Source organism: Podarcis muralis, chromosome 18 (genome assembly GCF_964188315.1).
Source record: "Podarcis muralis chromosome 18, rPodMur119.hap1.1, whole genome shotgun sequence".
NCBI classification, from domain to species: domain Eukaryota; kingdom Metazoa; phylum Chordata; class Lepidosauria; order Squamata; family Lacertidae; genus Podarcis; species Podarcis muralis.
In genome coordinates, this window is record NC_135672.1 from 7,005,571 (window position 1) to 7,076,178 (window position 70,608).

The 70,608-nt window shown below is 47.5% G+C and overlaps 1 protein-coding gene and 2 non-coding genes across 6 annotated transcripts; 2 read left to right on the forward strand and 1 right to left on the reverse strand.

The window, feature by feature from the left end:
• The first annotated feature begins 9,438 nt into the window (after nt 1-9,438).
• TRNAV-CAC (transfer RNA valine (anticodon CAC)) lies at nt 9,439-9,511 on the forward strand. The gene has a single exon. It is a non-coding gene; the product is annotated as a tRNA-Val (tRNA).
• Nucleotides 9,512-10,450: 939 nt separating this feature from the next.
• On the reverse strand, nt 10,451-10,522 carry TRNAG-UCC (transfer RNA glycine (anticodon UCC)). Its single transcript has one exon. It is a non-coding gene; the product is annotated as a tRNA-Gly (tRNA).
• A 999-nt stretch (nt 10,523-11,521) lies between these two features.
• On the forward strand, nt 11,522-57,308 carry DPP9 (dipeptidyl peptidase 9). Of its 4 annotated transcripts, none has more exons than XM_077922004.1 (22): nt 11,522-11,702; nt 16,652-16,741; nt 19,087-19,161; nt 22,169-22,425; nt 24,694-24,806; nt 26,467-26,640; nt 27,321-27,489; nt 30,019-30,132; nt 32,211-32,339; nt 33,995-34,056; nt 35,467-35,567; nt 36,742-36,919; nt 37,681-37,816; nt 38,388-38,467; nt 41,795-41,947; nt 42,168-42,303; nt 44,477-44,622; nt 45,996-46,142; nt 47,638-47,790; nt 50,377-50,519; nt 52,365-52,476; nt 55,756-57,308. In XM_077922004.1, exons 2-22 carry the CDS (start codon nt 16,686-16,688, stop codon nt 55,846-55,848), a joined length of 2,727 nt encoding a protein of 908 aa, XP_077778130.1. In that variant the 5' UTR covers nt 11,522-11,702; nt 16,652-16,685; the 3' UTR covers nt 55,849-57,308. The 4 variants fall into 4 exon arrangements, with proteins under 4 accessions (XP_077778130.1, XP_028569778.2, XP_077778129.1 ...); XM_077922003.1 differs by having other exon boundaries at nt 11,523-11,702; nt 37,651-37,816; XM_028713945.2 differs by lacking the exon at nt 47,638-47,790 and having other exon boundaries at nt 37,651-37,816.
• The last annotated feature ends 13,300 nt before the right edge of the window (nt 57,309-70,608 follow it).

The window sequence follows — 70,608 nt, forward strand, 5'->3', positions numbered from 1 at the left end:
ATAAAGGTGCTTTCACCTACCTGGAGATTTAGCCCTGGGCCATCCACCACCTGGAATGGACCATGCAGACTAGGAGTCTCCAGTTTCCCAAACCCTGAGATTCAAGAGTCAGGGCCACGTGATGTTGAAGAGGTTGAAGTAGTTAAACCAGTGGTGGCCAAATTTGGTCCTCCAGCTGTTTTTTGGGACTACAATTCCCATTATCCCTGACCACTGGTCCTCTTAGCTAGGGATGATGGGAGTTGTAGTCCCAAAACATCTGGAGGGCCGAGTTTGGCCACCACTGAGTTAAACCATTCAGTTATTATGTTATCCATGCCTGTATTGCGTTGAAATCCTTGGTAGTGACTTCTGCGTTGGTTTATGCCCCTACAACATCGCAACGCTAGCTTGTTATGTGCGGGGAATTTCAAAACAGCAACAACTTTACCAAAGCTGCTTGGAAACAGATAAAATCAACTTTTTTCTGTTTGTAGTTTAGTTTGTAGCTAAGATGCTTTGAGATTTCTCCGCCCCCCCCCCATTTAAAGCACCTAACAAATGCAAAGAATGATGGTGATAATTTTTTTTTAAAAAAAAAACCACAACAGTACACACACACACACAATTTTACTAATGCTTTTCTGTTTTACTAAGGGTCTCTGCTAAGTCCCATCAGCCCCAAACAGCGTGTTGCTTGCCAGTGATAGTGTCGCAGTTAGAATGTCAGATTAGGATCTGGGAGAAACCTGGGTTCAAATTCCCACTCGGCCATTATGATCTTGGGGTCCAGTCACTGCCTCTCAGGTTTGTGGTGGGTTCTAAAAATGAGGAGGGGCGAAGAACGATGCGCATGTCACTTTGAGCTCCCTGGAGGAAAAATAAAAAAAAGTGGCATCTAAATGCAAGAAATAAACAAAAGAAGAAACATGTTGATCAGAACTGGGTCATCCACTGCCTTGTATACTTGGCGAGTGTTCTGTTGGCAGCTGCCCAGCTCAAAGAGAAAAACATACCGTATATGCTTAAGAAATGCCTGTTTTCAGAGGATACCCTTTTACACCTTGAACTCATCAGGAAAATGGTGGATAAAATGAATGAATGAATGAATGAATGAATGAATGAATGAGGAGGAATTAAAGAACCTTTTAATGAGGGTGAAAGAGGAGAGCGCAAAATATGGTCTGAAGCTCAGCATCAAAAAAACAAAGATCATGGCCACTGGTCCCATCACCTCCTGGCAAACAGAAGGGGAAGAAATGGAGGCAGCGAGAGATTTTACTTTCTTGGGCTCCATGATCACTGCAGATGGTGGCAGCAGCCACGAAATTAAAAGACGCCTGCTTCTTGGGAGAAAGGCAATGGCAAATCTAGACAACATCTTAAAAAGTAGAGACATCACCTTACCAACAAAGGTCCGTATAGTTAAAGCCATGGTTTTCCCAGTAGTGATGTATGGAAGTGAGAGCTGGACCATAAAGAAGGCTGACCGCCGAAGAATTGATGCATGGACTGCAAGAAGATCAAACCTCTCCATTCTGGAGGAAATCAGCCCTGAGTGCTCACTGGAAGGACAGATCCTGAAGCTGAGGCTCCAAGACTTTGGCCACCTCATGAGAAGAGAAGACTCCCTGGAAAAGACCCTGATGTTGGGAATGATGGAGGCACAAGGAGAAGGGGACGACAGAGGACGAGATGGTGGGACAGTGTTCTCGAAGCTACCAGTATGAGTTTGACCAAACTGCGGGAGGCAGTGAAGACAGGAGTGCCAGGCGTGCTGTGGTCCAGGGGGTCACGAAGAGTCGGACACGACTGAACGACTAAACAACAAACAACAAAATGAATGAATAAAGTAAGCAAGGAGTCTCCCTGCGGCTAACCAAATGTGAAGACCTTCAAGGATAAGCGAGACGTCAGGGATGAATGCTGTGAAACAAAAACCAATAAAACAGCTGCAAAACACCCCACCATGCGCCAAAAGATGGCAAATGTGGGTGTAAATGATGATGATGATGATGATACTTCATTATTTATACCCTGCCCATCTGACTGGCCGCCCCAGCCACTCTGGGCGGCTTCCAACATAACAAAAACACAAGCATTAAAAACTTCCCAATATATGAATATAATTATATTTGAGCCTCTTACATACGTACCTTAAGTATTTCGATACTATACTATACTCGGGTGGCGCTGTGGTCTAAACCACTGAGCCTAGGACTTGCCGATCAGAAGGTCGGTGGTTCAAATCCCTGCGACGGGGTGAGCTCCCGTTGCTCGGTCCCTGCTCCTGCCAACCTAGCAGTTCAAAAGCACGTCAAAGTGCAAGTAGATAAATAGGTACCGCTCCAGCGGGAAGGTAAACGGTGTTTCCGTGTGCTGCTCTGGGTCGCCAGAAGCGGCTTAGTCATGCTGGCCACATGACCCGGAAGCTGTACGCCGGCTCCCTTGGCCAGTAAAGCGAGATGAGCGCCGCAACCCCAGAGTAGGCCACGACTGGACCTAATGGTCAGGGGTCCCTTTACCTTTACCTTTATACTTAAGGTACGTATGTAAGAGGCTCATATATGATTATATATTTTTTCGGAATGATTCATCTTCCTGTGCCTTGTTGCTAGTTTTCTGGACATCCCACGATTGTATTACAAAGTAGTCGTGTTCTGTGTTGCAAATAAAGCACTGCTAGGAATTTTGTTTTGTTTTCCGATTATCGATAAAACGTTCCGTGTCCTGCGAGCCATTTTCCGTTCTGAAGGTGTGGCCTTTGAGAACCAGCGACCTAATCAATTGGAATCATCCCAACCTGTCAGTTGACCTGGAGGAAAGAGAAGTTTTTACCTGGCCCTCAAAAGATGATGCCAGGCAGGTGGACTTCAGTGCCGGACGGCTTGTGCTTTTTCCATGATGCGTGTCCAGCCCTTGTCAGTGAGATTTTCAGGGCTGCTAATATTAGTTGGCAGGTTTGGGGCACGCATGGTGAGGCAGCCTCTTCCCCAGGGAGCTGCCCTTGCTATTCCTGCTGCATCGATACCATTAATCCCTAAAGCCCAAAAGAGACTTCTGAGGGGTTTGACGGCTTGTTTCATTAAATAGTCGCAAGGGAGCAGTGGGGGCGTGTGTGACACCCGAAGGACCAGGAACTTGCAAAGTCATCTTGACCTTGGCATTAGAATGGCCTGGCTGCTGGATCACGCCCATGCGCCATCCAGTCCCAACATCCTTGAAATATACTCGGAGTCAAGAGTGGATTTCATGCTCTTTATTCAGCTCACAGTGGTGAGGAGGAATGGAAGTTCCCCCAGAATGTCTGCCTTATATACATTATTGACACAATGGGCCCCACGCAGTGGCGTAGCGTGGGGGGTGCAAGGGGGGCCGGCCGCACCGGGCGCAACATCTGGGGGTTAGGGTTAGGGGGCGCAAATCCACGGGTTAGGGGGCGCAAATTACTTGCCTTGCCACGGGTGCTGACAACCCACGCTACGCCACTGGCCCCACGGGATTGGCTAATTCCGGGATTCTCCTGTAGGCCAATCAGGTTGCGGATTCCCGTCCACCTGGAGCTGGATTGGGTGGCTCCTGTGGACCAATCAGACTGCTGCATTCTGGATCCTATTGTTCTAGGACCAATCAGACTGCTGCATTCTGAATCCTATTGTTCTAGGACCAATCAGACTGCTGCATTCTGGATCCTATTGTTCTAGGACCAATTAGACTGCTGCATTCTGGATCCTATTGTTCTAGGACCAATCAGACTGCTGCATTCTGGACCCTATTGTTCTAGGACCAATCAGACTGCTGCATTCTGGACCCTATTGTTCTAGGACCAATCAGACTGCTGCATTCTGGACCCTATTGTTCTAGGACCAATCAGACTGCTGCATTCTGGACCCTATTGTTCTAGGACCAATCAGACTGCTGCATTCTGAATCCTATGGTTCTAGGACCAATCAGACTGCTGCATTCTGAATCCTATTGTTCTAGGACCAATCAGACTGCTGCATTCTGGACCCTATTGTTATAGGACCAATCAGGCTGCTGCATTCTGGATCCTATTGTTCTAGGACCAATCAGACTGCTGCATTTTGGATCCTATTCAACTCAGTACATAACATTTCCCCTTGAAATCAGTGGCTGCCCTCCCCCCCAAGCAATTTCCATGTTGCAATTTACATTTCGCATTGAAATCAGTGGCTGGTTTTCAGACTCAGAGACAAAGACAATAGAGAATTTTTAAAAAAAGATTGGGAACCATTCATGTTGCATTTACAGAAACAATGTGAAGAAATGGACTCACTAGCAGGGTTTGAAGAAGCACTTACAATTAACAAAAATAAGTATAAAAACTGTAAAGATGATGTTAAAATGATAAGAGATGACAACAATTAATATAGATAAGTCATATGAAGATATAATAAAGCAAGCAGGGGAAGTTAATATTTAAAAAAAACAGAAGTCAGGGGGTGGGATGGAGGTAATTGGGGGAATATATTTCTTTTATTTTGATAGTTTGATATGTTGCAATATGTTTAAAATGTAAAATCCAATAGAAACTTTTTTTTTCAAAAAAAGAAACCAGTGGTTGGTTTTCAAGGCTGAAATCTACCAGCTGCCTCCTTGAAATCAGTGGCTGTTTCTCTCTTTTTTTTTCTCCTCCGAGAAAAAATGTATTCCTTTATGCAACAGCTGTGGCCAGAATATTGATCGCAAAGAATTGGAAGGGGCAGAAAACACCATCATTATTAGAATGGCAAAGCGAGCTCTGTGAGTTTGTGGAAAAGGCAAAATTGACGGCAACTAGTAGAGGCCATTCAAATCAGAGAATGATTAAAGAGGGGGATGGAGTGAAGGAATACATGAAAAAATATGGCTCCGGAACTGGAATATTAATAGATAATGTGTAAAATGTGCAGGGGTAAGCAAGGAAATAAAAAAAGAATCAATTGAATAATTATTAAATTACAACGACACAACAAGATGGAAGAAGTAAAAAAAAAATATTGAGATCACACATGGGTGAAGGGGAGTGGGGGATACAGGGGGACTTATAAAAATTTCTAATATTGCATTGCATTTATATTCTAATTCTAATTGCATTGCATTTATATACAGTGGTGCCTCGCAAGACGAAATTAATTCGTTCTGCGAGTTTTGTCGTCTTGCGATTTTTTTCATCTTGCGAAGCACGGTGTCGGGAAAGTTTTGGAAAAGCTTCAAAAATCACCAAAGTCTTCAGAAACCTCAAAAAAGGCTACCACACCGCGTTCTATGAGTTGCTCCTCGAAGTCAAGTCGCAACTGTATTAACGGTGTTAAGAAAAAGGAAACAAACTTGCAAGACGTTTCCGTCTTGCGAAGCAAGCCCATAGGGAAAATCGTCTTGCGAAGCAGCTCAAAAAACAAAAAACCCTTTCGTCTTGCGAGGCATTCGTCTTGGGAGGTACCACTGTACAACAAAGGGAAGTCTATTACAATTAGGTATGTTTTAATTTGGTCAACTATGTAATAGGCTTATGTGACAAAACGAATATGGATTTTGAATTTGAAGTTCAAATTCTTTTTCGGTTTTTGGAATAAAGTTGAAAAAAAGAAGGGGAAAAAAGAAATCAGTGGCTGTTCCCCCCACCAGCAATTTCCAGCTTGCAATTTGGTAACCTTCCCCTTGAAACCAGTGACTGGGAACTTTCTACCATATGTGGTGGATATGTAGGAAAATACATGTATTCTGGGAGAGTATCCATGCAGAACTGCAAAAAATGCTAAAGATCTCTTTCAATAAAAAAACCAGAGCCTACCTCCTGGGAATAACAGATCTGGATATTCCGCAAAAGAGGAAGGGTATCTTTTTATATGCGACGGCAGCAGGAAGAGTTCTGATCGCCGCAAAATGGAAGAGTAATGAAATCTCCTCTATACAAGATTGGATCCAAAAGCTGACAGAATATGCCGAATTAGATGGTCTATTAGAAAAAATAAAGAATAAATCAAAACAGGAATTTGTTTCAAAATGGGAGGTTTTCAAAGAATATCTGAAAAATAAATATAGTAGTTTAAATTCTGTTGCAGCATTCGAGGAACTTCAGTAATAGTTGCAAGGTAGATATAAGAAATTACTGTAGATACAGTGGTACCTCGCAAGACGAATGCCTCGCAAGACAAAAAATTCGCTAGACGACAGGGTTTTTTGTTTTTTGAGCTGCTCCGCAAGACGATTTTCCCTATGGGCTTGCTTCGCAAGACGGAAACGTCTTGCAAGTTTGTTTCCTTTTTCTTAACACCGTTAATACAGTTGCGACTTGACTTCGAGGAGCAACTCATAGTGTGGTAGCCTTTTTTGAGGTTTTTAAAGCTTTTTGAGGTTTTTGAAGCTTTTCCAAAACTTTCCCGACACCGTGCTTCGCAAGACGAAAAAAATCGCAAGACGACAAAACTCACGGAACGAATTAATTTTGTCTTGCGAGGCACCACTGTATATTAAGGAAAAGTTTAATTATGATAAAAGTGTGTATTGGCAATAAGTAATATGAAAATGAAATAGGGAATAGATGGGAGGTTGGGTCTTTAGTGTTAAGACCAATATATGTTTTATTGTTTGTTAAGAAAATTATGTGTCTATGGTTCTTCCTGTGTGTAATTTGGTATTTGTGTGTGTTTTTTTAATTGCTGTATCAATAAAAATTAAAAAAGGGGGAAAAAGAAACCAGTGACTGATTTTCCCACCCCCAGCAACCTGTGGGTTGCATTCCTTTCTCACCAGGTGTTCATCCGAACGGGGGCGGGGGGGACGACTTCAAATTATCCAAGAGCACTAGCAGAATTCATCATGCGAAAGGCTGGGCTGGATGAATCCCAAGCCGGAATTAAGATCGCCGGATGAAATATCAACAACCTCAGATATGCAGATGGTAGAAAGTGAGGAGAAATTAAAAAACCTTTTAATGAGGGTGAAAGAGGAGAGTGCAAAATATGGCCTGAAGCTCAACATCAAAAAAATGGTGTTTCCTGCTTGGCAGGGGGTTGGACTCGATGGCCCTTGTGGTCTATTCCAACTCTATGATTCTATGAAAAACGAAGATCATGGCCACTGGTCCCATCACCTCCTGGCAAATACAGTGGTACCTCAGGTTAAGTACTTAATTCGTTCCGGAGGTCCGTTCTTAATCTAAAACTGTTCTTAACCTGAAGCACCACTTTAGCTAATGGGGCTTCCTGCTGCTGCCGCGCCGCGGGAGCATGATTTCTGTTCTCATCCTGAAGCAAAGTTCTTAACCTGAAGGACTATTTCTGGGTTAGCGGAGTCTGTAACCTGAAGCATATGTAACCCGAAGTAGCACTGTAGAAGGGGAGGAATTGGAGGCAGTGAGAGATTTTACTTTCATGGGCTCCATGATCACTGCAGATGGTGACAGCAGCCATGAAATTAAAAGACGCCTGCTTCTTGGGAGAAAAGAGATGACAAACCTGGACAGCATCTTAAAAAGGAGAGACATCACCTTGCCAACAAAGGTCCGTATAGTTAAAGCTATGGCTTTCCCAGTACAGTCATACCTCGGGTTCGAATGTGCTTCGGGTTGAGCGCGTTCGAGTTGCGCTCCGCGGTAACCTGGAAGTAACGGAGTGCATTACTTCCGGGTTTCGCCGCATGCTCTCAAAATGACGTCACGCGCATGTGCAGAAGCGGCGAAAAGCAACGCGTGTGCGCGCGCGCAGACATGCTGTTGCTAGTTACGTTTGCTTCTAGATGTGAACGGGGCTCCGGAACGGATCCCGTTCGTATCCAGAGGTAGCACTGTAGTGATGTATGGAAGTGAGAGCTGGACCATAAAGAAGGCTGGTCGCCGAAGAATGGATGCTTTTGAATTCTGGTCCTGGAGGAGACTCTTGAGAGTCCCATGGACTGCAAGAAGATCAAACCTCTCCATTCTGAAGGAAATCAGCCCTGAGTGCTCACTGGAAGGACAGACCCTGAAGCTGAGGCTCCAATACTTTGGCCACCTCATGAGAAGAGAAGACTCCCTGGAAAAGACCCTGATGTTGGGAAAGATGGAGGGCACAAGGAGAAGGGGACGACAGAGGACGAGATGGTGGGACAGTGTTCTCTTTTTTTTTTTAAAAGATATTTATTAGAGTTTTCAAAGTATTACAAAAAAGAAAAAGAAAAAATACAAAATACAAAATAAAAATAGTTAAAAACAATTCGATCTTTCCGTATCTTATCTTTCATTTGCCTGTTTTCCGGACCTCCTCACACCTCCCTTTTTTGTATTCCAGTTCAATTTATTGGTTCAGCAAATCCTTTCCCTCTTTGTTTTGTCCTGATCTTTAATCTTAATATATTGTAACTTTAGATTTTCACCTGTTAACAATCCATTTTTTCATATTCCTTTATGACATTACTGCTAAAAACCCCTTAACTTCAATCCAACATCATTCTAACATTCATTAATTTTGCAATATTTCTGTAAATAGTCTTTATATTTCTTCCAATCTTCATCCACCGACTCTTCTCCCTGGTCTCGGATTCTGCCAGCCATTTCCGCCAGTTCCATATAGTCCATCACCTTCATCTGCCATTCTTCCAGGGTGGGTAGATCTTGTGTCTTCCAATACTTTGCGATAAGTATTCTTGCTGCTGTTGTGCCGTAAAAAAGGAAGTTCTGTCCTTCATTGGGGACGAGATGGTGGGACAGTGTTCTCGAAGCTACCAGCATGAGTTTGACCAAACTGCGGGAGGCAGTGGAAGACAGGAGGGCCTGGCGTGCTCTGGTCCAGGGGGTCACGAAGAGGCAGACATGACTCTTTTAAGATGCTGTCCAGGTTTGCCATCGCCTTTCTCCCAAGGAGCAGGCGTCTTTTAATTTCGTGGCTGCTGTCACCATCTGCAGTGATCATGGAGCCCAAGAAAGTAAAATCTCTCACTGCCTCCATTTCTTCCCCTTCTATTTGCCAGGAGGTGATGGGACCAGTGGCCATGATCTTCGTTTTTTGGATGTTGAGCTTCAGACCATATTTTGCGCTCTCCTCTTTCACCCTCATTACAAGGTTCTTTAATTCCTCCTCACTTTCTGCCATCCAAGTTGTGTCATCTGCATATCTGAAGTTGTTGATAAAGTTGTGCCTGGCCTGCTCTGGTCCAGGGGGTCACGAAGATGCGGACACGACTAAACGACTAAACAACAACAACTAGTTTTGCTCCTTGGATGAGTCTCTCCTGACCTCTAATGGAGACAGTGGCATCCATTATTTTTTAGCAAAGTGCATTGCAATCAGGCCACCCGATTGCAAAGGGCGATCCTTGGTTCGAGGTGGGGAGCCTTTGCGTCGCAGGTGCAAAACTGCAGCATTCAGCACAGGGCATGAAAATATTTCCAAAAGCATCATTAACTAGCTGGGGCAGATAGACTATAAAGTGGAAGCCCTTGAGTTAATATCAAGCAGCACGAAGAAGCCTTCCATGTCGGTTTCCGTAGTGTAGCGGTTATCACGTTCGCCTCACACGCGAAAGGTCCCCGGTTCGATCCCGGGCGGAAACATTATTGCCTTTTTCTTGGGAAAAAAAACCCCTTCCAGTTTTTATTTTAATTTATCCTTATAACCCTGCCAGTTTAGCTGATTAAAATTAAATGCATTTATTTAATTTCTGGCTTTTTGTTAATATTTTGCTTTAGAATGATGAGTTCCCCAGCATAGCTGATTAAAATTAAATGGATTTATTTAATTTCTGGGTTTTTGTTATTATTTCGCTTTAGAATTATGAGTTCCCCAGCATAGCTGATTAAAATTAAATGCATTTATTGAATTTCTGGGATTATTATTTTTTTAAATGTTTCACTTTAGAATTATGAGTCCCCCAGCTTAGCTGATTAAAATTAAACGCATTTAATTTCTGAGATTTTTATTTTTATATTTATTTTTTAAGCAGGGCAGCCACCTCTTTCCAGAAGCTACCATGACGCAGCTCAGCTGGTCATTAGATGAACTTGTTCCTTTGGAATCTGCAACCTAAAGTGTCTTATTTCCTCCTCCCTCCCACTCCACCTTTCCTTTTGTGTCTTTTTTTGAGTTTGCACACCTGTTTTTTTAGCAATATTATTTGAAAACCTCAAATAAACTCAGGCTGATAGTTTGCATTTTTTTTTTCCTTTTACAAAACTGAATAAAACTAATTGTATGGCAATCTGGTTTTTATTTCCTTTATTTCTTTTTTTAAAAAAATATTCCCCCCTCCTTGAACATGTATAATCATATATACTGTATAAATATAATTTGCCCATAAATTAGGAGGGGGAATTAATGAATGAACACATGTAAAGGATGATAAATCATTACCAGGTAAGTAAGTGAGAAACTTTGTTTAAGTTATGAATTGTAGCCTTCGGTCTTACTTGTAAAGGAACTGTTTAAATAATTGCAAGTTACTGTTTAAATAATTGCAAGTTACATAAGAATGAAAAGAGGGCGAGGGAAAATATTGCGTTGGCCGGGAATCGAACCCGGGTCAACTGCTTGGAAGGCAGCTATGCTAACCACTATACCACCAACGCTGCAGATGCGCTGCTCTCCATTTTCTTAGCCTATGAAACACCGATCTTGGACTGTACCATCCGACAATTTAAATAGGTGAGAGAACGATTGTTTCAAAAATAATTCCTAACCGCGTATGTGAAACTGCCTGCCTTCCGAAAAGAATGTTAGGCCGCCTTCTTTCGCTGACCCCTACTCCCTCGATGGAATTGATCCTCCCCCCACTCCGTTTCAGAAAACGGTGTCCGTCCGAACGTGGAAAATCCAACCCCCCCACTATGCAAAAGTGGTCACTACCCGTTCCCATAGCAACGGCTCCCTCCCCTTTTTAATGCTAATGGTTCCTTCCAAACCGTTTTTAACAATTACGTAAGAGACCGTTTAATTTGTGCTCTTTATTTTAAATTTATGTCCATTTATACAATGTATATATGAACACTTTCATGTATATACCAAAATATATGTGCAGATTTAAATGATTTTTTATTTTGCAAACGTTTATTCCATTTTGTTATGTATTCTTATTATTTCCATAAAAACATTAGATATAATTAAAGAGATAGGCATGGGTTGTTGGATTTTCTTTTCCAAAAAAATTATAAGATTTTATTCATGTTTTCATCCCCCAAATCTCCCCCCGTGCTCCTATCGAATGGTTCCGCCCAGTTCGCCGTCATCCAAATCCTTTAATAAAATTTTTTTCCTCACGAACATTCCTCCCCACCCCTCCATAATTTCCCAGGATGGTCTCTCCCAACCGTCAGAGGCAACCTCCCGTTTCATGCTCTATGGTTCCTTCCGCGTTCGCAAGAGGCCCCGCCCTCCTTCCGCTTACTCTCGCGAGAATAACCGAGCCTTGGACGACGACGAGGGCAGCGGGGCAAGAAGTCAGTTCGAGACCCCGCCCCCTTTCCCGCACTCGCTATCTCGAGATCTCGTTCGGGTCCCGTCCCCCCCCCCGCTTAACTATCGCGAGAGTTGGGCGACGGCGAAAGAGCGGGCTTCCGCTTCCGGGCGAAAGGTCGCGGCGGGAGGCTCGCGGAGGCCGGCGGTGTCCCTCCCCCCCTCCCCCGGAGCTCCGGCGTCTCCAGGAAAGGAAATGGAGCGGGAGTGAAGCCTCCGCGGAACCCAACCCTCCCCTACCCCCCCTCACCCCGCAGCGGAGGAAGCCCGGCCTGGGGGAGGCCGAGGAGCCACGGAGTGAGTGAGCAGCCGGCTGGCGGGCGGGCGGGGCCTCTGAGGGGACGGAGGGGAGGGGCCGAAGGGAAGAGGCCCCGCCCCTTTCCTAGGAGGGGGTGCGGGGGGTCCAGACCACGCTCCGAATAGGCTTTCCTGTGGCCACGCCCTCAGCTCGGTGGCCACGCCCCCTGGAGAGAAGGTCCTGGAGACCCCACCCCTCTTAGGCCACGCCTCCCTTGCGCGAGGCCACGCCTTGGCACCTGAGAGTTAAAACAGGCAGGGGTTTTTGGCCACGCCCTCTCGGAAGGGGGCTGCTGGCCACGCCCTCTCCCACTTGGGGGGGGGGTTTCTCTTCGGACCACACCCCAAATAAGGTTCCCTTGTGCCAGGCTGAATGCCCATGCTGCTGGATGGAGGGAACGCCCTTGCTGTGGATCATCCATGGGAGGGGGTTTGGGTCTTGCCTCCTTGGAGGGGTAGGAAGAAAGGGGGCTGCTGGCCCCCATGCCTTCCCCATCAGAGCCCCTTTTGGAAGGGGGGCTTCTTGAGGCCTGCTCCCTCCCATCCCAGCTTCAGAACTTGGGGGACCCCCATCCCTATAGAATAAAGAGTTTGGGATTGTTTGCCTCCATGGGGTGGGGGGGTAGTTTTGTATGGTGAGTTTCAGTGGCCTGGGTTCTTAAAGGCATCTAAACGGCCTCGGTCCAGTATACCTGAAGAAGCGTCTCCACCTCCATCGTTCTGCCTGGACACTGAGGTCCAGCTCTGAGGGCCTTCTGGTGGTTCCCTCATTGCAAGAAGCAAAGCTACAGGGAACCAGGCAGAGGGCCTTCTTGGTGGTGGCATCCGCCCTGTGGAATGCCCTCCCACCAGATGTCAAAGAGACAAACAACTACAGTGGTACCTCGGGTTACATATGCTTCAGGTTACAGACTCCACTAACCCAGAAATAGTGCTTCAGGTTAAGAACTTTGCTTCAGGATGAGAACAGGAATCGTGCTGCGGCGGCAGCGGGAGACCCCATTAGCTAAAGTGGTGCTTCAGGTTAAGAACAGTTTCAGGTTAAGAACAGACCTCCGGAACGAATTAAGTACTTAACCTGAGGTACCACTGTACCTGACATTCAGAAGACATCTGATGGGAGCCCTGTTCAGCGAAGTTTTTAATGTGTGACATCTTAGTGTATTTTTGGTCTTTGTGGAAGCCGCCCAGAGTGGCTGGGGAAACCCAGCCAGATGGGCAGGGTACAAATAATAAATTATTATTATTATTATTATTATTATTATTATTATCATCATCATCATCTGGTTAGTCACTGTGAGGACAGAATGCTGGACTAGAAGGGACACTGGCCTCATCCAACAGGTTTTCCTTGTGTTACTATGACTTAACCTGACGTAGTGTAGGAAGCCTGTGCCTCCTTGGATTCTGTGGGCTATTCTGGCTGGATCAGAATACCACCAGATATTTAAGATCAAACAAGGTGGTATGATAATAAGAAAGCTTCCACATCTATCTGGTGCAGTTGCACCAAAATGAGTCTGCAGGTGATATTCTGCCTCCTCTGTCGGAGCCAGTTTGTCTCTGTACAGTGGTACCTCGCAAGACGAATGCCTCGCAAGACAAAAAACTCGCTAGACGAAAGGTTTTTTGTTTTCTGAGCTGCTTCGCAAGACGATTTTCCCTATGGGCTTGCTTCGCAAGACGGAAACGTCTTGCAAGTTTGTTTCCTTTTTCTTAACACCGTTAATACGGTTGCGACTTGACTTCGAGGAGCAACTCATAGAACGCGGTGTGGTAGCCTTTTTTGAGGTTTTTAAAGACTTTGGTGATTTTTGAAGCTTTTCCAAAACTTTCCCGACACCGTGCTTCGCAAGGCAAAAAAAATCGCAAGACGACAAAACTCGCGGAAGAATTAATTTCGTCTTGCGAGGAACCACTGTATATCGGCTGCTGGGAATCACAAGTTGGGAGAGCTGTTGTTGTGCTAAAGTCCTGCATGCTGGGCTCCCGTGAGGGCATCTGGTCAGCCACAGTGAGAGTAGGAGAGTAGACTAGATGGGCCCTGCCTTGGCCGGATTCAGCAGCCAGGCTCTTGTTACCAGTGTTAGAAACTGGTATGTGAGCTTATGGCCAAATAGCACCTTAAACCTAGGTTACGGTTGCCACAGCAGAATGGCTAAACTCCATTTCCCCCCAATGGAGGGAGGAATTATTTGTATTATTAATTTCATTTATAGACAGTCATACCTCGGATTACAGCCGCTTCAGGTTGCGTTTTTTTGGGTTATGGACCCCCGAAACCCGGAAGTACCAGAACGGGTTACTTCTGGGTTTCGTCGGTCACACATGTGCAGAAGCGCTAAATCGCACTTTGCGCATGCGCAGAAGCACCAAATTGCAACCCGCATGTGCGCAAACGCGGGTTGTGAACGCTGCGGGTTGCGAACGTGCACCCCGCATGGATCACATTCGAAACCTGCAGCCTCCACTGTACTGTTTTGTATTTTAATGTGTTGCAAACCACTTTTGAGATTTTTTTCCTTTAAAACACCAAATAAAACAAATTCAAGCATCAAGCAAAATATTTCTGATCCTTCCCTAAGTGACATTTGGCTTTTCCCATATTTATTTACCTGCTTAATTTATAGTGCTGCCCCCTAGAAGGAGGACTCCAGGAAGCTAGTGTGGTGTAGCAGGTTAGAGTGTTGGACTAGGACCTGGGAGATCAGGGTTCAAATCCCCACTCAGTCAGGAATCTCACTGACTGATCTTGGAGTCAGTCACAGCCTCTTAACCTACCTCACAGGGGTGTTGTGCGGATTAACTGAGATGGGTGTGAACCATGGACTCCTTGGAGAAAAAGGTGGGAGATAAATGCAATAAATAAGCTTTTCTGCTGATCTGCTTAAGGAAGCTGGAGGAGCCAACCAGATGGAGATGTCAGTCGCCAGCCTGGGCATCCAGAGATCTCCACATGGTTGCGATCCGACCTTCCCCGGTTGCAAAACACACCTGGCACCTGGGGAACTTCCAACATGCCTTGTTACATTCTTCTGAGCTTGGCCCAGTTGCTGCTTCTCAGCCTAACTTATCTCACAGGGTTATTTTGAGGATAAAGTTGGGGAGAACAACCATGTAGGATGGAGTCAGGGGTTTGGAGGAAGGGTGGAATAAAAATGTAAGCATCACTTTCTCCAAGATTTTTCTGGCCTCTTGTTTGTGGTTCTCTGGAACTGCAGGAGCTGAAAAGCTCCACCTTTCATGGTAAAACTCTGTTCCCCGCTCTTACCTGTTTCTGGGAAATGTGTTAAGGGGGACTTTAGAGTTCTTTTCCTGAGACATGGATCCTCCGTAAGCAGCAGTAATGAAACAAGGGAGATGGGGCTTTGTCTTTGCCACTAGGATAACTAAGAATACAAGTATTGCTATAATATTATTGTATTGTATTAGGATCATTGGCGATGACTGATTGAGCAAGGGCTCATAAAAAATCATAGTCTATATGTTAATATGTCTTTTATATGTTGTAGGTGCTTTGTTTTGTAATAAGAATATAATGTTTTAAGAAACATACCAATTTAGAAGGGGTCCCAGGAGTAAAGGCTTGTAAGCTTTGATTTCGTCCAAATAATTCTAAGACTCCTCTTGGAAACTGGGATTAAACTCTGGTTTCTCTTTGGGGGTGGAATGTGGATATTAGACACTTTCATTCACGGCTGTGGACTTGAGAACGAGGCTTTCCACAGAATTCTATCTTGAATGTCAGCCCCATTCCTGACATTGCTGCAACCTTCATTCTTCCTCCCTTTTTCAAGTTTCCCCATATCCTTAGTAAAGGTTGAATGTTAAAAGGGGAGAATTTGGGGAAATGAATGTACCTCACTTTGAAGGCAGAAGGTCCAAGTATGACACACACCCCCCCAGTTTATCCAGGTAGGTCTAGGACAGGCTTCCTCAACCTCGGCCCTCCAGATGTTTTTTGGCCTACAACTCCCATGATCCCTAGCTAGCAGCACCAGTGGTCAGGGATGCTGGGAATTGTAGTCTCAAAACATCTGGAGGGCCGAGGCTGAGGAAGCCTGGTCTAGGAAGAGCTCTGTCTGAAGCTGCAGTCAGAGATCTAAATTGATTGATGGGCTGACTCAGTATAAGTCAGCTTTCACCCGATGTTCCTGGCGATGTCTCTGGCGCCGTGCCATTGTACAACTCATTGCACAAGCGATACAGAAGAGGCCACACAACTGGTGGTACCCTTTATTCTTCTTCTGTGCTGAGGATCCTAAGGGGGTCTTTAGATTCCCTCCGTAAAAGTGAAAGTGGGGCATCCAAAGTAAGGGACGCGGGTGGTGCTGTGGGTTAAACCACAGAGCCTAGGACTTGCTGATCAGAAGGTTGGCAGTTCGAATCCCCGCGACGGGGTGAGCTCCCGTTGCTCGGTCCCTGCTCCTGCCCACCTAGCAGTTCGAAAGCATGTCAAAGTGCAAGTAGATAAATAGGTATCGCTCCAGCGGGAAGGTAAACGGTGTTTCCGTGCGCTGCTCTGGTTCGCCAGAAGCGGCTTAGTCATGCTGGCCACATGACCCGGAAGCTGTACACCGGCTCCCTCGGCCAATAAAGTGAGATGAGCGCCACAACCCCAGAGTCGGCCACGACTGGGCCTAATGGTCAGGGGTCCCTTTAGCTTTACATCCAAAGCACATGACTTCCCCCAAAGAATCCTGGGAAATGTAGTTCCCACTTCCCAGAGCTATAATTCCCACAACTTTTAACAGCCTACTGTTCCCAGGATTCTCGGGGGAAAGTCACGAGCTCTAAAAGCAAAGAGTTTCAAAGACTGCAACATTGCAGCTGGGGGGTTTTGTGGTTTGGCAAAAGGTCTCTCTATGCTTCACCCCCAAAACATGTGTGTATCTCTGCCAGTTTACTTCAGAGTGATCACATGCCCTCTGTTTCTTTCTGCCCTCTAGTTTCTTACTTCGTCCAAGGCTCGCTTAGCAGTTGATGCAGAAAGTCAAGAGGGCTCGGCTGGAAAACGAAAGTGCAGGAAGTTGGAGAAGGTAACTTTCTGAAGTTGACTCGAGTAGCTTTTGGAGGAGCAGGAAGCGTTGGGGACTCAGGAGGTTAAAAACAAGGGGTTTGTTTTCTGAATGGCAACTCCTATCAGATTCCTACCATCCCTTTCTGTTAGCTGTGCTGGCTGAACTTGCTGAGAGTTGCAGTCTCAGGATCATATTGAGTGCGACAGGTTTCCACTTCCCTGTTGTGGCACATTTAGAGCCAGAAAATAAAATACAGTTTGCCCAGACAGCAGCCCCAGTGGTCGGCATCGCCTGCCCCTTAGTTTCCAAAGGCCTGTCTGAACAGGACGGTCCTAACCTGCCTTCCTAGTGGAGGGAACCAGTCTAACTTCTTCTGTAAGGGAATTCCACAGTATGGGAGCAGATACAGAAAAAACTTCCCTGTCACTACCAACCACGCCTCTGGTGTTGGTGATACTGAGACAAGGTGCTCACCTGAGGATTTTCACACCTGGGTAGGTTTGTACAGGGAGGTAGGAAAATTATATGGCTTGGGTGACCTGAAGTATCTTATCAGTGCTAATTGCTGTTATTAAACAACTGCGAGTCAAAAATTCTTGCTAAATACCAGAGATCACCTCGCATTCCACCAGCAGATCCAGATCTGTGTTCTTCCCACCCCTATATTTTGGCTGGTGGTCTCAAACATTGGTGTATTGTTGTATGATACAGGTGGGAAACTCGCCGCAGCCTCACTTTATGCGGCCCATTGAGCCCTACTCCTTTCGTAACTACAATTCCCAGAGTGGTTTAAAAGTCAATCCCTCTTCACAGGAAAACTCTGGGAATTGTAGCTGTGGTGGGGGATATAGGGTCTCCTAGCAACTTTCAGCACCCTTAACAGACTACAGTTCCCAGGATTCTTTGTGGGGAGCTATGTACAATGCGGATGTGGCCAGAGAGAAATAGTCTAGTTTCCCCCTCCCTCTATTAAAATTACCCTAGTGTACCACTTGGAGTGTGGTTCCTTACACTCTGCTGCCATACAGACAAGTCTGATTCTGAAATCTATACAGGCTATTCCACATTTACAGTGTGGTGTAGAGAGCCAGTGTGGTGTAGTGGTTAGGAGCGGTAGATTTGTAATCCGGGGAACCGGGTTCGCGTCTCCGCTCCTCCACCTGCAGCTGCTGGGTGACCTTGGGCCAGTCACACTTCTTTAAAGTCTCTCAGCCCCACTCACCTCACAGAGTGTTTGTTGTGGGGGAGGAAGGGAAAGGAGATTGTTAGCCGCTTTGAGACTCCTTAGGGTAGTGATAATGCGGGATATCAAATCCAAACTCCTCTTCTTCTTCTTCATGGGGGGCTACTTTCCACAGCACAGCATCTCTAAAAATCTCATATACCTCATTTACTCGAATCTAATGCTCACTTTTTTGGCCAAATTACATTGCGAAAACTAAGGTGCGCATTAGATTCAATGGCACATTTGCATTTGCCAGAAAGTACTTTTTTGGTTTCAAGGTTCTGAAAATTAAGGTGTACGTCAGGTACGGTGGCGCATTAGACTTGAGTAAATATGGTATTGGGAACAACATTGCAAAAAGCTTTCAACTCCCAACTCTCCGCAGACCTCCGAAGTTCAGTGCAAGGACTCCTGGGATTGCACTTGCAAAGGCTTGTGGGATTGCTGGGCACTGTTTTGCAGTTTTCACGCTCTTTTAGGGCTTTCCCATGCCGCTTCTGGGTTTGTGGCAATGCACACATGTGCAGCTGTGTGTGCCTTGAGCGCCTGTAAATGGGGAGTTGCCTATAACGTATTTTGTGTACGTAAATAATTGATCACACAATAAATAATAGCATCACACAAGGGACGCGGGTGGCACTGTGGGTTAAACCACAGAGCCTAGGACTTGTTGATCAGAAGGTTGGCGGTTCGAATCCCGGAGACGGGGTGAGCTCCCGTTTCTCGGTCCCAGCTCCTGCCAACCTAGCAGTTCGAAAGCACGTCAAAATGCAAGTAGATAAATAGGTACCGCTCCAGCGGGAAGGTAAACGGCGTTTCTGTGCACTGCTCTGGTTTGCCAGAAGCGGCTTAGTCATGCTGGCCACATGACCCGGAAGCTGTATGCCGGCTCCCTCGGCCAGTAAAGCGAGATGAGCGCCGCAACCCCAGAGTCGGTCATGACTGGACCTAATGGTCAGGGTTCCCTTTACCTTAGGATCACACAGGAGCTGGGGTTGGGGGTTGGGCAGGTCTCTAGCCTTATCAGTGCTCACACGGGGCAGTCCAAATGATGTGTTTTATAGCTGCCCCACAGTGTTACGAAAGATGCTGGGACCATCGTGTGTTTTCAGGAAAAGTTTCCCTTCCTTTCCTACAGGAGGAGCTGTTGCTCAGTAGCAGAGCATCTGCTTTGCATGCAGAAGGTCCCGGGTGCAAACCCCGCCGTCTCCAGGTAGGATTGGGGAACGATGCTAGTTTTTTAACCCCTGTAGGGATGCTGCCGCCCTCAGTGCGGGAACAACGGGGGATAGCTAGACTGAGGCCTTGACTCTGGCCACATTCGCACCCACACATTTAGAGTGCTGCGGTAGCAGGTTGTGGCTTCTCCCCCCCCCCCCCCCAAATTCTGGGAGCTGTAGTTTATTAAGGACACTGAGAGTTCTTAGTAGCCTCCGGTTCCTCTTCACAGGGAGCTCTGGGAATTGTAGCTCCGTGAGGGGGATAGGAAGGGGTTGCTAAAACTACATTTCCCATATACAGTGGTACCTCGGGTTACATACGCTTCAGGTTACACACGCTTCAGGTTACACACTCCGCTAACCCAGAAATAGTGCTTCAGGTTAAGAACTTTGCTTCAGGATAAGAACAGAAATCGGGCTCTGGCAGCACGGCGGCAGCGGGAGGCCCCATTAGCTAAAGTGGTGCTTCAGGTTAAGAACAGTTTCAGGTTAAGAACGGACCTCCGGAACGAATTAAGTACTTAACCCGAGGTACCACTGTATTTTTTGGTGTGGGAGGGAGCCCTGACTGTTTAAAGTGGAATCATAGTCCTTTAACTGTGGTGTGAATGTGGCCTCTGTATGACGCAGCCGTCTATGATCCTGTCTAAACAAGAACTATGAGGACTGGAATACGGCTCTCTCTTTGTTTTGGAGAGAGGAAAGCATGATAACGAAGTGAGAAAAGTGCAAGAAGTCCGTCTCCAGGCAAGGCTGTTTGGGTCCCCTGTTCTGAAACCCCGGAGAGCGGCTGAGCTGGATGAGTTCCTGTGAACTAGGCCACATCCACACCATCCACATTTAAAGCAGATGGGCTCCCCCCCACCCAAATCCTGCGAACTGTAGTTTGTTCAGGGTGCTGGGACTGGCAGCTGTGGGAGGGGGAAACTACAGTTCCCAAGATTATTTGGGGTGGGGGAAGCCATCTGCTTTAAATGTATGGTGTGGATGTGGCCCCAGTCTTCGGTCCTGTGTTGTTTTGGGCAGCAGGTGGAGTATTTCATATTTAACCTTCCCCTTGCAAAAGGCCTCTCTTCACCCAGCAAAGCAGAATATCTTTGAGAAGGCTAAGCTTGAGCCCTTCCGTCTGATGTGCTAGGTTTTTTTAATGCAGGGAGCTATTTTGAAGACGCGTGGGGAGCATTTGTTTTACGGACCATGCTTATAACCATGCTCGCAAGCAGCTAAAAACCAAAATTACGGTTCTCAGATCGGTTTGCAGCAATCAGTAATAAGAGTTGCCTGCCCTCATGCTTATGGTCCAAAAGGCAATGCACAAAAAGAAAAGGGGTTGTGGAGAGGAGGAAAGACAAACCAGCACAGGCAGTACTTTTTGGAGTTGCATAATTATTATTTTTCTGATAGGAAGGAGGGAGTCATATAAATAATTAAATTTTCTGTTTTACAGTTTAAAGTATTCATTTCTACATCCTTAAGATATCGATGACTTCCCTTCTCTTTCCATGGTTCATTTTATATATCATTAATCCCTGTGGGTGGCGCTGTGGTCTAAACCACTGAGCCTTGGGCTTGCTGATTGGAAGGTCGGTGGTTCGAAGCTCCCGTTGCTCGGTCCCTGCTCCTGCCAACCTAGCAGTTTGAAAGCACGTCAAAGTGCAAGTAGATGAATAGGTACTGCTATGGCAGGAAGGTAAACGGCGTTTCTGCGAGCAGCTCTGGTTCGCCAGAAGCGGCTTAGTCATGCTGGCCACATGACCCGGAAGAACTGTCTGTGGCCAAACAGCGGCTCCCTCGGCCAGTAAAGCAAGATGAGCGCTGCAACCCCAGAGTCATTTGCGACTGGACTTAACTGTCAGGGGTCCTTTACCTTTACCTTTGATCCCTGCATATTTTACAAAAACTATACCATTCAGTATTCCATTATTGTTGTTTAGTCGTTTAGTCGTGTCCGACTCTTTGTGACCCCATGGACCAGAGCACGCCAGGCACTCCTGTCTTCCACTGCCTCCCACAGTTTGGTCAAAATTCCATTATTACAACCATCTTAATTTATACTTTATATAATTTGGAAGACACCTGAAGGCATCCCTGTTTAGGGAAGCTTTTAATGTTTAATAGACTATTGTATTTTAATATTCTTTTGGAAGCTGCCCAGAGTGGCTGGGAAAACCCATCCAGATGGGCGGGGTATAAATAATAAATTATATTATTATTATTATTATTATTATTATTATTATTATTATTATTATTCTGTTGATTCTTTTTCAGCCTTACACAGTTATTTCCCAAATAATGAATGAACGTTTTCCAATCTTCTCTAAACGCATGTTCTTCTTGTTCTATATGTTAAATCTTAAAGTTGTGCGTATTCTGTCAATTTAAGTTGCAATTCTTCTTTATTTTGGACCTCGCTCGTTTTCCATTGGGGAGCTAACAAAACCCGGGCCGCAGTAGTAGCATACATAAATAAGCCTTTTTGACACCTGGGGATTTCAGTCTAAATTATCCGCAACAGAAAGGACTCTGGTTTGGCGGGGGGGGGGGAGTACTTTTAAACATTTTTCCAGTTCATTATGGATCATTTCCCAATTCTCTTTTACCCGTTTACAAGTCCACCACATATGAAAGAATGTTCCCATAGCCTCATTGCACCTCCAGCGCTTATCTGAGTATGTTGTTCTTTAGCTGTGTGTTCTCGGACTGGACTGATAACAGTTCAGGAGAATCTTGACTATCAGATAAACCAGGCTTCCTCAACCTCGCCCCTCCAGATGTTTTTGGCCTACAACTCCCATGATCCCTAGCTAGCAGGACCAGTGGTCAGGGATGCTGGGAATTGTAGTCCCAAAACATCTGGAGGGCCGAGGTTGAGGAAGCATGAGATAAACTGTATGAATGAACCCTGACTCTGGATGGAATCGATGCGCCCTCCTCCCTGTTCTTTCTCTCTTTCTCTATCCGTTTCCCCAATCCACCAATTTTCTCTCTCCCCCGCCCCAGCTGCCTAACCAATTCAGGAGGAAGGCTGAAGATGACAGCGGTGGACGCTCTGTCCGACAGCTCAGACGCCGTGGAGATGGAGGACACGTCCGCTTCCCACTTCCAGGTGGAGAAGCATTCGTGGGAGGGGCTGCGTGACATCATCCACAGCAGCCGGAAGTACACGGGGATGATCGTGAACAAGGCGCCCCATGACTTCCAGTTCGTGCGGAAGACTGAAGAGTCAAGCCCTCACTCCCATCGGCTGTATTACCTGGGTAAGATTGGATTGGGCTGGGAACCAAAGAGTCGGAGGCACCTTGTGGCTCAGTGGAATTGCGTATAATTGAAAACCATTGAAAAAACCTGCAATCACCCTGTTCTGCCCCAACCCCCGTTCCACTCTTTTAGTGACATTTCAGTTACGCCTTTATGATGTTTCCAGGTTACGTCTGGGTTCAGTGTGATGTGTGTATACGCATGCACATGTTGAACGTGTGTAAACGGAGGGCTGCCTGTATTTATTTACAGTGGTGCCTTGCAAGACAAAATTAATTCGTTCCGTGAGTTTTGTCGTCTTGTGATTTTTTTCGTCTTGCGAAGCACGGTGTCGGGAAAGTTTTGGAAAAGCTTCAAAAATCACCCAAGTCTTTAAAAACCTCAAAAAAGGCTACCACACCGCGTTCTATGAGTTGCTCCTCGAAGTCAAGTCGCAACTGTATTAACGGTGTTAAGAAAAAGGAAACAAACTTGCAAGACGTTTCCGTCTTGCGAAGCAAGCCCATAGGGAAAATCGTCTTGCGAAGCAGCTCAAAAAACAAAAAACCCTTTCGTCTAGCGAGTTTTTTGTCTTGTGAGGCATTCGTCTTGCAAGGTACCACTGTACTTTATATTTATTTTAAAATGAGCATCGTTCCTTTTTGAGGGGCTTCTTCCATGGAGCAGCTTACAATCTTAAAAGCAAAACCAAACCCAACTCCACCTGACGAATGTGGGAGTTCTAGGAGTTCTGTGGGTTTTCTCTCGCTTTCTCCCTCCTTCTCCTTAACTCTCTTGCTAGAGGGTAGATCTAAGGCATGGGTAGGCAAACTAAGACCCGGGGGCTGGATCTGGCCCAATCGCCTTCTAAATCCGGTCCGCGGACAGTCCGGGAATCGGCGTGTTTTTACATGAGTAGAATGTGTGCTTTTATTTAAAATGCATCTCTGGGTTATTTGTGGGGCATAGGAATTCGTTCATTTCCCCCAAAAAAATATAGTCCCCCCCCCCCAAGGTCTGAGGGACAGTGGACCAGCCCCCTGCTATAAAAGTTTGCTGACCGCTGATCTAATGGTTTGGAAATAGGCAATTTTCATTTATGTGTGGAAGCCTTGGAACCAGACCCCCCGCCTAAGGTGTGATCGTACTGTGCAGGACAGCTAAATAATAAACCAGCATTTTGAAAGAAATTCAGAAATACTCTTGCAAGAGCAAGAATTTTAATTGCTAAGGTATGGAAAGGAGATTCTACTCCCTCGAAATTAGATTGGCAAAGTAAAATGTTAGAATACACAGAACTAGCAATATTTAACAGCAAGATTCCGAGACCATACAGATCAAATATTTAATAGAGAGTGGAATATTTACAGAGAATATTTAAAAGAGCATTGTAACAACATAAATTCTTTGGCAAGTCTGGATTGATTTCTGTATGAAATTGAGATCGCTACAAAATTAACATAACAGAATAACTTAGGAGAGATAAAGTTGTGTAGCTGTAATGAAACTTAGGAAGCACAATGGGTGCGGGGATCGGAAGTCATGTTAGAATTAGTGATGGATGAACTCAATCTTTTCTTTTTTGTGTGTACGGAGTGTTAATTTTGGATTGCCATGTGCTGATTGTTGCGTAGTGTCTTGTGTTTTTTTTAATAAAAAGTAATAAAGCATTAAAAGAAAGAAAGAAAGAAATAAGAACGTAAAAGCATAAGGCAGTTTGAAAAACAGTATTAAAACCAAAAAGCCAACAAGATACACTCACGTCCTGCTATCCAAATTCTCATTATATGAAAATTCACTTATCCAAACACAATGAGTTAGTACCCAAACCTTGCTATGCACACTGCAGATTCAGATATCCAAACCTGTGTGTTGTACTGTAAACAAATAAGTGGCCTTCCTTGTCTTTTGCTGGTTTGCGGCAGTCATTTTGCCAGAAACCATAGTGGGAGAGAGGAACAGGGAGAGATCGCATTTTCCCTTCATTGTTTGCCTTTTGCAAGGATTCAGAGGATTTCCCTGGGTTTCAAGTCTTTGTGCCTTAGAAAATTCCCCATGGGAATCAATGCAAATTGTTGGCTTGTTATGCGAACGTTCACCTAACAATTGATTTCCTGAGAATGTATTGTGTTCGGACAGCGGGAGCTGTGCGTAGACTAATTTGAGGAGGTGGAGAGTGGAGTTTTCAACAAATGTTGAATGGCAATTTTCTACGAGGAGAGAATTCTAGAGAACTTGTGGCACTATACTGTAAAAGCACGCGCTTGAATCGGTTCCCATTTCAACAGGAATGCCATACGGAAGCAGGGAGAACTCCCTCCTCTACTCTGAGATTCCCAAAAAGGTACGGAAGGAAGCCTTGCTCCTGTTGTCGTGGAAGCAGATGCTGGACCATTTCCAGGTGAGGCGCGGTAGAGGGTGGGCTGTGGCTTCACTGCGCTCTGCGGACTCGGGAACTGTTCTGGAAAAAAACCCAGAACAAAAATAATAATTCTGATTCCACATCTAGAATAAATCGGAGGCAGGGAATCTTTTTCCGTGATGGAGCCTGACCCAGTCTCCCACAGCAGAAGCAGGCAGGAAGCTGAGTGTCCTGTCCAGGATTCTCGCTCCACCCGCTCTATTGGGGCAGCTCCATCAGGCCTCAGCTCCTGTTCCATCAGGCTGCCTAAGTGAGAGAGATGGGAAGCAGAAGACTCGCTCCATCCGCTTTGTTGAAAGACCAGCTCCCACCAGGCACCTCCTGTCCCTAAGACTATGCAAGCTGGTCATAAGAACAGCTGTTTTAAAAACCAGTGCCTGAGTTTGATTCCCTCCCCCAACCGTCCCTTTTCTCTTATTTAATAATAATAATAATAATAGTAATTTTTTATTATTACGCCACCCATCTGGCTGAATCTCCCCATCCACTCTGGGCGGCTTCCAATCAAGTGTTAAAAACAATACAGCATTAAATATTAAAAACTTCCCTAAGCAGGGCTGCCTTCAGATGTCTTTTAAAGATAAGATAGCTGCTTATTTCCTTCACATCTGAAGGGAGGGCGTTCCACAGGGCGGGTGCCACTACCGAGAAGTCCCTCTGTCTGGTTCCCTGTAACCTCACTTCTCGCAATGAGGGAACCGCCAGAAGGCCCTCGGCGCTGGACCTCAGTGTCCGGGCTGGACGATGGGGGTGGAGACGCTCCTTCAGGTATACAGGACCGAGGCCGTTTAGGGCTTTAAAGGTCAGCACCAACACTATGAATTGTGCTCGGAAACGTACTGGGAGCCAATGCAGATCTCTCAGGACCGGTGTTATGTGGTCTCACTCCCAGTCACCAGTCTAGCTGCCGCATTCGGGATTAATTGCAGTTTCTGGGTCACCTTCAAAGGTAGCCCCACGTAGAGTGTGTTGCAGTATATACCGCCCTATACCTGGGGTCTCAGGGCGGTTCACAGAATAAAATCAAGATATAAAAACACAAAACACATAATAAAATTGAAAACAGCAACCCAATAGCTCCCCCCCATCACATTTTAAAAGGGCATAGGGTGTAAATCAGATAAACCAAAAGCCTGATTAAAAAGGAACGCTTTTGCCTGGCATGTAAAGATTGTATAATGAAGGCGCCAGGCGAACTTCCCTAGGGAGAGCATTCCACAGAAGGGGAGCCACTGCAGAGAAGGCCCCGTTCTCGTGTTGCCACCCTTCGCACCTCTTGAGGAGGCACACGAAGGAGGACCTCAGAAGATGATCTCAGGGTCCGGGTAGGTTCATATGGAAAGAGGCGGTCCTTGAGGTATTGCGGTCCTCAGCTGGTTTACGGCTTTGTAGGTCAAAACCAGCACTTCCTTATGCGTTGTGCATTTTTCGATTCTAAGCCTGCAGGCAGGGACTGTCTTGTTCCAACTGATTATACGGAAGCCGCTCTGAGAGGCTGGGTTTTTTTGGGGGGTACACACCTCCCTAAGTAAACAAATAAGATTTGCACAGTAGGTTGGTGGCAGAGCTTTCTCGTGTTTTCTCCGCGTGTACCTTCATGATCTTTTTTGGGGGCCCCCCCTCCCCTGTTTTCCACCAGGCCACCCCCCACCACGGGATGTATTCCAGGGAGGAAGAGCTGCTGAGGGAGCGCAAGCGGCTAGGGGTCTTTGGGATCACTTCCTACGACTTCCACAGCGAGAGCGGCCTCTTCCTGTTCCAGGCCAGCAACAGCCTTTTCCACTGCCGGGACGGAGGCAAGAACGGCTTTATGGTGAGCGTGCGTTAAAGGCAGCAGCCATCACACACTGCTCTGATCCACAGCGCTTGGTAATTGTTGGTAAACTGCCCTTGGGTAAGGAGGTTCTCTTTGCTCTCCTGTTCTTATCCACAGCACTTAGTAATGGTCCTATACAGTCGTGCCTCCGCTTACGTATCCGTCTTTTGGTCTCTCCTTTCTGAACCTGTCCATTTTGTCTACCTTGGACCTCTGAACGTTCAGCTTCATGGGTTGTGCACGAATTCTAGTACAGTGGTGCCTCGCAAGACGAAAATAATCCGTTCCGCCATTCTCTTCGTCTAGCGGTTTTTTCGTCTTGCGAAGCAAGCCCATTAGTGGCTAAGCCGATTAGCGCTATTAGCGGCTTAGCGGCTATTAAAGGCTTAGCGGCTTAGCTGCTAAAAGGTTATTAGCGGCTTAGCAGCTTAGAAAAAGGGGGGGGGAAAGCGGGGGGGAAATGGCAAGACTCGCAAGACATTTTCGTCTTGCGAAGCAAGCCCATAGGGAAAATCGTCTTGCGAAGCAACTCAAAAACGGAAAACCCTTTCGTCTAGCGGGTTTTCCGTCTTGCGAGGCATTCGTCTTGCGGGGCACCACTGTACTTTCAAAAAAGGGAGGAAAACTTCTCTCTGCTCCGTGGATAGTTCACAGGAGTGTGTGCTGCTTGTCCGCAGGTGTCTCCAATGAAGCCGCTGGAAATCAAGACACAGTGTTCAGGCCCCAGAATGGATCCCAAGATCTGCTCCGCCAATCCGTCTTTCTTCTCGTTCATCAACAACAACGACCTTTGGGTTGCCAGCATCGAGACGGGGGAGGAGCGGAGGCTGACGTATTGCCAGAAAGGTGAGCGCAGTCTATAACACTCCCGTCTTGTGTTGAGGGGGAAATAAATATCCCTGCCTGGTATTTTTTCTGCCTGGTGCTAGATCAGCCCCTAAATTACCGTATTTTTCGCTCTATAAGATGCACTTTTCCCCGCCTAAAAAGTAAGGGGAAATGCGTGTGCGTCTTATTTAGCGAATGCAGGCTGCGCAGCTTTCGCTGAAGCCAATCCTTCTTGCTCTCCTGGCTTCAGCGAAAGCAATGCGAAGCCTCCGGAGCACAGCGGGAGCTCCTGCTGCGCTCAGGAGGCTTCGGGAGGCTATCCCTGAAGCCAGGAGAGCAAGAGGGATCAATCCCTCTTGCTCTCCTGGCTTCGCTTCGCTGGAGAGCCGCTGCGCAGCTTTCCCTCTCTGCTCAGCACCCCTTCAGCGTAGCAGCAGGAGAAACGGAGCCCCTTCCGTTTCTCCTCCCGCTTTGCAGGAGAGGCGCTGAGGAAAGAGAGAGAGAACATTTTTTTCCCTGTTCTCCTCCTCTAAAACTAGGTGCGTCTTATGGTCGGGTGCATCTTATGGAGCGAAAAATACTGTAATAAATTAACTTAGCTGGTAAGTAGGCAATTGTTGTTGGCATCTGTCTTCGGAGGCAATGCAGGAGATGAAGTCAAACTGTTGGAAGGCTGCAGTCCCTGCTTTGGCTGTAGACACCAATGCAGGAGAGACATGTTTTGTTGCAGTTGGGACAGATGAAGGTGTCCTTTTCGGCTGCTGCCGAAGCACCATGGTGTTTCCTCTCTCTGTGCTCCTCCCAGCAACCATTCCTCCTCTGATCACTGCTGCGGATGCCACGGCCTCACTTTCTGTCTCCAGGCACTGTGGTCATTTGGGTTGATGCTGCCAATCCTTCATGTCTTGTTTGCAAATACCAGCGTGGTTAATGGTATTGTCCATAGATTTACTAAATGGGAGGTGTACAATGACCTCGGGGCCCAAGCCTAGTCTTCCTGTCCCTTGTATTCAAATAATCCAATATGATAGCTGAAGAGAGAGGGAATTCTTCTGTAACTAATTCCCATGTACAGTGGTTCCTCGGGTTAAGGACTTAATTCGTTCTGGAGGTCCGTTCTTAACCTGAAACTGTACTTAACCTGAAGCTAATGGGGCCTCCTACTGCTGCCGCGCCACCGGAGCACGATTTCTGTTCCCATCCTGAAGCAAAGTTCTTAACCCGAGGTACTATTTCTCGGTTAGCGGAGTCTGTAACCTGAAGTGTCTGTAACCTGAAGCGTATGCAACCCGAGGTACCACTGTATCCTGTAAATCAGAATTACAATCCTTAGAGCTTTTTGGAGGGTTATAAACATTTGTTCAGTTTTGTTCAGAACCCTGCAGGCTAGTCAGGTGAATAATTTGAAGACAAGGCGAGTTGACTTTTAAGTTCGTGGCCACCCCAAAAGCAGAGTCACCTCTGATTCTTCCCTTCTTACGATAATTCCTCGGGGGCAGTGAGATGATGCTGTTGGGGGGGCACAACCATTTTCTGGATGGCATGCTAGGGACTCCCTGTATGTCCATTGGACTAAGCCCTTACTCCTCTGCCAGGGCTGGGCAGGTGACATGAAATGAGGAATGTAAAAAGCCCTTCAGCTCCCTGCGACCCCAAAAGCAGAGGATGACTTGCTCTGGATATAATAATAATAATAATAATAATTTATTATTTATACCCCGCCCATCTGGCTGAGTTTCCCCAGCCACTCTGGGCGGCTCCCAATCAGTGTTAAAAACAGTACAGCATTACATATTAAAAACTTCCCTGAACAGGGCTGCCTTAAGATGTCTTCTGAATATCAGGTAATTATTTATCTCTTTGACATCTAATGGGAGGGCGTTCCACAGGGCGGGCGCCACTACCGAGAAGGCCCTCTGTCTGGTTCCCTGTAGCCTCACTTCTCGCAATGAGGGAACCGCCAGAAGGCCCTCGGCGCTGGATCTCAGTGTCCGGGCTGAATGATGGGGGTGGAGACGCTCCTTCAGGAGAGAAGGGAACCCAGTCATCTTGACTCACACACCTCTTCGCACGTGGGCCTTGTCTGCAGAAGGACAAGGAAGAGAGGACCTGGCTCGGTCATTTATTTACCGTATTTTTTGCTCTATATGACTCACTTTTTCCCTCCTAAAATGTAAGGGGAAATGTGTGTGCGTCTTATGGAGCGAATGCAGGCTGCGCAGCTATCCCAGAAGCCAGAACAGCAAGAGGGATCGCTGCTTGCACTGCGCAGCGATCCCTCTTGCTGTTCTGGCTTCTGAGATTCAGAATATTTTTTTCTTGTTTTCCTCCTCCGAAAACTAGGCGCGTCTTGTGGTCTGGTGCGTCTTATAGAGCGAAAAATACGGTATATCATAAAATGGCCTTGACTACGAGCAAGGCAGCTTCCCTTTTTCTTAGGGGCATCGCTGCCCATTGGAGAAAACCACTCAGGGCTGGGTGATCATAGCCAACTGTGCTAGGTTCAATTCCCTGGCCCAAACTCTGCCTCCTTTCTCCCCACTGCAGGTTTATCCAGCGTGCTAGATGACCCCAAATCTGCAGGCGTAGCCACGTTCGTCATTCAGGAGGAGTTTGACCGGTTTACGGGGTACTGGTGGTGTCCCACATCTTGCCAAGAAGGTGAGTGCTCTGGGCACCTAGGCCACGCAACGATCCTACCAGCTCTTAGATCAGCCTTCTCCCATCTTTTGTTCCCAAGTGTTGTTGGACTACAACTCAGATCAGTCCTTGACAGCATGGACAGCTATCAGGGAGGATGAGTTGCCTTTTCTCTCAAAGCCCCAAACACAGCAACCTTTTCTTATAGGGGAGCCACTCCATCCCCATTACGCAGGTGGTGCTGTGGTCTAAACCACTGAGCCTCTTGGGCTTGCCAGTCGGAAGGTCAGCGGTTCGAATCCCCACGACGGAGTGAGCCCCCGTTGCTCTGTCCCAGCTCCTGCTAATCTAACAGTTTGAAAGCACACCAGTGCAAGTAGATAAATAGGCACCACTGTGGCGGGAAGGTAAGCAGCGTTTCCATGCACTCAGGTTTCCATCACGGTGTCCCGTTGCACCAGAAGCGGTTTAGTCCTGCTGGCCACATGACCCGGAAAGCTGTCTGCGGACAAACGCCGGCTCCCTCGGCCTGAAAGCGAGATGAGCGCCGCAACCCCATAGTCACCTTTGACTGGACTTAACCATCCAGGGGTCCTTTACTTTATTATTATTATTATTATTATTATTATTATTATTATTATTATTATTATTATTAAAATTCATATACCACCCTTCATCTAAAATCTCAGGACTGTTCACAATATAAAAATACAGGATAAAAGCACAAAATAAATAGTTAAAAGAAAAACAAAGCAAAATAATACACCCTCCCAACAAATTTAAAAGATATTAATCTAGGGATGCGGGTGGCGCTGTGGGTAAAAGCCTCAGCGCCTAGGACTTACCGATCGCATGGTCGGCGGTTCGAATCCCCGCGGCGGGGTGCGCTCCCGTTGCTCGGTCCCAGCTCCTGCCCACCTAGCAGTTCGAAAGCACCCTTAAGTGCAAGTAGATAAATAGGTACCGCTTTCTAGCGGGAAGGTAAACGGCGTTTCCGTGTGCTGCGCTGGTGCTGGCTCGCCAGAGCAGCTTTGTCACGCTGGCCACGTGACCCGGAAGTGTCTCCGGACAGCGCTGGCCCCCGGCCTCTTAAGCGAGATGGGCGCGCAACCCCAGAGTCGGACATGACTGGCCCGTATGGGCAGGGGTACCTTTACCTTTACCTTAAAATATTAATCGGCCAAAGGCCTGGTGGAAGAGGAACATTTTCGCTTAAAGATGTACAATGAAGGCACCAGACAAACCTTTGGGAGAGCATTCCACGAACAGGGAGCCACCACAGAAAAGGCTGGTTCTTGTGTTGCCGCTCTCTGGACTTCTCGTGGAGGAGGCACACAGAGAAGGGCCTGGCTATTTGACGGCTTCTTCTGTTTGTGTTCAGTCCAGCCTTTTGTTCAGAGCAATGAGGGCTGCAGCCTCAACTTCATTTTTAAAGGGAGGATTTTGGGCACAGAGTCTGCATTGGTTTATATGGGGAAGGGCAGTCCTTGAGTTATTGCCCATTTTCCTGAACCTTTTCCAGCTCTACAATATCCCTTTGGAGGCGAGCGAGTTCCATAGGCTAATTCTGTGCTGCGTGAGTAAGTACTTTTACCTGTCATCAGTTTCTACATTGAGCTTTCACGTGGCATAGAAGCCGCTTCCAGGAATATAGCAGAACAGAGCACAAGTTTAGCACTTATTTTTGTGATATTTTGCAAATGAAAATTCCCCCCACCCCCGGAAGCAAACAACATGGAAACGACCGCTAAGCTTGCACCACGTTCTTCTACATTTCTGGAAGTGGCTTTTGTGTCGTGCGAAAGCTCAAAACACAGTGCAGAAATTAGCAGTTAGGGGAAAACCTTGGGAAAATGGGATAAACTGCTCTGCGAATGCAGCCTTGGACCACAAGCTTCTAGACATGTGAGCAGGAGTGTTTTCCTTGGAGAAAAACAGCAGCAGTTTCCTGCCACGCATTGCTGCATGCAGAAGAAGTCTGTGTTGCACAGTCCTCTTCTGGTTGAATGGGCCACGCTCCGAGGTCAGCGTGTGCAGGAAGAGACTGCTGGGAGGAGCTGCCTCAGAATTCACCTCCCCATCTCGCCTCCTCAACCTAGGTCCCGAGGGCTGGAACACGTTACGAATCCTCTATGAGGAGGTGGACGAGTCGGAGGTGGAGATCATCCATGTTCCTTCTCCCGCCCTGGAAGAAAGGAAGACGGACTCGTACCGCTACCCCAGGACAGGTCAGTGGGGGAGTTATGGGGTGAGGATGAAGGGGGCTTGGAAAACCCCACCTGGCGGACGACACCGCCTTCTGCCTCTGAACCTTTGAACCAGAGGTGGAGGCACCTCCACTTTCTTGTATTTCTCTGTAGATTCTGATTTTCTTCTGGGAAAGCCAGATCATTTACCATATTTTTTGCTCCATAGGGCGCTCCGGACCATAGGGCGCACCTAGTTTTTAGAGGGGGAAATCAAGAAAAAAAATAATCTTATTTCCCCCCCAGCCCCAAAGAGCAGCGTACAGGCTGCGCGCAACCTCTCCCTGCCGGGACCTCTCCATCCCGCTCGCTGTCTTGGTTTGTGCCATAGCCGCGCGCAACCCCTCCGGCAGGGAGAGGCTGTGCGGGGCTAAAGACGCCATAGCCGTGTGCAGCCTCTCCCTGCCGGAGGGGCTGCGCGCGGCTATCCTTGAAGCCTTCCGAGTGCAGCGCAAGTTCCCGCTGCGCTCCTCAGGATTCGGGTTCCTTTTGCTGAAGCCGGGAGAGCAAGACCCTCCTGGCTTCAGCGAAAGGAACCTGAAGCCTCCAGAACCAATGCCTCTCGCTCTCCAAGCTTCAGCAAAAGCAACGCGAAGCCTCCGGAGCGCGGAGGGAGCGCTCCCTCTGCGCTTTGGAGGCTTCGCGTTGCTTTCGCTGAAGCCAAGGAGCTTGCATTCGCTCCATAGGACGCACACACATTTCCCCTTAATTTTTGGAGGGGGAAAAGTGCGTCCTATAGAGCAAAAAATACGGTAAATTTTTGCCGCCCAGTGGCCGTTGCAGTTGTTACTCACAAGAAAAAAAAATGCAAGGCAGTCCAATAGCAGGTTTTAGTGTTGTAATCTTAGGGTGAAGGGTAATAACAGTAGAGATGGCAATCGTCCTGTGCTATTGACCAGCCAAGAACTGGGCTCGCCCTCTTCAACCTGTTGGAAAACGCCCTGGGGTGCTCCTGCAGCCCCTGCTATCCGAGCATCCTCCGGTATGCGCATCTCTGGAAAAGGCATTTCCCTTCTTCTCCAGTGCGCTCAGCGACATATACCAGATGGTATATGCACACTACACTTCTGGCATTACACAGCAAGAAGCGTGAGGCATCGTAGAGCTAATCTACATACTGTATTTTTCGCTCTATAAGACGCACCAGACCACAAGACGCACCTAGTTTTTGGAGGAGGAAAACAAGGGGGGAAAGCCAGAACAGCAAGAGGGATCGCTGCACAGTGAAAGCATCAATCCCTCTTGCTGTTCTGGCTTCTGGGATAGCTGCGCAGCCTGCATTCGCTCCACATTTCCCCTTACTTTTTAGGAGGGAAAAGGTGAGTCTTATAGAGAAAAAAATACGCTATTTATTTATGCACTGTGTACAGACAAAGCATTATGGCGTCTCTCTCCCCAGCTCCGAGAGAGAACAGGACAAAGTAAAAGCAAAAGTACAGTCCAACAGTACAGACAGTGGAAGAGAGATAAGCTTCTCTTCCGTTCCCACGGTCTTCCCAGACAGGCATGTGATTGACACCAGTCTCATCTGCAGCATCGGATGCGTGAAATACTAACACAACCTACATGAAGGGAAATGAGTGTTAAAAGCGTTCATCTCAGCTGCCTCCTCATGTCCTTCTTCTCCTCCATTCCAGGCAGCAAGAACCCCAAAATCTCGCTGAAGCTTGCTGAAGTTCAAGTGGATAGCCAAGGGAAGGTAAGGGAGCTGGGTTCCAGTTTGCTAATTGTCTTTGACTTCTTTCCTCTTGGGCTTTCCTTCGCAAAGCAAACTCAAAAGCAGCTCAAGGTATTAATAGCACGGCACCCCGAAACGAATTAAACCCATAACCAGAGGTACCACTGTAGTAATGCCTTGAACTTGGCCCAGTAGCAAATCGGCGGCTGGTGCGAATCTCTGAGCACAGCCGTTTTGTGCCAACAAGACTCGTGTCAGCAACCAGTCGCCGTCTCTTAGCCTAACCAGGATTGTTGTGAGGGTGAAATGAGGAAGGAGGAAAACCTTGTGCACCACCTTGGAAGAAAAAGGCGGTGCTCATAAATGTAATAAATAAATGCAGGCAGCTTCCTGTTTCCTCACGTTCAGTATATATGTGCATTGCATCAAACCCAGAAGCGAAACATTGCACAGATGTCACTAAAAGGGTGCTTGCAGGCGTTTCCAACGGCTTTCGATTATGCCCGATTTCACAGACGAATGCGGTGCCTCGAAACGCAACCCCTGCGTAAACATGGAGCTGCCTGTAAAATACATCAAAATTCGTATGAACAATGCAATCTATAAGGCACCAAAGCTCATAACATAGAATTCCGCTTGCTCAGCATTCACACCTCTGCTTCAGTCCACTGACACCTGCATTCATTCAGCCACACTTGGAACTTCCCAACAGGTAAAGGTAAAGGGACCCCTGACCCATTAGGTCCAGTCGTGACCGACTCTGGGGTTACGGTTCCAGAAATCCCCTGGGTGCGTAGATACGAAGGCCGCTCTACAGCACTGGCATCATAGAGATGGAAGGGACCAGCAGGGATCATCTTGCCTTAAGTCTCTGCCACGCAGGAACCTTTTGCCCCATGTGGGGGTGGGAAACCACCCCCCACCCCCCGAGATGAAGAGTCTTGTGCTCTATGGCTGAAGTACCCTAGCTGTTTCTCCCATTGCCTGATGGAGCGGCTGCTGACAGTGGCGGGTTAAGTGGAGGGATGCGGGTGGCGCTGTGGGTTAAACTACAGAGCCTAGGGCTTGCCGATCAGAAGGTCAACGGTTCGAATCCCCATGACGGGGTGAGCTCCCGTTGCTCGGTCCCTGCTCCTGCCAACCTCGCAGTTCGAAAGCACATCAAAGTGCAAGTAGATAAATAGGTACCACTCCGGCGGGAAGGTAAACGGCGTTTCCGTGCGCTGCTCTGGTTCGCCAGAAGCGGCTTAGTCATGCTGGCCACATGACCCGGAAGCTGTACGCCGGCTCCCTCGGCCAGTAAAGCGAGATGAGCGCCGCAACCCCAGAGTCGGCCACGACTGGACCTAATGGTCAGGGGTCCCTTTACCTTTACCTTTTTAAAAAGTAAAAGTAAAACGAGTGGCAACTTCTCCCCTTTCCTCTTTGCAGATAGTATCTTCCCAGGAGAAGGAGCTGGTGCACCCCTTTTCAACGATGTTCCCGCGGGTGGAGTACATCGCACGGGCCGGGTGGACCCAGGATGGTAAATAGTAAGTGGACTTTAGTAAGTGCAGTGGGGAAAGCATGGAGCTCCTTACCCCTGGCCTGACCCTTTGTCCATCTCACCCAGTGTTGCTTGACCTTACTGGCAATGTCTCTAAGGTCTCAGCAGAGAGAGAAAGAGGTTTTCCTCTCCGCTGGGCTCCTCTGTTCTTTTTTTAACTGGGGATTGAGCCTGGGGCCTTTCTGCATGCAAAGTGGACGTCTTGCAGCTTCCCACTGTGGTTCCTCTCCTTGTGTGTCTTGTGTGCCTGAGAAGTTCTTGCAGATTTAGGGCTCATCCACACTTCCATTGCCCTTCCATTCAGTCGGAACAAAACTGAATCACGAGGAGGGATTCTTGGTTTGCTGTTGTTCTTTATTTTCTGCTACGTTATTTTGTGGTTTTATATGGTGGTTTTATGTTGGGAACTGCCCTGAGATCTTCGAATGAAGGGCAGTGTACAAATTTAATACGTTGTTGTTGTTGTTGTTAATTCAATTTATATACAGCCCTTTTTTGAAAGATCTCAGGGCAGTGTGCAACATTAGAAACACGTCACAAAACACCAGTGATAAAAACATAATGAAGACATAGTCCATGTGTAGGCAAACTGAAGCCTGGGGGCAGGATCCGGCCCAATTGCCTTCTCAGTCCGGCCTGCGGGAATCAGCGTGTTTTTACATGAGTAGAATGTGTCCATTTATTTAAAATGCATCTCTGGGTTATTTGTGGGGCATAGGAATTCGGTTTTTTGTTTTGTTTTTCCCAAAAATATAGTCCGGCCCCCCACAAGGTCTGAGGGACAGTGGACCGGCCCCCTGTTGAAAAGGTTTGCTGACCCCTGACATAGTCAGAAGCATGTCATGGAATTCTTCTCAGTATTGATCCAGAGCAGATTCCAGCATATAGTTAAGCAGAGTAAACAACCTATAAACACATTGCAGGATTCCCAAACAAAATAGACCAGAGGCAATTAATATTTCATTCAGCAGAGCTTTACTGCTACTGAAGGCAAATGAGCATAATGGTCACAAATCCAACACATTCAGGATTGGCACCGTCAATCAAATCCACCCTGAAGGAGAGGCTACCACCTTGTGAGGCTGTCCGTTTTTTGGGTCTCCCAGTTACGAAATATTGATTCTCCCACTCTCTTCCTCTCTTTGCCTCTCTCTGCTCAGTGCCTGGGCCATGTTCCTCGACCGGCCTCAGCACCAGCTCCAGCTCGTCCTGTTCCCCCCTGCCCTCTTCATCCCGGTTCCGGAGAGCGAGGAGCAGCGCCAGGAGTTTGCCAAAGCTGTGCCGGGGAACGTCCACCCCTTCATTATTTACGAGGAAGTCACCGACGTCTGGATAAACGTAAGGGGGCGGCGTGGGCTGGAATGACTGGAAGTGGGTGAGAAGGGCCTAGCCCCCCTACCTCTTCCCCCTGCCTTTCGCTGCTGTTTTAGGAAAGTAAAGATTCCTCCCCTACACTTTTATTGAACACACACACACACACACACGCCCTGCCGACCTGGATCCCTGCACAGAGAGGCAAAACACTAGGCTTTGCATGCAGAAGGTCCTACATTCAGTGCCCAACATCTCCAGGTATGGTGCGAACAAGGCTCCTGTCTGAAGCTGCCAATCAGTGTGGGCAGTCCTGCGAGAGATGGGTGTTTGCAAATGGAAACGCCGTTTACCTTCCTATTTATCTACTTGCACTTTGACGTGCTTTCGAACTGCGAGGTTGGCAGGAGCAGGGACCAAGCAACGGGAGCTCACCCCGTCATGGGGATTCGAACCGCCAACCTTCCGACTGGCAAGCCCTAGGCTCAGTGGTTTAGACCACAGCGCCACCCGTGTCCCGAACCCGAGGTACCACTGTACTGTAAATTTAGCAACCAGCCATGTTACGCCTCCTGGCAGTAGCCAAAATAACAAGGGAGCTTGGCACTTCCACCTTCGTCCGGGAGGATGCCTGCCATGGTGTTGCTCGCGGTCCTTCTCTTGCCAAAACTTGCAAGGCTTTCAAATGTGGAGGGTGGGGCAGCGGGAAATGCCTCTCCCGTGATGTTGCTAGCCTACCTCCCCTCTCTTCCGGGCAGGTCCACGACATCTTTTACCCTTTTGTCCAGCCAGAGGGGGAAGAGGAGGAGCTTTGCTTTATCCGAGCCAACGAGTGCAAGACGGGCTTCTGCCACCTGTACAAAGTCACGGTCGTCCTCCGGCGGGGCAGCTTTGACTGGACGCAGCCGTACGTCCCTAGCCAAGGTGAGATCCCAAGAGCTGCCCGCCTGCCTGCAGTTCGAGTCTTCTGGGAAAAAATTCTCCCACAGTGCGCCTTGAAAATTTTCCTGGTAGCCAAGAGCAGTTGAAGGGGCAAATCTGGTTAATAATAATAATAATTTATTTATACCCCGCACATCTGGCTGGGTTTCCCAAGCCACTCTGGGTGGTTCCCAACAGAATATTAAAAATTAGATAGAACATCAAACATTAAAAAAATTCCCTAAACAGGGCTGCCTTCAGATGTCTTCTAAAAGTCAGATAGTTGTTCATTTCCTTGACATCTGAAGTAGAAACAAACAAGGACATAAGGAAGTGAGCAAACTCCAGGCTGAATCTGTGGTTGTTTGCAGCAAGGTTTGGGCGTAATTCTTTTCGTGCGGATAAGTGAATTTCTGCATATTGAGCAGGCAGGCAGCGGGACATGTGTGTATTTTAGCTCCCCTATGGCGTTATCTATGTGCACATAGTATTGCTTTCATTTTTACTTAACAAGTAGGTTAAATAAAGCATTCTGCATTGGACAGACCCGCTCTCTGTCTCTTTTTTGCCCCAGAGGACTTCAAATGCCCTCTCAGGAAGGAGGAGGCGCTCACCAGCGGTGAATGGGAGGTCCTGGCCAGGCACGGATACAAGGTACAAGGAGCCCCCTTGGATTCGGCAGCACGGAATTGAAACTTCGAAATCCGCAGCCTGCCTCGTGTTTTGATTTCCGTCTTCGCCCTCAAAATAAAGGGGTGGCAAAGGAGTCGCCAGGCGAGTCTCTCTCTCTGGTGATGGCCTCCCCAGGAACAGGATCCCCACACACAGCTGTCGGCCTCTGCATACGCGAGTGGCCAAAAATGTGGAAACCTTTTGGGAAAAGTGTATTTCCGAGGTTTGGTGGCTCATAACACCACCCTTTTTTCCTGAGTAATACCATAAAATTATATATCAATCGAAAGATAATTTAATGAGGAATGTAGTGCAATGAAGTTTATTCAGTTATCTGTATTCTATCGAAAGTTATAGCCAAATAACCAGAAAAAAGGAGTTTATTGAGCCAATCAGGTATCATTTTGTTTTGGCAATGATGGCTCATAACATCAGTTTTTTTGGAGTAGTACCATAAAATTATATATCAATGGAAGGATAATTTAATGAAGAATGTAATGCAATAACTTTTATGAAGGATAATTGAACAAACTCTTGAAATTTTGGAATGGCCCAGTCAGAGCGGTCCTAGACCAGGAGTTGATTTTATAGGACATCGCATCTTTAGAAGTGGGTTTTCCTGCCCCGCTCCCCAAAGCAGAACAACAGAGCACTGGGAAAGTGTTCACCCCACGCCTTTGTCTAGGGCAGGGCAGCCCAACTTTTCTTACCAAATGGGCCACAATATGGAACCCCCAGGCTGCTGCGCTGCCTTGTCGCGTGGGGGTGGAGCGAGGCCAAAACTTGAGGATGCCTTTCCAAAGCCAGCTTGGTTAGGCGCCAGGCTTTGGGAAGGAGGTGTGAGGCTCTGATGGGGTCCAAGTGCCCTCCCACCCCCTCCCCAAAGCTGGGAATTAGCCTTTCGGAAGAAGGTTAGAAGATTCTAGGACCTGAGGGCATTCAAACATCCTTTTTTCCGACTGGTCTTAGGAGTTCCTAAGAGTGTTCTCTTATTTGACTATACAGTGGTGCCTCGCAAGACGAAATTAATTCGTTCCGCGAGTTTTGTCGTCTTGCGATTTTTTTCATCTTGCGAAGCACGGTGTCGGGAAAGTTTTGGAAAAGCTTCAAAAATCACTAAAGTCTTCAAAAACCTCAAAAAAGGCTACCACACCGCGTGCTATGAGTTGCTCCTCGAAGCCAAGTCGCAACTGTATTAACGGTGTTAAGAAAAAGGAAACAAACTTGCAAGACGTTTCCGTCTTGCGAAGCAAGCCCATAGGGAAAATCGTCTTGCGAAGCAGCTCAAAAAACCAAAAACCCTTTCGTCTTGCAAGTTTTCCGTCTTGTGAGGCATTCGTCTTGCGAGGTACCACTGTATATGCTGAGCTAGGTCAGCACCTCTTAGAATCTAGGGGCTGGATCATGACACTTAAACACAGTGGTACCTCTTAAGTCAAACAGAATCCATTGCGGAAGTCTCTTCGACTTCCAAAACGTTTGGAAACCAAAGCGTGGGTTCTGATTGGCTGCAGGAAGCTCCTGCAGCCAATCGGAAGCCGCGTTAGCCCCGTCGGACGTTCGTCTTCCAAAAGAACATTTGGAAACCGGAACACTCGCTTCTGGGTTTGTGGCGTTCAGGAGCCAAAACATTCGACTCGCGAGGCATTTGGGATCCAAGGTACAACTGGACTGGTTAAAAATTCATTTTAGTACAGGCTCAGAAAGTCTACTAACTTGTTTACTGAGAGATTTGCGTGGTTTTACATGGTTTTCTGCTAAGCAAATTCAAACAAATAGGGATTGCAATAGATTCTCTTCCTGGATGAGTTGCAAATTTTGTCTCTCATTAAGCAGAAACTGTTAGGTCATCATGAATTTCAAGACCTTTATCCTGTTCAACCCTCTCTATGCTCATCTGCTTACTTAGGTTTGCAGCCTCATCATGAAATGACGCGCAACTATTTTTATAATTTAGATAGCTTTTTATATTGTAGAGTTTTTGTGTTAGCCCACTTGAATGGATTCCCCTCATTTGTACTGTCTGGAAGGTTCCAACAAACACCCGTCTAGAATAGACTTTGCTCTTCTGGTATGAATACACCAGATATGATATGCAATATTATTTTGGACTTCCCTCCCTTCGACATTGTTTGGAGAGACCTACTGGTGACTCTTTTAAAGTATCTACTTGCAAAGAATTTGTAATCCAATATCCGTTGAGGGATGATAGACCTGAAACTACTGAGATTGTTTCAGGAGATTTAGCTGAGATTTTAAGAGTCAATTTAAAAACTACTTAAGGTGGTTACTGAGTCTTTTATACGTTTCATGTCTTTAATACGTCTGGATTACCAATGTTTTGTGGATTTCTCTCTCTCTCTGTGATATAATAATAATAATAATAATAATAATAATAATAATAATAATAATAATTTATTATTTATACCCCGCCCATCTGGCTGGGCTTCTCCAGCCACTCTGGGCAGCTTCCAACCAAATATTAAAATACAGTAATACATCAAACATTAAAAGCTTCCCTAAACAGGGCTGCCTTCAGATGTCTTATAAAAGTCTTGTAGTTGTTTATTGCTTTGACATCTGATGGGAGGGCGTTCCACGGGGGGGGGGGGGGGGGCACCACCGAGAAGGCCCTCTGCCTGGTTCCTCATAGCTTCACTTCTTGCAGTGAGGGAACCTCCAGAAGGCCCTCGGCGCTGGACCTCAGTGTCCGGGCTGGACAATGGAAGTGGAGATGCACCTTCAGATATACTTGACTGAGGCCATTTAGGGCTTTAAATTTGTTTAAATTATGCCAGTAAAGGCTGAATGAGTGAATGAGTGATCCTATGCACAACAGGAAGTAGTGTGGTGTAGTGGTTAGAGAGTTGGACTAAGACCTGAGAGCAGTGGCGTAGCGTGGGGGGTGCTGGGGGGGGGTGGCCGCACCGGGCGCAACATCTGGGGGGGGGCGCGCTCGCACTCGCAGCTCTCTGCCCCTACTTGGCTCCACGGGTTAGGGGGCGCAAATTACTTGCCTTGCCCCGGGTGCTGACAACCCATGCTACGCCACTGCCTGAGAGAGAAGTCCCCATTTAGCTGTGAAACTCACTGAGTGACCTTGGGCTGCCTGCTCACTCTCAGCCCAAACCACCTCGCAGGTTTGTTGTGTGGATAAGCCAGGAGAACTGTTGTGAACGCCAATTTGACCTCCTTGGAGGAAGCTGGGGGCGGGGGGAAATATAAATTAAAAACAAACAAACTGGTCGGTTGTATCCAGACCTTAAAGCTATTTTCCATTGTAGTTTCTCCCTCTCTCGCCCCCTACAGATTTGGGTGAATGAAGAAACCAAGCTTGTCTACTTCCAGGGCACGAAGGATACCCCCCTGGAGCATCACCTCTACGTGGTCAGCTACGAGTCCCCCGGGGAGGTCGTGCGGCTCACCACCCTGGGCTTCTCCCACAGCTGTTCCATGAGCCAGGTCTGTCCCTCTGGGTCGCAGAATTCCCCTGGGTGTGGTTGGTTTCCTTTTTTTAAAAGGAAGCCAATCTCTTATTAGGAGGAGGCAACTGTGAGGGCAGTGGGGTCCATAATTCTCCTCGCCAAGATGATGACAACAACAATAATTTGTTGGGTAAAACTGTGGGGCTGGTTGGAGTGTCTCCCGACCCACCTTGCCGCTCTTCCTTGCCTCCCTGCAGAATTTCGACATGTTCATTAGTCACTACAGCAGTGTCAGCACCCCTCCCTGCGTCCACGTTTACAAGCTTAGCGGCCAAGAGGAAGACCCCCTCCACAAGCAGCCGAAATTCTGGGCCAGCATGATGGAAGCGGCCAGTGAGTAGATTTCTCTTGGCTTCCCATCTCGTTCAAGGGAGTTCAAGCCTGGTTTCGATTTTATCTGTTGCAGTTGCACTGATGGCTTTTTCTGCGTCGTTTTACGTTGGGCTTCATTGTTGGAACTATAAATCTTAAAAGTGAAAAAAAGACCAGCAAACCTGTCGAACAGCCCAGGGTATTGATGATACCACATTTTGCAGAATCTTGTACAGCAGAGCCTCGGTTGTCGAATGTGATCTGTTCAACTTCCGAAATGTTCGACAACCGAGGCTCAATTGCCGGTCGGCAATCTCAGTGGAGAAACACGCCCAGGAAGCCATTCGACTTCCGAGGCGCGTTCGAAAACGGAAGCATTCGGGTTCTGGATCGTTTGGCTTCCGAGGCGCTCGAAAACCGAGGTTCCACTGTATAGCCTTTTATTGAGAAGTATTTATGTATAATTGTGCGTATACATCAGAGGTCGGCAACCTAAGGCCTGTGGGCCACAAGCGGCCCGTGGAGGTCGTTTAACCGGCCCATGGATCCCCGCCGGCCGTTTGGTCAGCTCCCGTGCGCCACACTAAACTGGCGCGGAGCAGAGTGGGGACTGCCTTCCGCGATGCTGGCCAGCTTCCCATTGGCTGCATGAAGCTCCTGCAGCCAATGGGAAGCTGTGCATGCCTCCTCCGCGCCAGACGGAGCGCCAGAAATAGCATTTGTGCATGTGCGCACACACACACACACACACACACACTCCGGCCGGCCGCGGCGTCTGCGGGACCATGAACCGGCCCAAGCCACAAAAACTTTGCTGACCCCTGGTATACATGGAGTATCTCTGGTGGGCGACATGTCCTGTTCCTTCTGGGGCAGTTTGCTCAACTTTGGTCCCCACCCTGCACTCAGCTCTCACCTGTGGCTCCTGGAAGCTATAAGCAGGCGACAGCGGCCACAATCCTGGAATGGCTTCAACTGGCCGACTGAACCAGGCGAGGGGAGCTGATGGGTCTCAAACCCTCGCTGAGTTAGGGTCTTCTGTGTGCGAAGATAGGCTCCAGCGGATGGAGCGGATGAGACCAAGATTGGGTCCAGTGCGCAAGAAGTGGTTTCTGGCTGTGCCGTAGAAGGAAGTGAGGGGCAGGTGGGGCTTGTGGGAAGGGAGCCCATCTAGGAGAAGGAAAACTCTGATCCTAAACATCCACTGCACTTGCCTCTGTAGTCATTTGTGAGAAAGGCTTTGGGAGTAAATCTGGAGGGAAAAATCTACCCGCTGCCTCGCAGGGTATCTTTGGGAGAAGAAAAGGCCAGAGAGCAAACCCTGCACAAATCTGGGTGACGCCTTGTACACCCAGCCAAGCTGGCGCCGAAACATTTTGCTCTGCTTTCCTTTGGACCACTTCAGCAAGGCCGGGGTGGTGGTTCTTGTCGTCTGGGCAGTCCAGGACCTCCAGACACACTGCCCAGGCTTGTGGCCCAGGGTGCTGCTCACACAGCGGCGCACTCCAATGTCTCACAGTGAAGCTGTGTTAAGTTCTCCCAAGCCTGCCCTTCCCATTTCACTATTGAGTGGCCTTTTCTGTGTAATAAAAGGTAAAGGGACCCCTGACCATTAGGTCCAGTCATGGCCAACTCTGGGGTTGCGGCGCTCATCTCGCTTTATTGGCCGAGGGAGCCAGCGTACAGCTTTTGGGTATGTGGCCAGCAGGACTAAGCCGCTTCTGGCGAACCAGAGCAGCGCACGGAAACACTATTTACCTTCCCGCCGGAGTGGTACCTATTTATCTATTTGCACTTTGATGTGCTTTCAAGGTGCTAGGTTGGCAGGAGCAGGGACCGAGCAACGGGAGCTCACCCCATTGCGGGGATTCGAACCGCCGACCTTCCGATCGGCAAGTCCTAGGCTCTGTGGTTTAACCCACAGCGCCACCCGCATACCTTTTGTGTGTAATAGAGAGAACAATTGCCACCACTGTGGCTTGGAGACCCAGTAGAATCACTCTCATGGGGTACCCTGGGTGGTTTGTATTTTCTCCACTGCAGAACACAACATTTGATTTTTCCGTTATTAGTATTGCCATTACTTTTTTAAAAAATGCATTTATGCAATCAAAATGAGTGTGTGGCGAGATTCCATGAACAGTGCCTCACCCATGTCTTGGGGGACTCTTCTCTCCCCTTGGCTTTTCTGCAGGCTGCCCCACTGATTACATCCCCCCGGAGATCTTCCACTTCCGCACCCAGTCGGACGTCGAGTTGTATGGGATGGTGTACAAACCTCACGACCTCCAGCCTGGAAAGAAGCATCCCACTGTGCTCTTTGTCTACGGGGGGCCTCAGGTAGGCTGACTGCTGACCTGGAGCACCTCTGGGTTATTTGTGGGGCCCAGGAATTCGTTCATTCCCCCCCTCCCAATATAGTCTGGCCCCCCACATGGTCTGAGGGTCAGTGGACCAGCCCCCTGCTGAAAAAGTTTGCTGACCCCTGGTAGTCTTTGTTAGGATATTTCCGTTCCACCTTAAAAGGGAGAAGGCTTTGTGAGTCACAGTCTGCGTATTTCCTGTTCACAGGAAGTTTATGTTTTCTGTTGCTTTCGTTTCTCTCTCTCGGTGCCTGAACACTGAAGCAGGCGGTCATGTTTTTTTCTTTGTTCTGACCAACGCTGAACAAACTTAAATAATGCTCTCCTGCGTGCATCTTTCGCTGTGCATTATCTGCTGATAAGAGCGTGCATCAGCTCTGGAATGTGGCAAGCTATTTCTGGAGCTCGTGTCGCTAATTGCTGATACTGCGTGTCTATGGGAGATCGATGGAAGTCCGGAGGCGACATGGGGCCATGATGGACTTTGTCTCCCTGGCAGTATCCCAACAGTCTTAACCTCCTGCAGTGCAGTTGTTCCGTACAGGGATCGAACCTGCAACCTTGGCGTTGTCAGAACCACGCTCTAACCAACTGAGCTATCCAGCTATCCCTTGGGGACCAGTAGCTGGGAACGCTTAAGTGGGGATGGCGCTGTGGCTTTACGTGACCTGCTTGGGGCCATCTAGTTGTGGCTATTGCGTCAACCGCAATGCCCCGACGAGACAGGCCTTTAGCCAGTTCAAGCAACAAGGCTCTCAGTGATGCATTGTGGGCGGCGTAGGTTCTCTTGGGTGGAACGAAAAGCGGGGCGGCACTCCTGGCACTCACGAATGCAGCCGTGGAATGATGAGCGTGAGTCGTGTGCAGAGGTGTTTTTGTTGGTAAACTAGCCCCATCTGGAGAGGCCGGCTCCTCTCCCAGGCTCCCGGAGCTGGTTACCGGTGACCTCCCTGGCTGCAATCCCCGCAAGTCCAGGATAGGTCTCAATAGGTGACATCTCCCAGCGTGGGAAAATGCACACCCCCTCCCTCCTTGCTTCCCAGCAGGGAAAGGAGATAGCCAGAAATCTATTTACATATCTTTATTTCTGACTTTGCAGCACTACAGAAAACGTGTCCGATCACTTCCGTTTCCATCCAGGAAGTGACAAAGACTTCCTGTACATAGGCAAGAGGAAGGTCTCAAATTACACACTGGACACAGACTCACAAAGCCTGTGAACTTCCGGGAATTTCCTTTCCCACAGCTAGCCATATCACATGATGTCAACAAGTTGGCTGTCTGCAGCTGCGATGTTCTCATATTGTAACAGTTTTCCCCACCCCTTTCCTAACTCTCCCCACCTCCCAGGTCCAGCTAGTGAATAACTCCTTCAAAGGCATCAAGTATCTGAGGCTCAACACGCTTGCTTCTCTCGGCTATGCCGTGGTGGTGATAGACGGCCGGGGGTCATGCCAGAGAGGCCTTAAATTTGAGGGGGCCCTGAAGAACCAGATGGTAAGTCCCCAGTTTGCCTTGTACGCGAGAAAACCATTATGAAGCCATACGCACTGGGGGGGTTGGGGTGACACACCACTTCAGATACCTAAAAATTAATAGGGATTACTGAAAACGCTGTTGGATATGCCAAGAAGAGACAAGATTTTTTTTGTCTATATGTATAGTGGAGGTGTGTGATCTAGCAGAGGCTAGGAAATAGGAAAAACTAATTGATCCTAAAGCTATGAAAGTCCAGTTGTCTTTCTGCATAGGAAAGGCCGCACACCACAAATCATTAATTTCATATATGTTAATGGTCGCGTGTGAAGGCAAACTTTGGTGCTTGTGGCCGATACAGTCATACCTCAGGTTACAGACGCTTTTGGGTTGTGTGATTTCGGGTTGCGCACTGTGCCGAACCCAGAAGTACCAGAATGCGTTACTTCCGGGTTTTGGCGCATGCACATGTGCAGAAGCGCTGAATCGCAATTCGTGCGTGTGCAGACACAGCGCTGCGGGTTGCGAACGTGCTTCCCACACGGATCACGTTCGCAACCCAAGTCTCCACTGTATGTGAAAGAAGTGATTCACTTCCTGTCAATCTGCCCTTTATACGGTGATCTGAGGGAGAGAGAGATTTCTAACAAGCCTTGTTGACATATGGAAGCAGGAATGCCCTGGTAGAAATGGTTCATTTTCTTCTGAGCGACACTAATGGCCTTTGTGGCACATAAAGTGGCCCTCTTTGCACTTGCCGTGAAAACGATTAGTGAAGGGAGAGTTAGAAAAATACTGCTGTGAATTGTTTTGGCAACTCAGAAGTTTAATTAGAAGTCAGATTTTTCCCCCTTCCTGGTTCTTCTGTCTTTTTTGCCCCCTTGGATCCATAAACACATTCCCCTATGCCCCCTACCCTATAAAAAAAGTGTTATTCAGAACTGCAGTTTGTAGAACCCACTAAGGAAGGTAATAACACAGTAACACTCAAACCAGTAGCAATTTATTGCACGTTTATTCAGAATCCAATAAGAAGGCTTCAGTTTAATTCAGCAAAACTGAAGAACCTGATTCAGTGATACCAGCTTTTCAAAGTCTGAGGGTCATTATCACCTCTTCTGCCTCCTTGCCACCTCCTTGCCCCCCCCCCCAAGTAATGCCACCCCCCCCCCCACTTTTGGAACCACTGCTTGATGTTACATTGTAATGCACCTAAATCAGTGGTGTCCAAACTTTTTTCAAAGAGGGCCAGATTTGATGATGTGGAGGGCCATGAGGGTTGAAGTTACTGAGTTTTTTTAGGGTTGAAGTTGTTGAGGGTTGTTTTTTTTTAGGATTTTACCCCAGGAAATAAACTGCCACAGGGGATGGATTAGGCCCCTAAAATGGACTTTGGACATGCCTGACCTAAATGCAATGAATGAATTTGCAGAGCATGACTGGAGTGCGTAAATGAGCCAGCTATCCCCAGATGAGCAGGTAGCTCTCACCTCCCTCCTTTGCCACCCGCTTCTAGGGCCAGGTGGAGATCGAGGACCAGGTGGAAGGCTTGCATTACGTAGCGGAGAAATACGGGTTCGTCGACCTCAGCCGCGTCGCCATCCACGGCTGGTCTTACGGGGGCTTCCTCTCGCTCATGGGGCTCATCTGCAAGCCTCACATCTTCAAGGCAAGTTTGGAGTTTGCTGCCGTCTGTCCCAGGGCAGGTGGGGTGGGCAGCCGATACGTTGTGTAGCCTTATTATACTTTACCGATTGGTGGGCTCTGCGTTGCTCCCGGACGGGAGGAAGGAAGTCAAATGACACCGAGGGTTGGTTCAGAGAAAGAGTTCTTTATTTCTGCTCTCTGGAGCAGCAGAAAGGCACTTGCGTGGTCAGTCCACAGCAAGTCCAAAGAAATGAGAAATTTCATGCAGTATATATATTCTCCAGGCACCCCCTCCCCCAGGAATCCAACCACGTCAGCCTATGTACGCAGGTTGACATCACATATGTTCCTGCTCTGGTATTCTTAACCATAAAAGGGTATTCCTTCCTATACTTCTGACCATAAAAGGATATTCCTTCCTGTACTTCTGACCATAAAAGGACCTTCCTGTTCCTACTCTTATCTTGGAGCAAGAGGTCACCATCTCCAAGAACACTCTCTGGCGCTGTTTCCAGACTAGGTCTGTGTGTCTTTTGTGGTCTTTATGGTCAGGACGTAAGATAAGGCACAGATGTGTCTTCCCTGTTCTACTGGTACAGTCAAGGCCATCCTTGCCGTCACAAACTGATAAAGGTGAGGGCTCTGAGCACTTGTCTATACAGCAGGTTCTTGTTTGTACATTGACTCAGAGCTCAAGTTAATGTATTTTAGCTAAGGGAAAATAGGGATTTTGGTGCCTATTTCAAACTGCCTGCACAGTCAGTTTTTGGGTTTGGGAAACCCATTCCTTCAGTTGCGCTCCAGAGACGGTTACACTGCAACTCCCCGCTGTCCCTGCCAGTCGCTAGGTAGCGTGCGGGGAAGCCTGTCCCTTTTGGAATCCCTGCTCCCATCAGGGAGGATGGAAGTATCAACATCTGGAGAGCCACAGGTTCCCTCTCTGTGCTGAAGGTAGAGTGAAGACTCAGAAGCAAATGATCTGCTCCCAGCTCTGCAGGGGAGTAGATCTCACTGTACGAGCAACTCCTTTTGCCCTGCGCCACCCTAAGTTTTTAAAAATAAAGAAGCCAACCGTGCGTGATTCCACGAGATCACAGAAAGCCTGCCAACAAAAAAACCAACAACCCAGGAGACTGCACAGGACTTGTCGTCTTGTGAAATACAGCTGTATGTATGCAGAGATATGCTCTCCCCATGGAGACTCGCTTGGTGCCTTCATTACAAACCTTTAGGCACTTGGCGGTCCTGTAAAATAATTAAGGAATATTGGGAAACTATATATAATGAATTGAAGAAGATGCTTTAAAAAGCTTTCCCGAAATCACCTGAGATTTTTCTCTTGGGGATGGCAACCTTTAAAGCCCTATACGGCCTAGGACCCTCGTACCTATGGGATCGCCATAGGTATCTCCTGGTATGTCCCACAGAGGAACTTACGGTCTTCAAACAAAAACACCCTGAAGGTCCCAGGCCACAGAGAGGTTAGGCTGGCCTCAACTAGAGCCAGGGCCTTTTCGGCCGTGGCCCCGATCTGGTGGGACGCTCTGTTACAAGAGACTAGGGCCCTGCAGGACTTGACATCTTTCTGCAGGGCCTGCAAGACAGAGCTGTTCCACCAGGCCTTTGGCCAGGGCACAGCCTGACCCCCTCCTTTGGCAATCTTCACAGAACTCTCGCCCAATGGTTGCCATCAATTTGATTTGAATTAATTTTATAATGAAATGATTTTAGAATGTTGTACTATTTTATTGTTGTTAGACGCCCTGAGCCCGGCTTTGGCTAGGGAGGGCGGGATATAAATAAAATTGATTATTATTATTATTATTAACAATAGAGGTCCCAAAAAAACCAGAAGTTGACTACTATATGCCTGTGCTGCAGCCACAAAGGAAGATTAAAATGTTTGAATATGCTGAACTGGCTGGTCTGACAAACAGGATAAGAGAAAACGAAAATAAGGAATATAAGAAGGAATGTATAGTGTCTATTGATTATTTCAAGAACCGGTATAGACAGATACATAGCTTAGCAGGTCTTGTGCAAATCCAGCAGAGTTGAAGTAGAGTTTTTAATAGATAACAAATTGGATGATTAAAAAGATGTGGATTACGCGGAGTAGTAGAAAAGCAAAGGAACCAGGAAAAGGGTGGAAGGGAAGTCATGTGGTACGTGTATACATGCTGTATTTGATATGAAGTTGTAAGAGCGGAAGGGGGGAGGGTTAAATTTGCTATCTGTTCCAGTTTTTGAAAATGCAAATAAAAAAAGTAAAAAAGCAAACAAATCTTTAGGCACCAGCTGAAAACATTTCTCCCAGGCCTTTGGCTGATTCAGTGATCTGTGGCCATTTAAACAGGGCTGCTGCTGGTGGTATTGATTGGTTTTGTTATGGCGTTACGTATTCTATGATTTCATAATATAAACCACCCTATGATTCTCAGATCTTTATATAAAATCAATAAATTGTGCAAGTTGCAGAATGAGTTTTGCAGATTGCAGAATCTGGCTTCCTCAGGCAACTTAATGCGGGGGGGGGGGGGGGGGAGAGAGAGAAGCGTGTATTGCCTGTCAGCCATGAGTGTAACCTCAGCCTTCAATATCCCTCTAGGTTGCTATCGCAGGGGCCCCCGTCACGGTCTGGATGGCGTACGATACTGGATACACCGAACGGTACATGGATGTCCCAGAGAACAACCAGCAAGGCTACGAAGCAGGCTCTGTGGCGCTGCATGTAGAGAAACTCCCCAATGAGTAAGGGTTATAAGAATAATAATAAGAATAATTTATTATTTATACCCCACCCATCTGGCTGGGCTTCCCCAGCCACTCTGGGCGGCTTCCAACAGAATATTAAAATACAGTAATACATCAAACATTAAAAGCTTCCCTAAACAGGGCTGCCTTCAGATGTCTTCTGAAAGTCTGGTAGTTGTTTTTCTCTTTGACAACTGATGGGAGGGCGTTCCACAGGACGGGCGCCACTACCGAGAAGGCCCTCTGCCTGGTTCCCTGTAACTTGGCTTCTCACAGCGAGGGAACAGCCAGAAGGCCCTCAGAGCTGGACCTCAGTGTCTGGGCTGAATGATGGGGGTGGAGATACTCCTTCAGGTATACAGGACCAAGGCCGTTTAGGGCGTTAAAGGTCAGCACCAACACTTTGAATTGTGCTCGGAAACGTACTGGGAGCCAGTGTAGGTCTTTCAAGGCCGGTGTTATGTGGTCTCTGTGGCCGCTCCCAGTCACCAGTCTGGCTGCCACATTCTGGATTAGTTGTATTGGATTAGTTGGGTTGTGGGGCAGCGGTGCTGGTGAGCGGCGGGGGCAGAGCAGGGTGTGTTGTCCCAGCAACCTGGTCCCATCTAGCACAGACTTCCCCTGAGAGGGGAAGCAGCAGTCGGCCATGCAGTTTCGTGTGTTCTGGAGGGATCAGAGGGATGTCCCCAAGGTCAGCGAGGCATCTTAGGGGGCCTTAAATGCACTATGCGAGTACTAGAGAAATTCATGCACTCTCAACATTCCTCAGGTGGAAATAGGGACGTTATATTCTACATCAGTAATAGAGCAGAGCAGGGGTGTCCAGTAGGTTGATCGGGAGGTGGGCTCCTTTTCCTTTGCTGTGGCATAAGAGCATCCAACCCTGGCCCCTGGAACCGTCCTCCATCTCAGCATAATCGCTGGAACGGACGACGGGAGTTTGTGCTGTGAGGCAGATTGTTTTCTTAGTCATCTTTTGGTGAGCGACTTTCCAGCTTTACTTCATTTTCCTCCCTTAAACAACTTTGAGTTGAACCCCCCCCCCCACGGGACTTCCCTCCCTAAAAAAGCTCAACAACAACTTTGACTTGAAACCCCCCGTTTTGTATTCTGTGAGTAGATCGCAGAGTTGGGTGCCCCTGTAGTAAAGGTAAAGGGACCCCTGACCATTAGGTCCAGTCGTGGCCGACTCTGGGGTTGCAGCGCTCATCTCGCTTTGCTGGCCGAGGGAGCCGGTGTACAGTCATGTGGCCAGCATGACTAAGCCGCTTCTGGCGAACCAGAGCAGCGCATGGAAACGCCGTTTACCTTCCCGCCGGAGTGGTACCAATTTATCTACTTGCACTTTGACGTGCTTTTGAACTGCTAGGTTGGCAGGAGCGGGGACTGAGCAACGGGAGCTCACCCCGTCATGGGGATTCAAGCCGCCGACCTTCTGATCGGCAAGTCCTAGGCTCTGTGGTTTAACCCACAGCGCCACCCGCGTCCCTGTAGTAGAGTGTCCTTATTTTCATCTGAGGAATATTGGACTGTATGGAAAAGAATTCTTTCTTCTTCTGGCCTGCCACGTCCACTGCTTGTCTGGGGAATTTTGGGAAAGCTGGAGAGTTTGGGGATTGATTTTTATTTTTCAATAGCGGTGGGTGGGGTGAGGTGGATTGTCTGAAGTGGCGCAAGGGTTCAAAAAAGCATGGCATGATTTTTGCCTGCTGGTCACCTTGTGTCCATTGCCCTGGACATTGAACGCCCAAGTGGTCCAAACTCCTCTCTGCCATGAACAGCCGCAAACACTGGTGCCCAGCTTGGCTCTCACATTTGGTACTTTCCTTGCCTTCTTTCTAGGCCCAATCGCCTGCTGATCCTCCATGGATTTCTGGATGAAAACGTGCACTTTTTCCACACCAATTTCCTGATCTCCCAGCTGATCCGAGCAGGGAAACCTTATCAACTACAGGTGGGTCGAGCTAGCTGTAGCCTTATTAGACTTTACCGACTGGTGGGGTCTGCGTTGCTCCCGGGAGGGAGGAAGGAAGTCAAATGACACCGAGGTTGATTCAGAGAAAGAGTTTATTCTGATCTCCAGATAGCAGAAGACACTTGCGTGGTCAGTCCACAGCAAGTCCAAAGAAATGAGAAATTTCATGCAGTATATATATCCTCTGGGCACCCTCTCCCCCCTTCCCCAGGAATTCAAGCACGTCAGCATATACACGTAAGTTGACATCACAGATGTTCCTGCTCCGTTACTCTTAACCATAAAAGAGTGTTCCTCTTCCTGTACTCTTGACCATAAAAGGGTGTTCCTGTTCCTATACTCTTATCTTGGAGCAAGAGGTCACCAACTCCTGGCACTGTTCCCGGGTGGCTGACAAGGTCTGTGCCTCAGTGTAAGATAAGACCCAGATGCGTCATCCCTGCTCCACTTTGGAACGGACAAGGCCATTCATTAGGTGTCACGGACTGATAAAGGAGAGAGCTTTGAGCACTTGTTTATACAGCTGGGTTTTGGCTCAAGAGCTCAAGTTAAAGCATTTTAGAAATGCTCCCTTGGAGAAGGAATTTGGGGCCCATTTCAGACTGACTGCCCAGTAAGGTTTTAGGTTTTGGAAACCTATTCCTTCATTTCCTGATCTCCCAGCTGATTCGAGCTGGGAAACCTTATCAACTACAGGTGGGTTGAGCTGGCGAACTATCCAGCCCATCCCTTTCCTCTTGGGGTGGGGCTTCAGGTGGGGTCGTTCTCTCCTGGCCCGGCCTACCTTTCAGGGTTGCTTTGAATAAAGTGTGGGAGGAGGGTGGAGACGTGGGCAGGGCAGGGCACTCTTTGCCCCCTTGAGCTCCTCAATAATCATCATCATAATAAATTTTTATTTATACCCCGCCCTTCCCGGTTCAAAAACCGGGCTCAGGGCGGCTAACAACAAATTTAAAACACTTTAAAACGCTTAATTATAAAAGCAGCGTAACATACAGTATAAAAACATGAATAACAATAAAAATCAAAAATCAATTAGATAATCCCCAGGGCTAGCTGGCTGAATTGGTCCTACTTGGGCCAGCGAGGAGGCCAGGGGAGAATTAGCTGTGGGGTCTCAGAGCGGGTGATCTTCATAAAAGGGGAGGGGGAGGGAAGAGAAGGGATTAAAAGATCAGGCGGAATTCAGATTAAAGGCCAAGCAGAATAGCTCTGTTTTACAGGCCTGACGGAAGGAGATTAAATCCTGCAGGGCCCTGGTCTCATGGGACAGAGCATTCCACCAGGTCGAAGCCATCACTGAAAAGGCCCTGGCCCTGGTGGAGGATAGTCTTGAGTTCCTTAGGGCCCGGGACCTCTAAACTTAGAAAGGCGGGGTCTAAATTTAGTAAATGGTACAGTGGAACCTTGGTTTTCAAACGTCTTGGCTGCCGAACGATTCGGAAGCTGAACGCCAAAAACCTGGAAGTAACTTGCGGTTTTCGAACGATTTTCGGAAGCCGAACACTCTACGCAGCTTCCATTTTGAGTTTCCCTATTGTATTGCTTTCAGTTTTCAGTTTTCGAACGTTTTGGAAGTCAAACTGTCTTCCGAAACGGATTACATTCAAAAACCCCACTGTATTTCTAATTCTGCTCTGGGAAATTTATTTATTGGATACATGGAATGTGCAGATTTCAGCTGATGCATGCATATTCCCCCGAGGCTTGTCAGAGGTTATGCGTATTGGTGGGAAAATCAGTTTGTTTATTATGTGCAGTCCATTTTCAACCCCAGAGTGGGGGACTGACTGATAAAAACAAATAAGGGGGAAATTAATACACAAGATCATATTAACAAGACCGAGAAACAACGGAATGATTCTGTCTCAAGATAAACAAGCAAAAATTACTACATCATAAATCCAGCTACCCTCCCGTTCGGTTATCCAAACATAAAGAATTATGCCCATACCTTGCTATATTATTATTTTAATATATATATATATATATATAACACCTTCATCCACAAGGTGGTTTACATAATAAACAAAAACAATGCCCCCTGAGTTTAAAAGGCCATCGATTGATTGTTTTTGCTTGGCGGATAAAGATATGTAACAAAGGCGCCAGGCGAGCCTCCCTGGAGAGAGCATTCCACAAACGGGGAGCCACTGCAGAAAAGGCCCTGCTGCGAATGAGGCACACGGAGATGGGCCTCAGATGATGAACGCAGTGTCCAGGTCTGTTCACATGGGGATTCGGATTTAGATATCAGGAACAGCCAGAGCTCGCCCACTTCCCTACTTCTTTGCTCCTTTGTGCTTTGCTGGTTGGCGGCAGCCATTTTTGGGCATAATCCATGGGGGGGGGGTGGAGCAGGGGGAGAGTGATTGGACAAATCAGAGGGCAGGAGCGACCGGACAAATTGCAGGCTGGAAACGTTCCCACGGGAATCGGTGGAAATTGTGGGCTCTTCGTGCGAATGCTTGCCTAACGGGATGATTTTCTAGGGGAATGCGCACTGTGTTTGGTGAACGAGACCTGGCGTGTGTTTCCAGTTTAGCAAAACCTGGGCCTCAAGGTCAGCAGGGCTGCCAGGTAGTGATGTGCTGGCCTCCCTCCTGGGTTCTCCAGGTTGCGCAGATTTCCTGGAACGATTCCTGCATTGCACCCCCACAATGCTGTGATTATATCTGCTTTTTCTGCGAGGCCCAGTGAATGTGTACAGCTCACAATGACCACTCAACCTACCGTATTTTTCGCTCCGTAGGGTGCACCTGACCATAGGGCGCACCTAGTTTTCAGAGGGGGAAATCAAGGGGGAAAATATGTCGTCCCCCCCAGCTCTGGGAGCAGCGGACAGGCTGTGCGCAGCCTGTGCGCTTCTCCCAGACCTTCTCCCTGCTTTTGCAGGAGGTGGGGGAATTCCCCCATCTCCCGCAAAATCCCACAGGAGCCGCACGCCCTTTAAGGAGTGCATGGCTCCTGCGGGCTTTTCTACGAGGAGGGAGAAGGGACTGACGCGGCCAGTCAGTCCCTTCTCCCTCCTCGGGGAAAAGCCCCCAAGAGCCGCACACATGCTCCATGCAGCTCTTTAAAGGGAGCGCTGAGCAGAGCCTCCCGCCTGCATCCGCTCCATAAGATGCACACACATTTCCCCTTGCTTTTTAGGAGGGGAAAAGTGCGTCCTATAGAGCGAAAAATACGGTACATTTTGCCTAATGAGGTCCGAAAGCTTCTAATCTCTTCCTGTCCCCCCCCCCTTCTTGTGTGCAGATCTACCCCAACGAGCGACACAGTATTCGCTGCCCTGAGTCTGGGGAGCACTACGAAATCACGCTGCTGCACTTTCTTCAAGAATACCTCTGAGGACAGGGCTGGGGGGGGGGGGAACGGCACGGTGTGGGGCGTGGACGGGGGCTGCTGTCTCCCTGCCCACCCGCAACTCGACGTAGACGCTGAAGACTCGCTCCTCCTCTGGCCTCCTTTTTTTGCCCCAACCTCTCCCCATGCCCTCCAGCAGCCTCCCAATACCCAGAGCACTGATCCGTGTTGCCCTCCCTGGGCCCTGAATTCACAAGGGGCACTGAGATCCCTCACCCCCTGCCCAACTGGATTGGCACTGCTCTGCCTTGTCCCTCCAGCTTCTCTTTTAAAGTTTTCCTTCTCTCTCTCTCTCTCTCTGCCCCCCCAGAACCCCTTCTCTGTTTTGCTGCTACTTTTTGGGCCGGGAATAAAAGTCGAGCGCTCCCCTGCCCTCGTGTCCCGCCCCCTACATCTCCAGTACTGTCTTGTGTCCCTCTTAAACTCCCCCCTCTCCTTTCCTTTCCTCTCCCCACTGAGTCCTGCGAGAGAGCTTTTCTGGGGCTCGGAAACAGACCAGCGCTTGGTGCTGTGCTGCCAAGATGTGGGCGCAGGGGGGGGGGGTAGGCTGGTGGGGGGGGGGTGACGATGCCTCTGTCCTTGGTGCTGTGGCTTCCTGGCTGTGTCCTGTGGCAAATTCAGGCTCTCGGAAGGATTTGGGCAGGTGTTTGTGTGTTTGGGCTCCCCACTTAAGAAGGCTTTGCTGTTCTGACTTCTCTCTCTGTAACCCTTGTGTCATTCCCCTGTCTGAAACACACCCTTCTTTCCCCTAAGGCAACCGTGTCCAGAAACTGCAGTCACTTCTGGATGAAAAAAAGCGCGGGGGGGGGGGTTCTAGGGCGTTTTTTCGCAGCCAGATTTATTTATGCAAATACGGCTCCCTCTGTCCACTCTCTCTGGCTTATAGGCACTGCCCCCCCCCCCCCGTCTCGCCAACCCTTCGCCTCCGCCTCCCAAGCCCTGAGCTTCCAGCCTCCAGCCCCACAGGCGTGCTCAGTTCTCTGCGGGTCAGCGACTGTATCCCCCCACCCATCCCCTGTTCTAGCAACACCTCTTGCCCGTTGGTTCTCCTCCTCCCCCTGCCCCACGACCCACCTCCTCTGGTCTTAGGGCATCCCCGCAACACAGCCTGAACCGCGATTTGGGGTGGTTTGTAAAGGAAGGCGGGGGCGCCTGTGTGCCAGGCTTCGCCGCAACTTACACACACACACACCCTCGCCTGCTTGCTCACACCCTCTGGGCTCTCCCCCCCCCCCAACACACATTCTTGCCTCTCAGGGGTGGGGCAGAATTTCAAGCGAGGAGAAACTTGCCTAAAACGAAACGAAAAACCCACGAACCACAAACGACTTGCCCCCAAGTATCTTTAAGTGCGTATTATGAAAAGAAAATATTTTTATGGATTCTTATTCTTTTATAATTATGAGGTGTAACATGTAGTTACTCATTAAAATATTGGAAATTGGCGCAGCGCTTCTCTCCGGGCGTGGTTTTGTTTTTTCCCCCCTGTTGGCCACAGGCAAAGTGGAGTATGGGGTGTGCATGTTTGGAAGCGCATGCCAGCTTGCCAGTGCCATTTCTGGCTTTTGAACACTGCGTTTCTTTGGGGCATAGAAACATTGCAAGCCGCCCCATACGAAGCCAGGCCACTGGCCCATCTAGCTCAGTGGTGTTAGGGAAAAATCTGGGTGTGAGGCTGCGCAGTCACCCAGCTGGTCGGGCAGAGCCCGCGGGTCCCTGCGGAATAAAGGAAGGATTCCAGCCACTAACCGGAGCAAATAGCTGTAGACCACAGTTTATTGCGCAATAGGTTCAAAGACCAAATTTGAACCCCGAGGATGGGGTGACAAAGACTTTTAAAACTTTCCCACCACATCCCAGAATACAGTTCGAAGGGGAGGGCTTAACCTTGGCAAACATGTCCAGACAAGTCCTTGGTACAAGATTAGCATAAGCAGACATGGCAGGGCAAGACTCAGGTATAAGATGAGCATAGACAAATATGTCTTAAGTACCCACCACCCAAAAGTACAATAGAAGTTCCTTTTTTCATGTCTGGAGCCTGAGGCGAGTCAGGTGATGAGATTTGGCTTCCCTTGGCTAACAATGAGCCCAGCAATTGTCACCTCTGGGAACTTCCTGGAGTCCTTTTTCAAGGGGAAAATAGCTTTGGAATGGAGGAAACTGGCAAAGGAGATGATTTTATATTATTTTTTAAAGCTAGGTAACTTCCCTGAGCTGTCAAGTTGAAAGGATACATTCAGGCATAATATTTGTAATATTTAACTTTAAAGATGTCCCCCCCCCCCCAGTGATGTCTGCACTGACTGGCAGAAGCTCTCCAGCAGTTCAGGCAGGAGACATTCCCAACCTTACCTGGCAATGCTGTCAGGATTTGAACCTGGGACCGTCTGCTTGCAAGGCAGATGCTCTCCCTGAGCTCTGTCCCTTCCCCAAACATCCTTTGCTCCCGCACCTTTCCCTCCTTTTAAAAAAAGAACCCCACACTTTACATCCTTCATCACCAAAGGATGGAAGCAGTGACAATACCTAGGATTTCTAAAAGCACCACAGTTCTTACCCTAATTTAAGTAATTGGCAAGCCTTGTTAAGTTGGTTCATTCCCATTTCAAGTAGAAAATTGTTTTTATATGTGTTGGAAGCTGCCCAGAGTGGTTGGGGCAACGTAGCTAGATAGGTGGGGTATGAAGAAGAAGAAGAAGACGACGAATTGCAATAAAAATATATTCATATAAACTAGTACGGTGGTACCTCTGGTTACGTACTTAATTCGTTCTGGAGGTCTGTACAGTGGTACCTCGCAAGACGAATGCCTCGCAAGACAAAAAACTCGCTAGACGAAAGGGTTTTTTGTTTTTTGAGCTGCTTCGCAAGACGATTTTCCCTATGGGCTTGCTTCGCAAGACGGAAACGTCTTGCAAGTTTGTTTCCTTTTTCTTAACACCGTTAATACAGTTGCGACTTGACTTCGAGGAGCAACTCAGAACGCGGTGTGGTAGCCTTTTTTGAGGTTTTTGAAGACTTTGGTGATTTTTGAAGCTTTTCCAAAACTTTCCCGACACCGTGCTTCGCAAGACGAAAAAAATCGCAAGACGACAAAACTCGCGGAACGAATTAATTTCGTCTTGCGATGCACCACTGTACTTAACCTGAAACTGTCCTTAACCTGAAGCACCACTTTTGCTAATGGGGCCTCCTGCTGCCGCTGCGCCGGCAGAGCCCAATTTCTGTTCTCAACCTGAAGCAAAGTTCTTAACCCGAGGTACTATTTCTGGGTTAGCGGAGTCTGTAATCTGAAGCGTATGTAACCTGAGGTACCACTGTAGCAGACACAGCAGAATGAGGTTGTGTGGGTTTTTTTTTTTTAAAAAAAGGCAACCAAAACACAGATATGTAAAACACGTTTTACAAATAGCAAGAAATGCAGGGGAAATTGACAGCAATGAAAGCAGGAAATCGACAACCCCCAAAATGGTCCCTGCATTGTCGCTGGCCCTCAAAACTTAGATTTCTGTCCTTGTGAACTCACATTGCTCGGTCCCTGCTCCTGCCAACCTAGCAGTTCGAGAGCACGTCAAACTGCACGTAGATAAATAGGTACCACTCTGGCGGGAAGGTAAACGGCGTTTCCGTGTGCTGCTCTGGTTCGCCAGAAGCGGCTTAGTCTTGCTGGCCACATGACCTGGAAGCTGTACACCGGCTCCCTCGGCCAGTAAAGCGAGATGAGCTCTGCAACCCCCGAGTCGGCCATGACTGGACCTAACGTTCAGGGGTCCCTTTACCCTTTACCTTTTGCTGTCAGTATTTTCCTTGGCAAGGAATGGAGAAGAGAGTTTTGCCACATGCATCGACTTAACCACATTTCTAGCCCATCGTTCATCCAAAGGTAACATGGTGGAAATGCACAACATTGAGATCAATAATATTAGGCTTAGCTAGACCCAGAGTTGGACAGCTGGCGGGTTTAGTGGGGCGTTTCTGAGTCCTGCCTACACCACACATCTCCACCAGAGTCGCACTATGACGTACATCTCGTCCGTATGGGGATGGCAAGGACACGGCATCTTGAAATCCCTCTCCCCACCTCTGTTTATGGGGTCTTGGCGATGCTTTCAGAGTTGTGGGAACCAAGCCTTGCAAGGAACAGTTGTGGGCCTTGGAGATGAGACCAAACAGTGACATGAGAGCCACCTTCAAATATCTGAAGGGCCTTTGTCACATGAAAGATGGAGCAAGCTGGTTTGCTGCTGCTGTTCCGGGGTGGGGTGGGCTTTAAACCCAATCCAAAGGTTTAAAATTGCAAGATTGCAACAAAATCTTAGGAGGAACCCTGCTGGAGGTAAGAGCTATTGGACAGTGGAAGGGACTGTAGGATATTTACAATGCAGTTGAACCCAACAAGACAATCTCACCTTCCTGGACGCTTTGCCCTCATTCCGGCAATGTAGAACACAACCTATGCCGGAGGCTTCATCTTAAAATAGATTAAAGCAGGGGGCAGCAAACTTTCAGCAGGGGGCCGGTCCACTGTCCCTCAGACCTTGTGGGGGGCCGGACTATATTGGGGGGGCGGGAATGAATTAATTCCTATGCCCCACAAATAACCCAGAGATGCATTTTAAATAAAAGGACACATTCTACTCAGGTAAAAACAGGCTGATTCCCAGACCGTCTGCGGGCCAGATTTAGAAGGCGATTGGGCCAGATCTGGCCCCCAGGCCTTAGTTTGCCTGCCCATGGATTAAAGTATGTCTTTGTAACGGGGTTACCGTTTTAAGCCTTCCTGAAGAAAGCTGCTGTTATCTGTTCCTCTTCAACAAGTATTGCGAGTGAGTAAATGTTATTTTTTTTACCTTTTACAAGGCTATTTTGTGTGCAATTGTTATATTAAGAGGGAGGGAAAAAGCGGTGGGGGATACTAGGAGACCCCATTCTTTCCTTATAGCATCCTGGATTACTTAAACTAAAAGTCTAAAACTAGCCTATTTAAGCTTCCCTACTGAAAATATGGTCTGAAGCTCAACATCAAAAAAACGAAGATCATGGCCACTGGTCCCATCACCTCCTGGCAAATAGAAGAAGAAATGGAGGCAGTGAGAGATTTTACTTTCTTGGGCTCCATGATCACTGCAGATGGTGACAGCAGCCACAAAATTAAAAGACGCCTGCTTCTTGAGAGAAAAGCAATGACAAACCTAGACAGCATCTTAAAAAGTAGAGACATCACCTTGCCAACAAAGGTCCGTATAGTAAAAACTATGGTTTTCCCAGTAGTGATGTATGGAAGTGAGAGCTGGACCATAAAGAAGGCAGATCGCCGAAGAATTGATGCTTTTGAATTATGGTGCTGGAGGAGACTCTTGAGAGTCCCATGGACTGCAAAAAGAACAAACCGATCCATTCTTAAGGAAATCAGCCCTGAGTGCTCCTTGGAAGGACAGATCGTGAAGCTGAGGCTCCAATACTTTGGCCACCTCATGAGAAGAGAAGACTCCCTGGAGAAGACACTGATGCTGGGAAAGATGGAGGGCACAAGGAGAAGGGGGCGACAGAGGACGAGATGGTTGGATAGTGTCTTCGAAGCTACAAACATGAGTTTGACCAAACTGCGGGAGGCAGTGGAAGACAGAAGTGCCTGGCGTGCTCTGGTCCATGGGGTCACGAAGAGTCGGACACGACTAAACGACTAAACAACAACAAACTGAACTCACAAACATGAGGAAGGAAGGCTATATCTAATAAAGCATCTATACACATCCCTAAAGGTGGTGGACTCTCCTGTTATGTATTCAGTGGCCTGTGTTTGCCTGAGCTGGAGTCTGGACTAAGGATTCTGAGCTCCTGTGTTCTGATTTGATACGTGTTGTCCAATCACAGAACATTTCAGGATTTGGGCCTCTGCCATTGGCCCTTGTACTCTCAGCCGTGATTCGCAGCTTGGAAGTTTAAACAGCCAATCACGTTGGGAGTGGGAGTGGCGCAGGCTTTCATAAATGTATAGCAGCAGTTGCTTTGCCCCTGTTTCCCAGTTATGTTGTTCAATGAGGCGTTCCCAAAGTAAAGGAAGGATTGAACTCTGATTAATAAGAATACACAGAGAGGCTTGAACCAACAAGACTCTGGGAAGGGTGCGTATAATAATCTCTGCCTCTAGCCCCTGGCCCAGGTCGTTTTATTCACAAAAGAACTTTTTACAGAGTGTTTGTAAGAACCAATCAGATTTCTTCTGAGCATTTCAACAAACCCACGTGGGGACAAGTTAAACTAATTAAGCACACATATTTCTGGGGTAAACAAATAACAGAACTACAAAGGAGGACATTTGGCAACCCTGGGAGGTGATAAACAATCAATACATCTGATAAGAAGGATGGCCAGGAGGACAGCGATCATTATCGCCTTCATGTGAGGTCGGTTTCCTGGCCCTAAGATTAACATCCTAGGATTAACATATCAGAAAGGCTATATCAAAGAAACCTGCCCACTATCTTTGATGACCCAGGACGCCTGCCTGTCTAAGCAACTGGGCTGTGTATGTGACTTGTGAAGAGAGAGAAATGGGCAGTAGAGGAAATGGCCAGAGATGCAGAGGGTTGTGGGATTTGGTCAGAAATTATTGTCAATGTATCAAACCCAGTCAACACTGTTCAGGGAAGTTTTTAATGCATGACATATTAGTATATTTTTGGTCTTTGTGGAAGTCGCCCAGAGTGGCTGGGGTACATTATTATTATTATTATTATTATTATTATTATTATTATTATTATTATTATTATTATTATCTTTGAATATTAGAATTGATATGGTTAATAGGTAGTGATGACAAAGTAATCAAAATCAAAAACCTAACTCCTATCTCCCTCCAGCTTATCTTGTTGTGAGATAAATATAACTTCCTAAAACAGAAAATTATTAAAAAATAATATTTTTAAATATTATAATAATATTTTACAAACTAGGGGCAGTAGACCAGGACTCATAGTAGTCCTTGGCAAAGCAAAACCATCAGGACTACATCAAACCTAGGCTGAGAATGAACACAATCTCTTTCAGAGGTGAAAAATGAGCAACTGTCAGGAGTGTGTGCAGGAGCCGGGCCCTGTGACCAGTAGGGCTTTGCAGGACTGGGGCCTTCCTGAGATTGTTCTGGAGAGGCAAGGTGCGGCTACACATCTGAGGCCGACTGGTAACTCACTGCACCTGGTGGCAAGAGCCGGGAAGGGATATAAGGTCAGCATTTCCCTTCGGCTCTTTGCCACAGCAACACGCTTCCTGCCTTGCTGCCTTGGGATTCTTGCTTCTTGTTCCCTGCACTTCGGCTTCCTGACTCCCTGCTTCTTGATCCTTGGACCCTTGACTTTGTGACTCCTTGTTTCTCAACCCTAGGACCCCTGGCTTCTGGACTCTCATTCCTGCTCCCACCCCGCTGTCTTGCCCCCGGTCCCAACGTCCTCAACCGGGACTTTGATCACCCGTAGACCGGACCATGACAGCAACGTGGAAAAGTAGGTGTGTTTTCTTCATGCAGTTCTAGACGTCATACACATGGACTATTTTAAGAATCAAATGCCCCCTTAATTTCTGGTTGTCAGGTGCTCCTTTGTGTTCAGATCAGGCCTCAGCACAATCATGTAGCACTTGGGAAGGAAGATGCAGCCCAGAAGCCCAGCACTGGAGGCCAACATAGAGAAGATCTGCACGGCCACCATGTACTTGCCCTTGGTGCTCAGGTAGGTGGGCACAAAAGAGACCCAAACACTGCAGAAGACCAGCATGCTGAAGGTGATCAGCTTGGCTTCGTTGAAGGAGCCAGGCAGCTTCCTGGCTAGGAAAGCCACCGTGAAGCAGGTGGCAGCCAAGAAGCCCATGTAGCCGAGGGCAACGTAAAACATGGCCACAGACCCTTCGTTGCATTGCAGGATGATCTCTTCCACCTGGGACTGCATGTCGGGCTCTGGGAATGGGGGAGAAGAGCCCAGCCAGATGGTGCAGACGAAAACTTGTCCCCCAGAACAGGAGATGACAAGGGAGTTGGCCAGACTCTTGCCCAGCCATCTCCTCACCCTGTTCCCGGGCTTTGTGGCCAGGAAGGCCAGCACCACCGTGATGGTCTTTGCCAAGACAGAAGAAACAGCAACTGAGAAGATGATGCTGAAGGCCGTTTGTCGGAGAAGGCAGGTCTCTTTCCTTGGGCGCCCGATGAAGAGGAAGGAGGACAAAAAGGAAAGCAGGAGGGAGACGAGGAGGATGTAGGAGAGGTCCCGGTTGTTGGCTTTGACTATGGGAGTGTCCTTGTATTTAATGAAGATTCCCAACACAGTGCCTGCTGTTAAGGACAAGAAGAGGGCAATGGAAGCTAAAACCATCCCCAAATATTCTCCATAAGTCAGGAAGGTGGTAATCTTGGGGACACATTGATCTCTGTCCTTGTTTGAATGGTGATCTTTTGAGCATTTGGTGCAATGTTCTGCATCTGGGGAAGAGAAAGAATGGCTGCAGCATCACTTACATCCCTCATGATCTGTGCTTATTACGTTTTGAAGAAATCCTAGAGATTTCTTCCTTATGGTCATTCCTTTCGACTCTCTTCCAGGATGTAATGAAGGTGAATAATACTAAGGAAGTCGAGGAAGGATCCCCATTCCCCTATGTCTGCAGAAATCTCACAAAAAGTGTGTGAGACTGAATTTCTGCCCTGTGTTTACTCTCTCCAGAAATACCTTCCCCCTTGGAGTCACCCACCTTCCTGGGCGGAGAAGGTCCCTTCCGCACACCGAGCACAAGCATAGCAGCAAATGGGCTTTCCTTCTAGAACCACCTTGGCATATCCAGGTCGACATCTTTCTGTACACCTGGAACAAGGTATGGCCTAACCAGAAAGACAGGAAGGTGCAAGAAAGAGGAACAGTTAGGAGTATTTGTGGGTATGCAATTCACACATAGAGTGAATTCAAACAGATCTCTGGTCTGCAGCCTTTGACCCCTCATCAGGGTCCTTTCAACCCCCCACTGACCATTGGGGTGACCAGAATATCTTGTTCTTCATAATTAGTTCAGGACAACTGAGGTTTGTGCGACAGAGCTCTGTTTCCTCTTCTCCATTTACCTGATTCCCTGCTTAAAGAGGAAGAGTTAGGAGTATTTGTGTGTATGTAATTCACTCATAGGGACGCGGGTGGCGCTGTGGGTTAAACCACAGAGCCTAGGACTTGCTGATCAGAAGGTTGGCGGTTCGAATCCCCGTGACGGGGTGGGCTCCCGTTGCTTGGTCCCTGTTCCTGCCAACCTAGCAATTCGAAAGCACATCAAAGCGCAAGTAGATAAATACCGTATTTCCCCCTCTATAACACACAGATTTTTTCTCCTAAAAAGGGGAAATGTCTGTGCGTGTTATTGAGCGAATGTGTGGTCCCTGGAGCCGAAAAATCAGGCAAAAATCAAATCGCGCTTCACGGAGAAGGGAAACCTGAAAAGAGGAAGCGGCTGCTTTCCTGCATTCTGCCTCAGGGTCTTACTGCCCACCCTTCTCTGTTTCGTTGCTGTGTTTGCTCAAATGGAACAAAGAGCAGGGAAAGCCCCTCCCCTCCAGGCAAGCAGAGGGGAAAGCAGAGTGCCGTTCCTTTTAATTCCTCTCTGTGCTCCGGTGCTGCTGGGAGAGAGAGAAAGAGAGAGAGAGAGCGCTGGCTGGCTTGGGTGCTTGGGTGGGGGAAAACTTTTGCCTTTCTTTCCTCCCTCCCGTTAAATCCCTCTCCTGCATTCTTAGCCAGCTGCTTCTCTGCACACCCCTCTCATGTCCCTTCTTTGTTTTTCCTTCGCTCCCCACTTAAAATGTAGTTACAAAGCATAGATCCACATGGATCCTCAGGATCTTTGCATTGGGTCACCCCAAATTCACCATCAGATCACATAGCATGTCCATGGCTACAGCCTGCCCCCCCCCCAAATCACGCACCCACTGTTGCCTGGGGCTGCAATGGTGCAAAAATGTGGTTACAAAGCATGGATCCACAGGGATTCTCAGGATCTTTGCATTGGGTCACCCCAAATTCACCATCAGATCACATAGCATGTCCATGGCTACAGCCTGCACCAAAAAAATCACGCACCCACTGTTGCCTGGGGCTGCAATGGTGCAAAAACGTGGTTAAAAAGCATGGATCCACATGGATCCTCAGGATCTTTGCATTGGGTCACCCCAAATTCACCATCAGATCACATGTCTGTGGCCACAGCATGAAGCACAAAAATGATACATCCACTGTTTCATTCAGAATGTTTTTTCCCTTGTTTTCCTCCTCTAAAAACGATGTGCGTGTTATGGTCAGGTGCGTGTTATAGAGCGAAAAATACGGTAGGTACCGCTCCGGTGGGAAGCTAAATGGCGCTTTCATGGACTACTCTGGTTCGCCAGAAGTGGCTTAGTCATGCTGGCCACATGACCCAGAAGCTGTACGCCGGCTCCCTCGGCCAATAAAGTGAGATGAGCACCGCAAACCCAGAGTTGGCCACGACTGGACCTAATGGTCAGGGGTCCCTTTACCCTTTACCTTAATTCACACATATAGTGAATTCAAATGGATCTCTGGACTGCAGCCTTTGACCCCTCATCAGGGTCCTTTCAACCCCCCACTGACCATTGGGGCGACCAGAATATCTTGTTCTTCATAATTCGTTCAGGACAACTGAGGTTTGCGCCACAGAACTCTGTTTCCTCTTCTCCATTTACCTGTTTCGCTGCTTAATAAATTTAATATGACTTTTCCAAGTATTGGTTTCCCTCACTCTGTTCTTGAGGCATGCAGGGTTTCTTCTTATCACTGATGAATTTCCTAGTTATTTCTAGTACATATGCCATTCCTTAACATTAACCTTATATTACATTAGGGTTTGTTTTTTTTAACTTCTCATCCTTCAACAACAGCTGTGCACTTCTCAATTCCTGCAGACACAATAGTTTAACATTTGCAACATCTAGAAGTGAACTGACTACACAAATCCACAATAAATCAGTAATTATCATTTCTAAAATAAATTACTTTCCATCCTTCTGCATGTATGAAAGCCCAATTGTTCACTTTCACTAGGGGCTTTCCCTTTTCTTCTTATCTACATAGTCCATTCGGTTAAAGATTCTGTCCAGAATTCTTAAATTCTCAGTCTGGCTCGGAAATAGATGGTGTCTTCTCTGAGGACCTCTGGGCTCTATCCTTTCTTTGAGCACCCCAAATTCCCCTCCTATCTCAGCTGCTGTGGAAAGAAGGAGTGGTGGTTGCAGCTGTTATAGACGGTCAAGACATCATTGATCAACCTGATATAGCCATTTTGCAGCAGTTGTTCAAGGAAAAGCATATTCAGGATCTCCTAGCCTTCTCCCTCTGTGATTTACCCTACCTTATTGAATTTCTTGTTCCACTCAATGGCTTCTGGGTTAATGGTGAACTTTATGCTAGCAGACGTCTCTCTCCTTATATTCCCAATTTTCACAAGTTCACAAGACTTATTGGGAGACATCACCCAGTTCACAATATCGAATTCCGCTGGCAGCTTCCAGTTCTCATCCAAGCACAGCCTGCCTCTGGAAGTATTCAGACACTGGATTTCTCTCAAGAAAGGGTGAAGCTGGAATGACAGGGGAAAGCACCAGCATTAAGAAACCTGGAAGCCAAGATGGATATCTCAGTCCTACTGACTTCAACCTCTTCTGATTTGGGGCTGCGTGTATCTCATGTAGACTGAAATTCCTATTCAGCCATTTTTATTACTACAGACCCTGCAAGAGCCCCAATTTTCCAGGGATGTCCCTGAATTAGAGACAGTTTTTCATTTGATCCTGAAATTCCCCACTTTTCCTTAGAATGCCCTTTTTTCATTGGATAAATGTTGGCAGATGTGGAGTTATCCAACCTACAAGGCGTCCAAGCCTATATTGGGAATTCTTAATTTTTTTTTATTTGAATATGAATTTCTTTATGTTGGGAGCTGCCCAGAGTGTTGAGGCAACCCAAAAAGATGTGTGGGGTATAAACAGTGCTATTATTCTAGAAAAGAAGGTGCCGGAACTCACCATGAACACCTCCCTCTGAGAATGGCAATGGCACCCACCTGAGAGGGGCCAAAACTGAGTTCTGAGGAGTTCCTCCCTGAAAAAAGCCCTGGCTATAAACAGTAAAATTATCGTTATGTAATGGGCCGTCTCTATTTCCATCAGAGAAATGTTGGGCAGTATGCTACTATTACTAATACTAATAGTAACTATGATATTTTACAGGTCTATCCCCAGTCAAGATCAGCATCTGTGTGGACTGCAGTTTGCAAAAAGGGGAAGGAAATACCTGCCACGGCTGTAGCCTTTGGGGTCCCCATTGCTCTGCTTCCTCCACCATCAGCCTCCTCTGGGATCTCGAGGAAAGCGAAGCATGCAAGGCCTGAGCCACAGCCTGAACATTGATGTAAGTGCCATAGCTGTCTTGAGACAGGACTCTCTCATGCTCCTCTTGGGGCAATGGCTGCAGTTTCTCCTCCTCTCTGCATCTTATCCTGCCTTTCACGGCCAAGAGATGCTTTGAATATGAACACGGAAATGCTTGTTTGAAATAATCCACAAGTTTGGTCTGCAATTTATATTTGCTGCTCCTTATTCCAGTCTGAATTTCAAAGGACAGAGAACCATGGAGGTGCTGGAATATATTTGCAGGGAAGGATAAGCCAATTCTGATTTCTAGCGAAGCTGTTGTGATCCAAACTTTTGCCCCTATTTCCTGCACATATAATGTGTGTATTACCACGAGTGGTAAGATATCTAGTGCATTGATTATATAGGAAACAAATACCCCAACTTGTCTCCATAGGGAAAAAGGTTCCCCAGGCCTGATAAGTTGATTTACATTTTTTTCTGGTACTCTTTTTGATAAAGCAATGCAGATCCCTTTGCTGAGCATCAGAGGTTTCACAGCGCTCTCAAATCTTTCTCCACTGTCATTGTCTGGAGTGAAGAGGCCAATCCATGTCCATCCAAAATGCAGGAGCAATTCAACAATCCCCTGGTACTGACTTTCCTCTTTCGGAGTAATCCGGTAGACAAAAGGGAACAGGGTGGTACCTTCAAGAACCTGGACATTGAAGCTATAACTGATCTAGGAAGGAAAGCAAAAAAACCGGCAATTTTATTTTATTTCAGAATAACAGATATTTAATTATCTGAAATGTCTGATATCTATCTAAATCTCTGCTGGCTGAGGCTGATGGGAGTTTTAGTCTGAAACATCTGGAGGTGTCAAGTTGGTGAAAGCTCAGTTTTGAAAAAGGGATGTTGGATCCATAGCTCAGGATTTTCCCATTTTTAAAAATATCCATGTTTGACCTATCCAAATTGAAAGCAGAATTTTACGCAGTTGAAATTCTCTGTCCCTCCATGCTCTCCCACTACTTACCTGTGGGATTTTGTAGATGCCTGACAAGGCTGAAATCTCTTTTGAGATGACAGTATTGCCTCTTTCAAGAACAGCCAGCAGGTGATTCTGTTCTCCACAGTGATAATTGGGAATATTGCATCCACTGCCTGCAAGCAGCTCTAGCATGGCGTCCGAAGTCATCCTTGCATCAAAATAGTTCTCATAGATGTTGTAGCCCAGGGTGATGTTGGGTAAGAGCCTGAGATCCTGGTTGATCTCTTGGATGGTGAACAGGAAAGACAACATGTGCCAGTAGAACCTAGCTGCCTCCCTGCAATAAATGAATCCTTTAAAAAGAGTGAAACTGATATTCATATGATTGGGAGGGAGGGAATATTATATGATTCACAAAGATTAGTATTTATTTATCCTTTTACATTAATATCAAACCTTTTCCTGTCTAGCATAGAACAAAAATTTGGAGATCTCTGCTCCATGACCGGAGCTTTGATGCAAACAGCACACAGAGCTGTTCAGCAGTGGAACAGACTCCCTCGGAAGGTGACCATGTGTCATGGATGCTTCAGGTGAGATTCCTCCAGGTTCCTTCCATCTCGACAACTCTATGATTCTTTTCTACTGTGATTCTATGAGTAAGAAATGAAGGCACCTCTCAAAATGTGTGTTATAGTGGGAAGTGGCTCCAGAGCGGCTTTTGCTGCAGTGGTCTTTGGTTTCTTCCAAGGGTCTAGAGTATAGCTAGATAAGAGACAATTTTATTGAAGGAGGAAAAGCACCAAATACCTCAGTCCCCTTTTAGTTACAAATGAGGCCTGATGGCTTTCAGGTTTGAGTGTGTGATAAAATTATAATTTTGCCCATGTTTGGCTCAGTGACTTCACCAGTGAGGACACCCCCTGGTTATTTTATATAACCATTTTATTTGAAGCATATCATTCCTGCTTTCACCCATAAAAATCAACCCATTTTCAAGAGTTTCTTAAAACGCTTTTAATTTTTTTTAAACAGTGAAAGAAAGGAAAAAGTGCTGAGATTGGAGGAGGAAACCTTTAATGTAGCCCATAGTGGGCTGTAGGTCTCCTGTGGTATTGTGTCAAGAGAACTGTGCTAAGGTTGTTCACAAATGATCCAAATAGAATAAACATAGAATAATTTTGGCATCTTGGAAATTGCTAGAGTTTCATGCCTCCCTCTGGGATGGGAAACAGGTACCTATGGATTCCAAGTGAAGAAATATCAAACATCTCACTAGTTAGAAATGAGACCAGTTGTGTATGTGAAAAAAGGAATAATTCGTTTTCACATTATAGAGACCTGACTCAGCGAACAAGGA

What these genes read in the sequence shown, in the direction of transcription:
- DPP9 (XM_077922003.1), top strand. Translation starts at nt 16,686, where the DNA reads ATGCAGAAAGTCAAGAGGGCTCGGCTGGAAAACGAAAGTGCAGGAAGT. An exon ending in AGTGCAGGAAGTTGGAGAAG is followed by an intron (nt 16,742 to 19,086) that starts GTAACTTTCTGA and finishes CCTTTCCTACAG; the next exon opens with GAGGAGCTGTTGCTCAGTAG. An exon ending in ACAGCTGTTCCATGAGCCAG is followed by an intron (nt 41,948 to 42,167) that starts GTCTGTCCCTCT and finishes GCCTCCCTGCAG; the next exon opens with AATTTCGACATGTTCATTAG.